The sequence below is a fragment of the Corvus cornix genome, chromosome 8 (genome assembly GCF_000738735.6).
Source record: "Corvus cornix cornix isolate S_Up_H32 chromosome 8, ASM73873v5, whole genome shotgun sequence".
NCBI lineage: Eukaryota > Metazoa > Chordata > Aves > Passeriformes > Corvidae > Corvus > Corvus cornix.
The window spans coordinates 19,596,845-19,668,933 of NC_046338.1; the positions used below are offsets into that span (position 1 = coordinate 19,596,845).

Below are 72,089 nucleotides of genomic sequence, written 5' to 3' on the forward strand. Positions count from 1 at the left end.
AGGCTAATTACACAGTATGAAATTCTTATAAAGAAATATGGTAGTAATCATTGTTTTCACATAAAGTGATCATGACTATTCTTCTAGTTTATGATGATACAGTAGAAAGATGTTTAATTTCTCAATCTAATGACTAATGTTTTTATAAATGCTGTATTGGTTGATAAAACTTCTATTTTGTTGAAGTTACTCTGTACAGGGGAAAGGCTGGGTTTTTTTTATGGCTTTTGATAAAAATCAGAACATAATCCATTTTCATAAAACATCCCTGTATGACATAAAATACCTTTTTAATGAGTAGTCATATACATTTTCATGTCACAGAGGAGGTTTCATTGTCAATACAGGAAAGTTGGTTACAGGAGGGAAGTGATTTGTCTGTTTAGCTGAACTGAGTCTCTCCAAATTCAGTGTAACTGACTGTATGGGGTAATAGCTACCATTTCATCTAGACAGGAGAGGGAAGCAAGAAAGTAATTTTTCTCTGGTCATGTCATAATGTGTTTTTGGTTTTTTTGTCCTTTATCAGTTCTTGAAACCTTATTAGCATTTTTTTTTTGTTTTGCAACTGGTTTGAAAAACAAGGCAATTTGTTCAGCTTCACATGGGCTTATATTATATAGCATACTTGTAAACATTTATAGACACGTATTTATAATAAGGAAAACATTAATGAGCCTTATGGTGGTCTCAGCCGGTCCATTAGGAGAACCAGAAAATAAAATATCTGGCTTTTCAGTTTTAAAGGATATAAAGAATAGGAGCTCAGATAGTGTAAGAAACACAGCTTTCACAGAATTTTTCAGATACCTGTCCTTTTGCATTATGTTAGAGCCCAGGTGATAAAAAAGTCTGATTACTAGTGCTTAATGTTACTTTCTTTCCATTTATGCCAAGAGATAAATAGCACCTCATTCCTTTTTTCTCAGTAAAATATGCACACCTCTCCCTGCCCCCCAGTTTCTAATGAGATACTACAGCAACCCACACAGCTTTCAGAAATACTTGTTTCTTGAAGGCATCAGTTTGGGTGCAGCAATTCTGCTGCCAGAAAATCCCAAACCTCTTTGCAAGAGGTTGGCCTCAATGTTGTTTCCTAACAAGAATTATGGTGGCTACCAGGGGCCACACTGATCATCTGGGCTTTGCACCTTCCCTGTTGTATTTTCTGTGATTACTGTCATCCCAGAGAAGAGTTTTGTCAACAGACAGATGTTCTCCTGTTACAAGTAAGAAGACAGACAGATAAAGGAGAGCAGCATGGCTTGTACCATTGCTCCTCAGTGCCCCAGAGCAGCTCAAACGTGGGACTCTCGGCTGCACTCCCACGCTCGCTTGTAATCCCCAGAGCAGGGATAGGCATAAACAGGGGCAGTCAAATGGTGGGAGGGAGGAAAGTAGGCAAAAAAGAGATTGAGAGAGAGTGAAGCCTGCAGCAGGCTGGACAGGGCAGACAATTGTAAAGCTGGAACTGGTGTGAAGCTTCAAAGTTGAAAATGTGCCAGTAAGCACCACTGGAGAAGGAGGGGATCTAGGAAGCAAAGCTGAGAATAGAAATCATGCATCTGAGAAGCTACTGGTCTTTCTCAGAAATAACAACCTTTTATCAGATTTTTACCACTTTCAATTGACTCATAGCCAGAACTGCAATTCAGCTTCAATATATTTTATAAAAAATAGTACTTAGTTTACTTTCACGTAAGTGAAGAGATACAATTGCACAATGGTGGTTACAATGGTAGAAATACATACTGTTGATAAAATGTTTGCAAGAGATTTAAAAACATACTGTACAGCACCACATCTGAAATTGGATGATGGCAAAATGAATCATACTCCTTGTCTAAGTAAATTAAATTCCTAAATCTTTCTTTTGGAATAAATAAAAAAATACAATGTGCAATATGTGTCTGACACTACCGAAATGTTTCCTGAAGTTAAGCAATATATTAAAAAAAAAAAATGAGGTAAAAAAAGACATTCATGCATTTAAGCCACCATTAGTCTCTGACTCTAAAATAAGGCAGATCATAATCTTTTAAAACTGTCTTTAGCCATTTAAATCCTCTTTAGTGCTTTTCAAGACAAGGTCTTGACAGACCTTGCAGAATCATGAGTTAAGATGCTTTTTATTTCTGACAGGTCATTTTTGACAGGTTCAAGCCATATTAAAATGCATTACATAGTAGAAAATGTTGCTTTTGTTTAATGAAGAAAGAAATGTAGATTAAAAGGAACTGAGAGAGATGGATGCTTTTAGAGTTAATCACAAATGAGACTGCTTTGAGGGAGGGAGGTAAGGGAAAGAATTATGTGTCATCCTCAGTTTTAATGACGTGGAAAAGGGTGACGTTAAACAGGACTTGATGTCCATTATTCCAGGCATAGAGAGCTCTATCTCTTGCATTGTAGTCAAGCATGGATATATGAAAATACTGATTATGGAAAGGAATGTCTGTGTACTCATAAGTGGAGGTTTTTGTGGAATAGGAATAGTAGACCTTGGCTCCTGTTAAGTGCGAGTTAGTAACATACAAGGTGCCACAGATCATGAAGGATTCTCCAGCACTTCTCTTTGGGTAGCCTGTGCTCCAGCTCTTCAGCACCTCCAGTGTATCCTGGTTTAGCTGGCTGATGACAATGTTGCCTGCATTCTGGTTGGTGGCATACACAGCCCACAGCCCAATTTCATCTGCCATCAGGTCGATATCAGAGAAGCCACCCCAGGTGTAAGGGTAGACATTGTGAAAGCCAGCGTACTCCAGGCTACGCTGTGCCAGCACCCGCCCCGTGTCAAAGCTGTACTTGATGATGATGTTGCTCTGATACTTGTTGAAATAGAGGGAGCCATTGTAGACAACGTGGTTGGTTCCTGCCCATTTGAATGGAAGGTTGTATGTCCTTGATTCAGCCCCACTGACGAAGTCGGCGATTGATTTGTATTCGCGGACAATTTTATTGTTAGTGTAGCTATCCATGTACCAGACCTGGAAAGAAAACAAAGACTGGGAGTAAACATCTTGAACACAGTGTGTGGTATGTGATCATGATATGGCATGATGGAGACATTGCAGAAAAAGAAGGAAAACAAGTTTTAGATGTGCAGCAGGCTGTCAAAGTACAATATTGCCCACATTCCTGTTACAAAAGCAGGAGGAACTCTTTAATTTGTGAATCAAAACTTACCTTGACAGGTGAACTCTCAATACAACTGTTACTAACTACAGTGTCTGCATTTTCAGAGAAATTTAATTCTGGATTATTCAGTGTTTGGGCCTCTGCTATATGGTGTTTGCTTAAAGATATTTCTAGAAACTAATATTCCAAGAGAGAGATGGGAAATGTCACGTGAGATAAACTTGAATTTATACTTAGGAATAAATGTGGTTAAACTTTTTTCAGCTGAATCTCTATTCAAAGAAACATAGTCTTTTCTTAGTAAAGGAAACAAAAACAATAGCAAAGAAACTAGTAGAGTTTCAAAGCCATTTTTTCCCCTTAAAGGAGAATTATTACTTCTTTTTAATGTTCTGTATGGAACTTCCATTCCTCCATTTTTCTTCTTCATGCATTTTTCCTTTTCTCCTTTTAGTTTCTAAGAGTTTGCTGCTCTCCTAAAGGTAATTGAGATTTCTGGACTAAGTAGCAAACCTGCATGGACACAGTGGGCAGAGGAGAGCTGCACATAAATCTTTATTTGTTGTCATTTTTATGTTGTCTTTTCCGTTGCCTTTGGTTTTTTTCTGTATTCAAAAAATTAATGTTGTGGGTCTCATACAAATGACACCTAGTGTTTTGACTTCCAAAGGCCTTTGATGGAGAGAGCACCTTCTCAAAACTGTCGCCAATTTGAGATACTATTGCAGATCAAACAACAAAACAATACCATAACTTGGACATGATGGAGCAAATGGTCTGACTAGAGCCTATATGGGACCTAATTCTGCCAATTTTAACTGTGCTGCATTATGGGTCCTGCTCTTGGGTAAAAGTGTTGATGTTTGTTTTAGATTACTCTGGTTCTTAAAAGACCCAAGCACACTTAAATATGTTACAAAATAAAAAAAACTGTGTTGTCAGTTCAGATGTTTGTCAAGCCTGAAAAATTTGAAGGAAACAGCACAAAAGCGCTTAGTTAACTTTTGTCTTTGGATGTTTTTCCAAAAATACTGTTGCTTTTTCTCTGAAGATGTTTGAGTGTGAAAATGACTGAAGTAGAAGAAACATGCTTGTGAGTATCTTTTAAAGGGAAAGTATCTTTTAAAGGATTAAAAGAAGCCAAGTAAGACTCCAGGACACGAAGATAATGCCTTAACATACTCGGTTATTTTTCTCTGATGCCAATGGATCTGTCATCCAGGCTCCAAATCGGGTTCCAGATATCTTCACTGTAATGGGGCCTGTGATTTTCATCAATTTGCCACATGCTGAAATTAAAAAAAACAAATGCATTAATGCAAATAATTGCACAACTCTCCTTGACATCAGAGCACAAGAACAAATGCTCCAAACTTCATAGTAGCTCCAGGGGATTCAGGCTTATGTTGAAGATTGATTGTCACCTTCACTGAAGGAACCTCTTCTTATTGAAGAATAATATAAATATGTAAAAGTATACCCATAAAATTTTATTGATATATATTTTTGTATTTACATCTTTTGAAGCACAGTTATGGTTTTTGGGCATAAACTAAAATACAACCTAGTAAAATATTTTCTGAGTTGAAGAACATTTAATAATAAATGAAATGAAGACATAATCTCCCCCCCAATTCTGCCTTCAGGAAGTTCAGCACAAGGCTAGGATTGATGGATGTTTCAGTTTTCCATTCACCAGGGTAACAAGGCGGTTAAGGGCAGACACAAAAAAAAGAGCATGTACACACAGCGTGTCTGTACTCAAAGCTTGTGCCTGACTGCCCCATGCTCACACACACATGGCTCTTTCTGTACTGGAGGCTGGCTAAAGAAAGTGAGTATGAGAATTATTTAGTAAACTTGGCTGTATTGGTTGGCTTCTAATCCATTAGGCTGTCTGGGAGGAAATAATGAAAGTCGATGCCATCTTGGATGCTGACCTTCCAAACAATTCAAAAATCTATATTTTAGGGGACATTAATAAGATATCTGTTAGTAACAAGCTCCTGGTGGAACCAAGATTTAATACCACACAGTGATGTGCATGTAATCAGGTCAAATAGCATGTTTTTAAAGAAAATAATGTAAAAAGAAGTGAAACATTTAATTAACTTTTTTAAAATTTAAAAATAACCACTTTTCTGAGCTACATGGTTGTGCTATAGTGATAACCATGTCTATCTAGGAAATGTGGAAAACAAACTATCTGGTGTTGAGAGTGAATTTATTCACTTCAAAAGAGAGGGTCACATGAAGCCTGAATTCTATACTCTGTAACTGGAAAGGAATGTATTATGCCAGCCTATTTCAGTCACTTAGGATTGGGTTAATGCTGTGGTGAAAACTCAGAAGCTGCTTGGGTAGTTTTCGTTCACAGGCAGGGAAATTGTATGGATTGAAAATGAAAATAACTGAATGCACGCTGAGGTCTCAATGAGCAGGGTAGGCTGTGTCTATTTTCTGGGTCAATTAAGAGACGTTATTATTTACATATCTCAATCTATGTATGGTACAATATTTTGAAGATATTTTTGGAATTTTCCATTTTAAAGAATCTTATAGGTTTTTATACTTGGTTATCATTGTACATAATTTTTTATTCTGGATTTGTTTTTTTGTAGATGGGCTGCTATCGTGTGCTGAATTCTCTTTTTCTACAGCATGAACTGCTATTAGCTTGAAAGGTAGAGGTCTATAACCTATCAAGATGAAGGCTTTTATTTTTACATGATATATTAGTAAATAGTCTCAGAAATGGGCATGAGATAACCCTTCTGAAGGTCTGAGTTTAAATTTGGAATACTTAATTTGGAATAAGTTACCAGAAAACTAATAAGCAGAAAGAAATCAGAATAAAATCCCTCCTGAACTTGTAGTTTCTAAGATAATTAAAACACAGTGAATGCATGAGTTATAAGGTATACTAATACTAATTGGTGCCTATAGAACACAGTATTGCAATTAGTGGGAAAGCACAAAAAGAATTTGGAATCTGAAGCACTGTTTCTTCTATGAAGAAAAAAAGTCGAAGAAGCTAAATGTGGACTCAAAATGAGTTGTGAGATTTTGCTTCTGAATGGATAAAACCTATGGAAGAGCCCCTGGCAGGGATTTGAGTGATCCCAGAGCCACCTTTTGTGTCGGGGGGCCCAGGCAGGGCAGGTGTGTGAGCACTCCAGGTGGGCTCAGCAGTGCCAGGGCATGGTGGGAGCAGCACCAGCACACAGCAAGCTCGAGGCCCTGGAGCTGCAGCAGGAGAGGGGTAAGAGCAGGTGGTGTTCAGAGTCCCTGTGGGGGTGTGCACTCAGCTCTGCAGCTCTTTGGGTGCTGCTCCATGTGTGAGGGGCTTTTTGAGGCTAGAGAACAATGTTCAGAGATTTGTATGCTTAAGTGTCAGTACTGTGGTTCCTCTGTTATACTACTTGTATTTATCCTGAATGTATAGCTCACTGATTGCAGTTAGTTACATGTTGTTAATAATTAATTAACCTCTTCAGCCTTCATTTAGTTTAAACTATATGAACTGAGTTGTGTACCCCTGTCATGGGAGTCAGATGCTTTCAGAGAATGATCTTTCAAAACGTATTGAGATGCTGTTCAATGTGAAAAGAGATGACATTGTACTTCAGCCGCTAAATGATCAGCAGATTGAGTCAGGGTATACTTCTGATCAAATTTTTATTCCCAGGCAGCATGTAGTGATCAAGAAAGACTCTTAGGAGAGCTGCTGTATAGCTGAGGGGTAGCTGACTGAAAAAGTGACAAAGCTTCTCTTTTTGGAATACCAAAACAGAGCACTTTGTAAGAGGCATGAGGAATTTTTTCCCTCCTGCCCTGTAGTAGGCGCCATTTTTCTTTTCCTTCCTCATTAAACAGAAACCCATAGATCTGCTTATTTTATGATGTAACTTGATGGAACTGGTATTTAAAACTAAGGAATACTACAAGTATTTTTTCCACATACGATAATTCATTCCCATTGTAGTGATAATTCATATCCCATCAGCAGGCTTCTTCTGTAAATCCCAGCAGTACCTGAGGTCTGCTGACCTACTCGCTGACAGCATGGACACTAAAAAGGAAGCAGCAGAGCTGTCAGAGCCCACCTCTGTCTTGTCATCCCAGCCTCCCCATAGCTGAGAGATCCTCATGACTGGGTCTCTGTTTAATGAGGAAGAAAAAGAACTCAAACAAACCAGAAAGTCCTCTCAGTTCAGAAAGTATTGCTCGAAAGAACAAGGGCAAGGCCCCAGAGCAAGCCTTGGCTGAACGGTCAAGTTGAATCAGCTGATGATGTTTTAAACTGCTTAAGGCTGCACAAGTAACTTTTGCAGAAGTCACGTTTAACAGCTCACTGACACAAGGTGAGTCTCCTCTTGCTTTTAAGCGCTTCCAAATTTGTGTTCAGTCCAAGAAATTTTCCTGGTAACAGCTTCTTCTTGTCTACAAAGAGCATTCATCTAATCCCTGCCTGTATTCTCAGCTGTGGAATGAACCTTTTAATTGTTTGGGTGGCAGTATTAAAGTTGATCTTGCATGCTGAGGTTTTTTTGCTAGGGAATGGTGATACTAACATACTGCAGGCAGGATCTTAAAATTCTTCTGGCATGAAAAGTCAGGGATTTTGAAATTAATGAAAATTCCAATTAGTTTCTAGTTGAGACATTTCTGTAGCTCATTTTGTATGTAGATAAATAGAACAGAGACAAATGTCATGTGAAAGGGGAATCACTTCTGGACTGTGAATTTTCCATAGCAGTGAGGGGGCTGACAGTTAAAACTAGCCCATCCAAATTTTTTTTCGAAGTAGCGAAAATCTTCTTCCCTGCCCACACTTTTTTTTTTCTTTTCTTCTTTCTTTCCACTGGCAGAAGAGAACATATGAAAAGTCTTTGTTTATAGCAATATAGCAATTTGATTCCCTGATAGAAGGACCAGATGCTAGTAAAAAGTTAGGTCAAATATATCTCCATACTAAGAAATGTCAGGAAGTTCAGGTAAGAACTAAGAAAAATGTGATATTTCTAGGCTTTTTTTCTCTTCCCAAAGAGGTTCAGATAGGGTTACACAGAAAAGCAGTGGGATTTTTAGAAGCCCTCAGTCTCTTTCCCTTGGCTTTGGAAGAAGTAGCTGCCTACATTAGAAAATCCCAACCATTATTGATTGTAATAGTTGGAAAATCTCAATCATGGAGTCTTTTTACATCCTAAACTGAGCTGTACAAGAAGCATCATACCATGCACAATCCAGGTGTTTCTGGCTTGGTTCATCTCCTTTAACAATTCTGTACAGTGGACTCCTGTAAGTCTATTCATGATTTCTAGTATTTATTTATGTTAAGGAAAAAGTTGAGCGTGAAGTGACTATTAAAACAGAGAACAGATGTACTTTTGTACAGCCTGTGGGCTGTGAAAAGTATATGGGGCAGAATGCATCTGGAGAGCTCCAAAGTGAGCAAATACCAGGAGGAGGCTGTGATAGCCCAACTGCACAGGAGCTGTTTTGGAGATAGCTAGAAATGGGTAGATAGTCCCAGTCTCTGTGATAGGAATGAATATTGGAAGCTGCTATATAGAGCAAGTGAGTGTATAATTTGTAGAAGGACTGGTGAAGGAAATAAAATCCCAACATTCTCTTGAAGTGTTCATAAGCATCATTATTGCAGGTTTTTTTGTGGGTAATAAATAGGGGAAAATGAAGTGAGGTTTTTTTGGCACTTGCACAAATGACTTCCAAGTGTTCTACTGCTTGCACTTTTCTGCTTATGGTCAAATTTGTCATAACATACCAGCATGAGGGAATGAAGAACTAGTTCTAAATAAATATATATCTGTTTTCCTGCATAATATCAATCCAGGAAGCACTTTAGTATAGTTATTAGAGTCTGCTGAGAGGAAGCCCCTGGATTTTTCTGCATGGATGCCATGACTTGGTGTGTAATCTTTGGAAAAGTCATTTATACTTCTGGGCTGGTTGTTTCATCATCTACAAAATGGGGATAAGAATCTATTTTTTTATTGCCCAGGTTTATACTAAATGATATTTGTAAAGTTCCTCAAATCCCAAAGGGAAGGATGCTTTGGAAGTACAAGTACCACTGCAATCAGTAGTCTCATGCCTGCACTAATAGCTCCTCTGCCACTGATGTAACAGCACTTCTTTGGATACATAGAATACTCTACTTTTGAACTGCTAACAAAAAAATGTCACTGTAAAATATTGTTTAGAGCCTACATTATAATCAAATGTAGCTAGACATGAATCCAATATATATCTACTCTAATTATATGTCAGGGTATTGGCTTCTATGAATGCTACCCATGTAAGTTTTTTTCCAATTTCATAAACAGGCCATGACAAGAATAGGAGGGTTCCAAGCACCGTGTGCAACCTGCAATTTCTTATAAGTACACATGACTTACAGGATTGTCAGCAAAGGACCCATACATGCATAAGTACATGTGAATTTGGGGTGTGTGTAATCACATGCACTCTATTCCTACGTGTTTACCTGCATGCACCCTTTAAAAGTTATGTCAACTAATTTCTCAGCAGTTTCATCTTCAATTTTCTCTTATTCCAAAGAGAAGTAAAATTCAGTCATCACAACTGTTGTGGTAATCATTAAACCTCAGTGAAATTAACTGCTTAGTGTATGTTAATGAGTGTTGAAAGTGTTGCCAGTGCAGATGGAAGAACCCTTTTAAGTGGCCAGGACAATATAAATAATGCATTATACTGCTGAAAAACACCTGTGAGGGAGAAGAGTGGAGAACAGCTATTGCACACGCTGATTAGAAAATTGTATTGTGAAATGTAGCAAAATCTGCAAAGCTTCAAGCCAGATCCTGTGGCACACTGGGGCCATTGGCTTCTGGCTCTCAGGCTGGCATGGACAGGCACAGCTGGGTCATCTCCAGCGTGGCCAATGTGGCTGCAAAGAAGGCGTTGGCATGAAAGCTGCTTTCCCCTTATGCTTTCTGATCTGAGCACACAGTCCCAGCTTTCAGCAGTTACAGGAAGCCGAACTGAGGCTGTTTGTACTTTAAAAGGTGCACAGGGATAGGCCAGAAAAACAGCCAGTCCGTTAGTAGGGGACCATAAAAGTAATTTAAGCATCTAAGTCCAGGGAATAACGCCAATAAGGATGAATGAATCTGTGTTACATCTTGAGAAGGTCCACTCCCTTTTGATAGTGGATATGCTTAATAATTTATTTTATACAAAACTTTCCTCCCTACTGCCTAATATATGTAATTTCAATGTTTTTTTCATTAGGTACATCAAGAAATTAGAATTTACTGCAGGAATTCAGGATAGATAGGATATCAATACACCTAATTCTGGCGTATAAAATATATCTCACACTGTCATTGCTTCACTAATCAGTACAAACTGTAAAAAAAAAAAAACCCAAAACCTGTAAAAGCATTGAAAAACAATACTTGTTAAACTGATGATTTTTGATATCTAATAACTTACTGGAACACTCGCTATCAGAAAATACTGTTTATTCATAGGAATTTTCTTATTTGCTGCAGTATTGCAACACAGCCATTTTCTCCTGACTGCCTTCTGTCAATGCGGTAATGCGCTATTATGTGTGTGTACTGAGGGGAAAATAGGATCATAAGAAATTTCTGTTTGAAGAAGTCTTTCATGTATTTTAGCACATCCTCACTGTGCTATTTCCAGTATAAAATAAAGAAATGGAAATAAATAATTTAAGAGGTTAACTTAACCTAGATTTTTCTCATTCTATTGCATCACAAAAATAAGGAGGCTCTGCTTATCCAGTTAAAAAGATATTTAATGTCCTGGGCAGCATTTGATAACTGAGACGCCAATCACAGGCCTAAACCTTGGAATTTCAAGTTTATTCATGTTCAATGCTAAACTGCAAAGTGTTCATTTTTCATAAAGGGGCTGGATTGTTTGCTGTAGTAATCCAGGTTGCAATAGTGATCCATTCAGGAATCTCCGAATGCATGGATAGACTGGGGAAAGGAGAGACTGCACTGTGTTTGTAAAGCAGGTTACCTATCAATGGAGGTTGTGCCTGACACTTGATATTGATCCTTCAGGCCCTTAGTTTTGGTAGCTGATACTGAGCTAGTGCTGATTTTCAGAGATGCTCAACGTTTGACTTTTTCCAACTAGTGCCAGCATGGGAGCAGCTGAGATGGAGGCAGCCTGACGTAAACCTGGTGCAGCAATAGCAATGCATCGTTGCTGTGCATCCTGCAGAAATCACACTTTGCTCCCTTAAATTAGATGTGAGGCTTAGATTGCAATGCAAATTGGAGAATGGGATATCTCTCCTAACACTAATACAGGCTAAAGACATTGTAGTCAGTGGCCTCTCAGGTGTTATAGCAAGATGACAGGGTTATGATGTGGACATCTCAAAACTGATTAAAGTCTACTTTTTACTATTTTTCTTTTCACACTGACAGCCCAAAGATGACTCTAGTAGCAGTGTGTGTCTGAGCTTTTTTTGAAAGAATATTTGTAACTCCCCAACTGGTTTAAACCTCAGATTTTGAATTTTCCATCTGTTATATTTTTTCATCTTAATTCCTTCTGTATACAGTAGGGCAGAACATTATGTCATGTACTTAGGATGATATGACTGACCTTAGGTTGAGTTACTCTTGTTTTTTATTAGGGTAACACAGATCAGAATATGATGCAGTCTTTCATCAAAGAAACAAACAAACTTTAATCTTTCTAAAGAGAGACAACTAAAAATGCATAGCAAAGGGACAAAATTTGCCATGAACTTGTTAACTTACTGAGCTTTTTCATGCAGTCACGAAGCCTGGTTTCTAAATTGATTACACGCTGGTGTAGTTCCTCATAGTCATAAGCACCAATTTCTTCCTGAATCCCAGTCAGCACAGTAGACAGATTCCTAATTTCCTCCTTGAACTGTGTGATCAACTTGGCATCAGTTTTGTATTGTTCCAGAACTGGGATCAGCGGCAGGAGCTCATCCATCTTTTCTTTCAACTCCTGTTGGAGGCAATCATATGTGCATTAGAGCAGCTTAAAGGAGTTCAATCCCCTAATTTCCTTTAATATTTATGCCTGATTATTAAAAAAACTTGAAAATGATTATTTATGTTACAGATCTATTATTAGGCTACTGTGAAAAGTCTTAGGCACCTCAGACTCTCAGACTTAATGGTAGTAAGCAGTAGACTAAATGCATGACAGAATAGTTTTTCTATTGAAAATAAAGAGTCACCTTCAGATGATCTGAACCAAACCCACTGACTTTCCATCTAGAGGATATAAACCACCCCTAAGTGTGTCTTTCATCAGAAGATGAATGCACAGTAGTGTTCAAGATCATACCTGGTTTACAGAGCTGTCATACATAGTTGGTGGGCTGTTAATTTCTATTTCATTCCCTAGAAGTACTAAATTCTTTTTTTTCCTCAATGTCTGTTGAACGGTGTTTATTCCTGTTCCAACCACAATGATATTTAACTTTTTTTTTCTGAAGTAAAAAGTCCATGGTTCTTAATTGTGATTTGTGCTTGTCAACTGGGTACATCACTAAATGCTTTTGAACTTGCTCAGTTGACATCTCTTCTGGAATATCACAAATGTATTTTTTTGCCATGTGCAGTTGTTGTTGCATTGCCAATCCTATTCTTAAACACTGACTGAAGAAAATAAAGCTCCACCTTGAAATCTCAGATTGCCCTTTTCTCAGATTTTTCCTGAGACTCATACTTTGAGAATTTGTCTTAATTTTTAGCATATATTGGTTACCCATCTTTCATTTCTTAATTATTCTTTTAAATGCACTAATAATAGGGGCTTTATTAAATTTAAGCCAATTTGAAGTTGTTTTTTGTTATTGTTTTGTAGAAAACCTCAAAGAATCCTTGCAGTCAAAAGACTTTGCTTTACTGAAACGTAGCCAATATGTCAGTATATATGGATTTGAGAGTATTAGTTCTCTTGATTCTGTTCTCAGGGGGTCTTCCAATTCCATTATGGTAGCAGAGTTACCAAAATGGACACAAAGAAGTGAAGTCCTTTTGTTTACAGTTAAAGCTATTTTTATTTGGCTGTTTTTATTAAAATCTTAACTTAAACCTACTTTATGCCTGTTAAAATGAATAGTAATTTTTTCCTTGATGACAAGGGAAGTAGGCTTTGTGACAGAGAGAGAATAGCTCCAGAAACCATAGTTTTTGTTACTTCATTTTGAAATGGTGAACTTAGGCTTCAGTTCCGTGGGGTGGTGAATGGCCAAAAACCACAGATAAGCTGTAATGGGAAAAAACGCAAAGCTTGTAAAAACTCAGGAAGATAAAAAGTGTTTGAATTAGTGGAGGTAATGTATTGCTGGTAGGATTTATGCCAGATGATGTATCATTTGAGCAAACTTGCTGTAACTTTTTATGGCAATCAGGTACTTCCTGCTTGGCATAAAGCATGGACTAACTGTATGCTCAAGTGTGATCTGGACCAACTCCTTGGTTCTGATCAGCATGAAAACACAGATTTAGAATATCTCGCTTCAGTAAATCATATAAAGTTGATTTTGGTATTTTCATGATTTAAAAAAAAAAATTTTTTTCTTCAGCTGACACTCCAGAGTTTGTTGCTATGATGAGTGGTACGAAAACTAATTTGTATTGCAACACAGATAGGTGGTAGATGTGTTCTGGCACTTTAAGCCAGTTGATATGAAGGGTAATGTTATATCCAACATGAATTTTTCTGTCTCAGGAAAGATAAAGCACTGGAATTTTGGTAGACTATATTTCAGAAGAGCATATTGTATTATGTTGACCTTTTAAATTATTTTATAGTTTGATTGGCTGGAACTCTGTTTTATACTCCTGGCAAACTGTCGGACTGAAAGTAAATGACTGGCCAATAGAAATATTGGATATTTAAAAGGTTAGAGTACTGGAGTATTGTGCTATCTCTGACATTGTGTGTCAGACATTCACATTTTGATATTTTGCTTCCAAGGAAAACTAAAATGAGAATACCAAATATATAATGGCATTATGCAAATGTGTTGTTATTGTAGCAATATGGGATAAAAGGAAAAAAAGGTGGAGATGTTTCTTATTAACCAAAAAACCTGGAAGTATGTGCTCAAACAGCTGTAAACTAGGAACAATGACTTAATTTATAAAGCTTGGTAGTCAGATCATTAGTGTACTTACTTCCTGATATTATTAAGACCCACTGGATATTCAGTGTCACTGATAAAAAAACCCTAGACCTCTTGGCAATGTAATTATTTAGGTATCTAACTCTAGCACCAATTAGAAAATTTTCATTTTATGGGAATTTTCAGAAACACTTCAAAAAATATATACTTGCTTAACATAATGTAATCCTCAGAATGTATTTTCTAGAATCTGTTTTGTGTTCTCAAAGCCTTGAAAGATCAATTTATCAGATTTGATATTTAAAGAACTTAAATATGCTCCTGAAGTATTTTTTTCCTGAAGGATACTTCAGGTAGCTTTTTCAGAATACACAATGATATCTTGTAATATCTGCAACCCTTCTTCTTCACAAAAGGATTGGCTTGTGGTTTTTGTTGTCATTAAAATTCGGTGGAAGTCTTTTTTTAATCACGCAAATGTGACTGGGAGTGATTGCCCTCCTCCCCATCTCAAATTCAAAACAGCAGACCTTCAGACATGAAATTAGATCTTAATTGTACTGGATAAAAATTAAAATAAACTGATTTATTTCAGCCTTTCTTCCCTTCAACTGCAGTAAATGTCAAGCAACACTACAAGCACAGAACTCTACCTGTTTGCTATTAATTCCACTGGATCTCCCTCTTTATCATTGGAGCTTGAATGAATATAAATTTCTCAGTATGACATGCACACTGATACAGAAAAAACAGGAATCTGTTTATAAGTGACATTTCTCTAATGACTTAATAATTAATAGTTCCTCCCTATTACAATTAAATTGAACAGAGCAAGAGATTATCATCATAAAGGAATATTTATTATGCTTTTCTTTTTAATGGTGCTTAATAGTACAAGCACTTCAAGCTGAGACCTTAGCAGTCCATGCATTGCTACTTCGTACATTGTTTCCAGCAGGCTTGAGAGTCATTGTTAAAACTGAACCTACTTGAAAATGTTTTGTCATTAATGTCTTCCGATCATCTTCGATTTGCCGAAACTTGGCCTTCAGCCCTTTCATCTGCGTTTCCATTTTTAAAACGTACTGGAAATCCCTCTGAGTCCGTAGGTTTAGAACTTCAATCGACTGGGACATATTCTGAACCTGTTAAAGAAGAACAGTCTCTAAAAGCACTTTTTGTTGCTTTACCTTTATTCCTGGTTAAATGTCAGGCCTTGAAATGCACTTCTGTGAATTAGTTGTGAGTCATTTCTACCACAGTACGATTCTACATTCCGTAACTGCGTGACAGTACAAATCCTGGGGAACAGGGCAAGACCTTCAAGCCATAAATTATTTGCACTACTTAGAGGTAAAGAGAGAGAGATCCTTTAAGCATCATTAACAATGGGCTCAGGAAAGGCTGTCAGGCAATGGCGTCAACTTTGAGACCTGTAGTAGATATGACTGTGGTTCAGAAGGTGCTAATACAATGTATATTTCCTTCCAGGCACTTTGGGAGGCACAGGACTGAAATTTGGAGATTTTGGTCAGCATGAAGAGCGTGACTTCCATTGTTAGTAGGCATTTATATAATCATTCAATATAAGGCATTCATAAGACTACCCAGAGATAAGCTGGGGTGTGTCAATCACCACAGAGGTGTTTGCTCGTAATTCTGTAAGTAAATGTAAAATGAAAAATTTTATCCAGTGGTCTCAGCGTTAGAAAACCACAATTTTATTTTTTTTTTTAATAGATGAAAAGTAGTGAATGTTTAGGTAACTTTTGTTACCCAAAAGAGCAAGTGATTTTGTAGCTATAGTGAGGACTTTTATTACAGTGAGGCAACAGTAACTGTCATCCAGAGTAAATTATACATACTTCTAAAAGTTTCTGTTATGAAAGCAATGCTTTTGCCAGCCATAAAAATGACACATTTTCCAAGTGCAGTTATTCTATTTCAGTAAGTGTTTTGTTTTCCCAAAATGTGAGAAAACTAGATTGCTGTAAATGTATTACGCACCTTATTGAAGTTTTGGCTCAAACAAAAAAAAAATTGTACCTTCCTAGGAAAAAACAAACCCAGCAGTACTCCTGTGGTTTGCAAGAATATGCAATGTTTGAATGGGTATTCATGTTTGGAACTAACTCATTATGATCTACTGAATGTGTGGATTCCGAAAGTACTCTTAAAAATAGTATACATTAGTTATTGCACAGTTGCCATTAGTAGTTCTGAGAAAGGATTTTTAATGAAAAAAGCAGACTTTTTTTTTTTTTCCCTTATCTAATTGTTGAAAGCAGGCAAATAAAGTCCTTCGGGTGCTGGAAGAACTTTGAGCGTTTCCATTTGGCAGAAAACACATTCATATAGAGGTTCTAATTAAAGGACTGCATGGACTCAGGGAAGTAGTAATACAACATTACATATCCGTGATTGCCACAGTTCTAATCGTAAGAAAATGGCTTTTAGAGGCTAATGATTTGGGTTCATTTCTGTGGCAGCTTAAAAACTATGCTGTGATCTTAACAAACCTCTCCAGCCCCCACCTCAAAAGAAAGTAATTTTTTCTTTTTTTTTTGCAGTAATATTTTAGTATTTGGGAAATATGCTGGAGCAAAGACTGAAGTCTTCCTTTCTTTAGTGAACAGACAGCATGAGGGGAGGCAGCTCCTTTTGTCTCTGCTGGTCCATCAATGTCCTCTCCCTGCATCTCATGTTATGGGTTCTATCACGACTTGACACTAAGTCCCTTCTGAAGTTCATGGAAGCACAGGGAGCAAAAATCTATGGGGATCTGGTTCTATATTAGCACTGGAATGATTTTTCTATAGCTAGAATAATACTAACAATTGTGTGCTAAAAATGTATTTTAAGGTCTACATTTTATGTTGATATTTGCTACTGTTCAAACACTCAGGCCTAAGGTTCTGTACCCCTGGCTCTGATACAGTAACTATAACCTTGGTTACTTATACAGGGAATGCAGAATGTTTGTGTTATAGTTGCAGCATTTTTTCTGTTGATGCAAAACAAGACTTCACTGGTTTCACTATATGTGCAACAGTGGATAATACTGGAATTAAGAATTGGACTGTTGGGGAAAATTTGCACCACTGAAAATGAATAAATAAACTTGAGGAAAGAAACAATGAAAAAATTAGAACTGTTTATCCTCTGTACAGTTTGCTTTCAAGATGCTGTTGTGTCTCTCTCATTACTTTTTGATAAAAGAAATGACCTTCAGCAGTCTCGTATGATTGAAGCAGAAGTTGTAGTTTAAATCACAAAGCATTTGAGGTGGGATTTGTAACGGGTTTTACACAGAAAAATCTGTCTTGTGTGTAAGGAAGAATTTGGGAGGAGCGAATAAGAGAGAAGATGCAACTTGGGTTGGGAAAGGTGTGATATAAGGAAAACAGACAAATAATCATCAGAGATGAGAACACAGGTAGGGGATATACCCTGAACAACAATTTTTATCAGGTACCTCATCAGTAGTTCATTACGTATTAACTTAGAGGGAAAGCAGTTGATATCCATAGTAAGTTTAATGATCAAGAGGAGGAATTTTTTGGGAAGACTTACCTTCTCTAGTAGTTGTCTCAGTTGCCTGCTTTTGGCATCTCTTGAGCATAGGTTTTGTTCAGGTGCAACAACAGTGCAAATGCAGCGGCCATCGGGATCCTGGGCTGAACTATAAACTTGCCACCCTTCCTTGGGGCTAATCTGAGTCTGTAACAACAAAATCATAACAATGAAAGGAACTGATTTTTTATTGTTTGAAAAAAACACTACAGCAGAATATTTTTATTTTTGCAGTACATGTTTGCAATGAGGTTCCTACTAGTCAGCAATTATTAATCTGAACTAATTAGTTTGGTAGTTTCCCAGTTTTGCCACATCTCACACCTTTGCAATGGTTCTCTAGAAGAGTTTAGCACACGGTTTCCAGGGTGGAGCAGTATTCTGCTTGTGATTCAGCACAAACCAGGTGATTTAATTCTTTGCAAAGGGACATTACAGTTTTTCATCAGCAGAGAACAAACATGTCCTTTCAGCCTGAATGACTTTTACTTTAGACTAATGGAAACAACAAAGACAGGAAAGAGCAAATACATGAGCCCAGGGAGAGCACAGTGTGTGACTCACGGGTAGGAACTGGCTCAGCAGCAGTTTGGACGTGGGGGAGGAAAAGGTTTGCTCTTGAAGCTGCAGCTCACAGGAACTGTTCTCCAGGGGCTTCCACTACACTTAGCCAAGGGAACAGGGGCTTGCTCAGGGCAGGATGGAAAAGTGTCTGGTTAGGCCAGGGGAATGGGGCTCATGGCAAGCAAGGCACAGGGTGATAAAGACACTGCATGTCTTTCACTGGGACAGCAGAAATCTGGAAATTCCTAACCTGTTCTTTTGTACAGCAACCACGACCAAGAAAGAAAGGCAAAAAAAAAAAACCAACACATTTGCTTGCAGAGCAGGGTAACACTGAACTGCATTTAATGTTTGTGTGGGACTTGGTATCTCTTTAATGGGATGTACAGAAACAGCGTAGGAATGAGAGAAAACAACATAGTGAGAAGACTGAAAGGACTCAGGTGATGGAACTTAATAGATACAAGCAGCAGTTTTTAAACTTTCTTTTAAAATTGTAATTTAAAGTTAATATTGTACTTTACTCTTTGCTAATATTGTACTGAGTGATGAATTTCATAGTACAGATGCTAACGGATATCATTGAAGTAATTTTGGTCTGGACACAGTTGGAATCAGTTGCTACTTATATTATAAAATTGTATTCAGTGCCAGCAGAGAAAGTGATTCTTTAAACTGGGCAGATTTGATATTGATGCTTTCCTGGCAGCTTAGTGCAGAATGAGTTGCAGAGTTCCTCATTTCTTCAGAGCTGCCAGTATCTCTGTGGATTGAGGTAAGAAAAACAGCACAGTCTTTTCACAACAGTGACTCCCCTGAAGAAGTCATGGAAGATGGCAGTGACCTTCTACTGCAGAGTTAATAGGAAAATCAAAATCATGTTGTAACCATGTTTTGCAAGGAAAAACAAAGTGCTATAATGTAGATGACTTGAAGGGCTGAGAGAGCTTGGCCTGTTGAGCTTTGAGAAGAGATGACTGAGAGGGGACCTCATCAGTGGCTGTCAGTGTCTGCAGGGAGGTGTCAGAGGATGGACCAGCCCCTGCTGGGTGGTGCTGAGCAATAGGACAAGAGGCAATGGGCAGAAATTCATGCACAGGGAGCTCCACCTCAATATGAGGATGAACTTCTTTACTGTGTGAGTGACTGCACTGGAACAGATTGACCAGAGAGGGTGTGGAGTATCCCTCACTGGGGAGATATTCCAGAAACATCTGGACACAATCCTGTGCCATGTGCTCTAGGATCACTTTGAGCAGGGAGGTTGGACCAGAGGACCCACTGTGGTCCTTTCCAACCTTGCCCATTTTCTCTCTCTCGACTGTAGAAAGATGATCTTGCCTTAGGTTTTGCTAGGAAGACATATCCAGAGTTCAGTGCTAAATTACACTGGTTCTATGGCATTATCTGCACCTTAATTTTTAGAGCAAAAGGAATTTAGCTTGAGACATGGAGAACAATAAAAACTAAACAAAATTACATCTGCAGAGACAATTTAAATTAGTTTTGAGAAGCTACTAAAATTGCAAGCTTGAACAAGTGCAGCCTTTCAAGGCTGTAACCCTTGAAAAGTGTAAGCTCCATTTACCCCATTAGTTTCTATGTTTGTCAGTAGAACTTATGGCCAAACAGTGTGGTCATGCAACAGCAAGGAAACAAATGTTTTTGTGGAAGTTCAGGAACATGTTCAGGAACCTAGAGCTTCTGATTATAATTCCTTTAGGAATTAATATAAGTTTATGAAAAATTATTATATTTGAGCCTTATGGCTGCTACATTTAGACTGGGTTCAACTAAGTTTTCTGCACTGGACAATGTATGAGACTCCAGGATCATGCAGTCTATAGTAAAGCTGTATAATCCTGGCTGTTATCAAAGGTACTTATTTATGCCAGAGAAATTGTAAGTGTCTGTCTAGGCTTTATCTAAGGAAATAAAAAACACTTTAGTGATTAAATTAGCAGGTACTCTCTTATGGTGTCTAAAATACATCTGATTAAAAAAGGTAACTTCTATTTGGGAAAATATTTCTCACAGTGAGAGACTGGTTAACCAAGAGCATGGTTATTGACTGCCCATGAATTAATAAGCACCCACATAGTACCAAAATTTTTAGGCTTCCTTCATTAATTAGGATGGGTAATGTAAGTGATGGCAGAGAAAAACATGCATGTGTGCAAAGGTGCACCTTGCTTCATTTTTCTGTTATTGTTTTAGTTTGACATTTAATCCCTACCTCAAGTAGAAACTGCTGTGCAGAGAAAGAGCTAGAAGGCATCAAAACCTTACAGAAGCTACTGCATCAACTCTTCAAATGCAGGCTTACTGCTGACAGGTAATAAAGTAAACAAGCAAGAAAAGAAATAACAAGTGGAAAACAACAATAATAAGTTATGCTAGTTCTTGAAAATCTTGGGAAAACAGAGGAGTCCCCATAAAGCCCAATATTAACCACTGCCATGGCAGGCTGCTGTATTACAGACTTATTTCACTTGTAAAAGATTTATTTTTTCACTTGCACTTTTATATATTCTGATAAAACTGTTACAGCTACCTCTGTTGTTACTATAGTGACAGGTCAAATGACAGTACCTTACTTAGGAGTTTGCTTCAACATAAACAGTATTTTCTGGTTTGTCTTGCAATTTCAACACTGGTACTGAAACAGAGCTCAAAAGAGGAGGCCCTTTACCTGACCCCACATCCTTGTACAATTCTTCCAGCTGCAGGCAGGAAATTGGGAGGTTTTGTTCTTTTTTCACCTCGTACAATATACACAATTTATGAGCTGTGTATGTGCTAGGAGAGAAATTCTGGAGAAGTGCTCATGCTGCAGAGTTCACTGGAGAAGCTGCCAGTCGGGAACTCTGATGGCAGCTAAAAATCACTCAGTGATGACCTCGGTATTACTGAGCACTTGCAGCATAAACTCTTTCATAAAGTCCAACATCTAAAGTTTTGAGAAAGGTACCAGATTTGTGGTGCTTGGTTTTGTGCAGAAAGAACCCTACACGATTGCAATTCATGTTTTTTTTTATTTGGCAGATGTTGCCAAACTCAGATAATCAAGTTTTTATTATCATTTTCCCAGCTCTACTGGCACTCCTGTTACCCTTATCAAAACAAAAAAATATGCATATAGCTCAACTCAAGTAGTGAAAAGAACGTTCTTGAAATAATACTTAGAAGGCATTTCTATCAGCAGTGCCCTGTTGTAGCCAAGGGGAGCATGACAGTTTTGTATTACTTGGAATGTGAACATATCAGTGTAAACACATATGCGTGTGTGTATATAAATCTCTCTATATATTATAATAACTAGTGTGCATCTTGTAGTTACTCAGTTGCAACTTTAAACTTGGATGTAAATACAATAGGGAACTTCTATGTATAATATATAGCCACAAGAACTAGAAACATATACTGTAACTCAGTGAGATGAAGTTACATTTAAGGAAAATAAAATAGAGCTTTTCTTGGTATTCTCATCTTGCTGCTCTAAAAGACAACAGAATTTTTCTTACAACATAGTTAATTTTAAAGTAGTAATATTTACAGACTAAATATGGTGATTTTCTGCAGTAGTATTTTTCCTGCATGCATATATTCAATTATTACATGTTGGTTAGTAAATAAATAATTTTTAGTTACAAAAATTCTGAGTTCTGAGAATTGTGAACTACTATACAAATAGTTAAATTAATATTTTACATAACCTCCTATTATGTAAACATCTGATTGCAGTTACACAAAAAGATACATAGACAAGAGTGTTTTACTAAGCATTTAGGAAAACGATGTTCTAATTTAATTTATGAATACCAGGACAGTGTTCCCTCTCATCCAAATAAACTGTTACTTGACTTTTTAGGCTTTTCATGAGTTCATATTCACAGCTTTCCTGCAGGTTTTCACTAACTGAGGCTGCTGTATATGAGCGTCAATGATACAAAGTGATATTTGTGTCATTTGTATTATTCCCATTATCAGCCTTTCTAAAATTCTGGTACCCAACCTCCTAGCAGCAATTTTATTTTGTTTCTAACAGCTATTTATTTGTTTAACTGTACTCCAATAAAGAAAAATAGGAAGGAATCAGACCCTTTGCATGTTGTAGTGAATAGTTACTATGTAACATTATCCAGTTTTCAAAAAGAAACCTACTGCCAGATATAATTTTTCTATGCAATGCATTTTTCTGGAGCAGTCTAGACAAACGAAAAGCCACTGCTGTACTCTTTTTAGCATTCCATATTCAAGATGAAGGTATTTGTTCTTAAATATTTAAGGACACTATTTTGAAATCTTCCCTTTCATAGTAAGACCACAACCTGCTCACCAGTGTGGTTTTATGATGCCCAAAAAGAAGCATGCATTAAGACATGATAGGAAGATTAGTAGCTTAAAAAGAGATTTATAAAGAGGCAAGAAACTAAAGCTTTTGCTGGCACTTAAACACTAGTTCAGCATTAAATGGCTTGCAACATGTAACAGCTACTTACTAGAGTATCTGAAGTGGTTATTCTGGTGGTATTTAGTCCTACCAGAGAAGGGAGAGTTTGGGACATCCAGTTAGAGATCATTGCCATGGTACTAAGAACAGCACCAAGCTTCAGCAGCGGAGGACTCATTGCTGTGGAGCTAATGAGTTTTCATAGTGAGTGATTATCATCCCAGTGTAGGCTGGCAGTGAGAGGCGTGACTGCAGCACACAACATCCACAGCATGAAAGGAGATCAAGGTACCCAGATTTAATCATCCATTAAAAACATCCATATCCTCATTTGCCCTCTGTCTTTCTGCTCTTACTAGCAAATACTTATGACTGTCTTATGCTGACCACTAAATAAACAATCCTTTCTATGCTAATAGTCATTGCAGTTTCCAGTGGGAGATGGTGTGGGTGAATTATCTCTTTATAGGTGCTAGACAGTCAATTAGCCCTTAATTAGTTCCGTCCTAGCAGAGCAGCGTGCTCCTGTCTAAAATGCAAAAGCCTGAGCACAAATAACGCCCCACTCCTCATCAGTGCTTTGGCAGAAATATGCTCAGGTCTTTTTGTAAATGTGGTACTGCACCTGTCCATGGGAAGGGGCAGAACTGTCAGCCTGCTCATCAAAGCATCTTTCTGGACCTGCCTTGATTTGCTGCTCTCATAAATTACAAACATCGGTGACTTTATTATTTGCACAGGTTGTTATTAACATCTTTATTGTTCATGAAAGAACACTGAGGCAGTGAAGAGTCATATTTCTCAGTGTTCTTGTTAGTTTACAAGTTTTTGTACCAAGAGTTATTGCATTACTTCCAGGGTTGGCAGACTCACTATGTCTTCATTGGTGCCTGGATGGGAACAGAAGATAAATTTGGGATCGCACATTTTGAGACTTCTTTTGGCTCTGCTGTTAAATCTACTGTTCTCTAGTGCTGTAGCATGAGCTCCAGGTTCTGTAGCAATTTATCTTATTCATATATTTAGTGAGTGTAGGGGGGAAAGAAAAGCAGAAAAAACAGTCTAGAAATCATTGTGCCATAGGGGCAGTTCTACTTTTTAAGAATTATTTGTAAAAGAAGTGCTGAGTGAGGACTTCTAATGGCAATTATTTAAGAGAAACATGCATAAAGTTTTCTGGGAGACAGGCTACTGCATTTTCCCGAGGGCAGTTATGAACTTAGTTTCTGAATTTGCTTTAGAAAAGAAAATTATTTTTTCTTAAGGACTTTTGGCAGTTATATGAGGGAACCCTGTGTGCAATGAAACCGAAGGGATGCATTTTTATAGGTGTGTGTCATCATGAATGTATTTATTAAAGCTACTGTAACCCTGCAAACAGTTTTTCAGATCCTCAGAGCTTGTACACCAATTCAGGCTAGACATTTCTCTTCCAGTATTCACTCAGAATTATTTACATAAATTTCTGCAGTTTAAGGAAAATACACGTAAACCTTTTTTTTTTTTTTTTTAAAAGAAATTGAAGAAACCATTGAGAGCTATTATAGAAACTTAAGGAGTCTCCCAGCAATAGAAAATCTGTGTATCCAAGTATTAAATGTCTTGTGGTAGTTACACAGTAAGGTGAGCTCTGAAATGTTTCAAATACTCAAAAACTTAATTCACTGAAGAGATATTTGAATACAGTGAAAGAATATGAGTTTGCTTCTGCACAGAAAAATAAGCTTTTTGCTAGCCTCTCTGTATATATAAACATTGCAGTAGAAGACCTAAATATGAAAATAATTAAATACTAAACATTTTTTAGTTTTATTTACCTGTAGCATACTGAATGCACACGCTGGTTTGCCTGCTTTTTGACTTATTTCACACACTTTGTCCAGAAGTCCTGGAACAAACTAACACACAAGGGCTGTTTTCTCCAGAGAACTAGAATTGCTTTTAAACTATTAACTGATAGTTGCTGATGTCTGAACAAGAAAACACGATTTTTTTTGCTGATTTACAAGAAAAGTATCCCAGTGAAAAAAAGCTGCACTGCATCAGTCTCCCTGATCCATTTAGCTCCTTTGTCCATAATGGTCAGCTGTAGGTGCTTAAAAGCAAAGTGCAAGGAGAGAACAGACGTACAGTGATACTTGCCTTGTTGTAACCTTCCAGCAAACTGTGACACTTACTGGGCCAGAAGTTGCAATTTTGTGTTTATGATGCTGCCTTCTGAATTTTTCAAGTAATTTTTAAAGTCATCTGTACTTTCAGGAGGCACAACGTTCACCTGCATGGAGTTCCACAATTTAATGATGTCTTTTGTGAAGAATGTAGTTGCTAGAAGTGGTGTATAGATCGCAAATTTGAGAAATGCTATGCAATCACAGAAGTTTTACTTGGAGTATTTTCTGTATTTCAGAAGATAAAGTTCATATAAGCTTGGATTGCCTGATGGTGGTCATTATGCACATTTCTCTTTAGAGTCTCTGTGGCCTCTTCTTGATATTGTGATTTTAAGACTGAGAGATGAGTCAGGCCTTTACCTCAGCCTGATGAAGGGCTTAGCAGGTAAAGGCATTTGAGGCTTTCCAGGAGTTAAGTGTTTCTGTGGAGAGGGGCTTAAAGTCGTCCTCTGAACAGATGTACACACTGAATTGTCCAGACTGACATCAAGAATGAGGCTTTTTGCTGAACTGTCACATTTCATTGGCAATTTGTAAATTTCCCAAGGACCTCCACTGATTACTTCCAATATAGATAAGGTAACACTTGATAATGTTGGATAATTTTCCAGTTTTATTAGGTTATTCTGAAGTATCTCAGCACACTCTCTAGACTTAATACAAAAAAAATTCTATGCATCAGTTTTATCACCTTTTTTTATTCCTGTCCTCTTTCAGAAGTTTAATAAGCACACTAATTCCCTCAGTTCCAAGACATTTCCTGAATGTAATGATAGTTTTTTTTTTACCACATTGAATTGCAGCTTTTAACATTTTCGGTTTTCTTCTCTTCAACATTTGCTGTTTCACAAAAGAATGTAATTGGTTTCCTCCTGAATTTTAACATTTGACAAGATACATTCAAAAGGCAAAGAAAGACTTTTCTGATACCCAGATTAATAATTACTGCTGATTATCCTTCATCCAGGGTATTTTCAATTCCTGGAAAGAACGCTGTTTGTTGGGTTATTATGATTATTCCTAACAGATGACATGCTGCTTGGTTCTTGTGACAGAATATTCATTAATGCAGTTTAGCACTTTATTTTCTTCCAACTGGTTTAACTGCAGAAGAGAAAGCTTGCTGCCATGTAATTCCCAGTATTGCTGCTAGATACATCTTTAAAGAACTCAGCAGGAGATGATGCTCTAGTCCTCTTGGCTAGTTATATAATTTAACATTACCAGAATGCTGGCACCCCCATGGTGCTGAAGTCAGATCTGCTGTAGCTGCACTGGGGCTTTAAAGCCCCTTTGTGCTGCAGTGCAGGGACGAGGGCAGGTTGTACAAGTGTCTGGGAGCCTCCTCAGGCTGCCCTGGCCCAGGGCCTGCAGGAGTGAGGCTCACCCTGGAAAGCTGGAAACCCGTTCTGCTAGGGCTGCAAGTATGTGGCAGCTGCATCCTGGGCTGCTGCAAAGGCAATGCCAGCCCCAGATGTGCTTAGACAGGGACAGCACTTGCTCTGTGTAATTGTCCATATTCTGTGTGTCTGGTATTTCCCATTCTCTGCACCCATTTGTCAAGTATTGCTTCAGAGCACTATTGCTAGAGAAGGTGTACATGGGAACAGTCTTAAAAATATCTTTCCTGAACAGTGGAATACTCAATGAAACTATATTTTGTTTGTGTTTTTACCAGAACTGTGTAAGTGTCCAACCGCCCTTTTTGTTAAGGAAATAGAATGTTAAAATAATTTTAGCTGTACTTTACTATAAATAATTGGGTAAATTAAAAAATGGCAAGCAAAAAGTAGAAAATTTTTGTACCACATCTGAGGTAACATACACAAAGATCATACCTGAAGCCACAGAATAACTGAAGAGTTATTCTCATCTTACTAGGAAATAGAAACAAAACCTTATGATCTGTGTTTCATTTCAGCTCTGTATTTTCTGGTTTTTTTAAAAGCTGCAATTCTAGTTTATGATATGTATAGTTTATGCTATGAATTAGTTTTCTGAACAAAAGCTAGAATGCAACAGCAATTCTAAAATCTGAACAATAACCTTTATTACCCTAAATTTCTGTTGGTATGATAACTTCCTCTTTTAATTAACTTCTAAAGTCAGCAAAAACGGAAGCATCTATACAGAATAACTTCAGATGCCATATTTTGATCTTACATAAAAATCTGTCAATCTGTAGCAATTTCAATGTTGTTAATGTTATTGTATGCTAGTTCTGTAGTATTCAATTAATATATTACAAATTACTAGGGTTATTAAAAGTATTATTTAAGGCCTTTATTTAATAAGAAGTCTGAAGGCTCTTCCTGTCTCTGATATTTACTTTCACTTTGAGATCCCGTTCCATTTTGATAGGGATTGAGTCTATTGAAAATGAGAATACATCCCAACATTATCTTATTACAACTGAGGTAGTAGGATCTCTGTACAATAAAAAGTAATTAACATCAATTCGGAAAAGCAACAAAGCAAATGTCCTGAGTCAGCAACATGTGAAAATATAGCCAGGCACCCACCCCAAAAACTGTCTAATTACCTTCTGGCCAGAGGAAAATACGGATTTGCAAGAACGGAAACAGTGAAGTTCAGCAGCAGTCACTTAACCCTGATGTCACTTACTTAATATATGTAAAAAAGCAATGCTACCTTAAATAATTCTTGCAATTCAAAATTGCATTCATGGGTAAATGCTATAATGTAAATACCTGAAACCTTGCATTTTATGTAGAAGTGATTGCATACTCGTGGCTCAGCTGGCTTAACTAGATTCCTTTGAAGCAGAGCAAAATCAGGAATCTTACATCTCAGTAGGTTTCTACTTTGACAGGTTAGGTTTAGAAAGTAAACTCAAGAAGAAAAGTCAAGGCTTCCCTCATGGCAGTGTTCTATAGTGTATGTAGTTCTTTATCTTCATGTGACATATTCTTGTACTCAGTAGTACACTGGTTTAAAAAATGGCAGTACATTAGTCATTAGTCGTGTTCCTGCACATGATTATTTATTCACATTACGTTAATGCATGTACAAAGCAAAGTTCTCAGAACTGGAATGGCAATTAAAATTCATAGAGCTGCAGATGGACTGAGAAAGCACAGATTTGTGCTATCAGTTCAACTGCAGTTCTCTGAATTTAGAGAACTGTGCCTTCTTCATCTTACTGTTTTTGTTCTACAAAACCCTGTGGCTTTGCAGTGCTACTTGTGAGCAGCGATATCCAGGTTCTTTGTAAGGGCAGTTTGAGAGGTATGTGCCCTTTCTAGAACATATCTTCTCACAGCTCATCAGTGCATATACAGTGACATTCTGCAGTCAAGCGACACTTAGAGAAGTATTTAGCAAGGGATTTTTAGTCTGGTGTCTATTACATGCTTCTGTACCAATGCTCTGGAGGTGATCTTTCTGAAGTGGTCTTAGCTATCTGCTGGTTCATTTTTCAGGCTTCAGGGAGCTTTTTTTGAGTGAAGACATTAGAGAACATTTTCATGTTTTTTTCACACTTATTGTCTTGTGTTCTGCTGTTAGCAAATCCCAAGTGTACAGAATAACAAAGTAGTGTCTCCACAGAAGAATTATGAGAATTGACTGAAACAGGAAGCAGGATGGGCAGCCTGGTTTAGGAAAATCTGCAGTTAATTGAAACAACTGGGAAAAACAAATGGATGGGGAAGGACTAAGTGAAATGAAAAGCTTCTTCTCTTGATTTCCTGCTATTTTAATTTTCAATAACATTTATATCAGGTACTCATAAAACCTCATAAGCTTTTCCCTCAAATGTGTGATATGATGGATCTAATGGGAGAAAGAGCGTATTTTCTAAAATATATGGAGACATCTATTTAGTAGATAATGACTAAAGATTGTGCAGGCAGTCCTTTTTCCTTTAATAGAGGCTGGAAATCTGGACGTTTTTCAAAGATTCTGTGATCCCTTGTCTTGCTCTGAGCATCTACAGAATGGCAGGGTGCAATGTTGGACAGTTCTGGGTCTGGAATTTGTTGCAGTTTTTCTTTCCTTTGAAAACTGTACCGATTGGATATGAGAATTTATACAGAAGTTCTCCTGGAGTAATTCTCATGCTTAATGTACAATTTTCCATCCTCAAAATACATATTATTCTGTTGAGGATGGGTGTGAGGTAGGTGAGCTGGCTTTCATTGAGGGTAAATTTTAAGATATTAAAGGAGCTGAAACTGAAGTTAGATCATATATAATCCTGGAGAGAGCCTAAGCCATGAAAATCAGTAAACTCTGTAGTAATTGAATAAGTGGTTCCAGCTGGCTCTGATTGCGACTAGATGTTAGAAAACAGAGACTTAAGCTACTTAGAGCCAAAGTGCCTTTAGACTGTGAGAATGGGCAGTATAACTGGCCCTTCCTCTGGTTAATGCAAGCTTACAGCTTTGCAGTCAGCACTTACAGACCCTTGAACGGGAGCTTGCCTGTGGACTGTCATTTTTAATCGATACAGGTAAATTTGTTCAGTGCCTTTTAAAAATCTCCTTGAATCTTTGCAAGTGAGAAGAACACAGAAATGAAGAAAGTGGAAAGGGTTTGCAAAGTAAAATACCCTCTCAAAAGGAAATTTTGTCTTTGGGAAAAGGGTATGTCTCGTAGGGTATGTCTGCACTTATAAATACAAGAGGCTGGGGAGGTATGGGGTTGAATGCTGGCCCATAGCAAACCATAGTGTTTGTTAGTACCACACACCCTAATTACCTTTTCCTTTTATGCCTGGGCATGCTTCAGTTAGATGGTTTGGACACGGATGCAGCATTTCAAGAGGGAAAGAGTAGTTTTGCTGTGTGGAAAGCAGCTGTCCCTCAGAGCCCAGAAATCAGCTCATCTCCTTTTTATTTAGTAGCATGGCTGTGTCTGCATTTGGCCAAGTGCTGTCTTTGGAACTGAGAGCAAAGGAACCATCTACTGTTTGATTTCTGCTGCATTCTGACAAGCAAGTCTTTGTTCTTTGTAAATGTACAGCTTTGCACTACAGAAACACTTGGCTGTATTCTCCTGTATTTCCCAATGCAGATAATTGTCAAGACTGAGTAATGAAAAAGCAAGGTGGCAAGGGTTATCCTATCCTGCTGACTTGCCCTTCATCCCACCATGTTGCCATACATTCTTTTGGCAAGTCTCTTAAACTATCACATCATGCTGATACCCTTTTCTAACATATCCCTGTCGTATCCTCTGTAGGGATGAAATAGGGAAAAATTCTTCAGAAGTCTAAACTTGAGCTTATTCCCAGTGGTCTGGCACCCCAGAGGCTACAGCACATGTAGGTACTAAGCAGAAGTTTATAGGTTTAATGAGCATGGCACCGATAAAGGCATTTAAAGGCTGTAGCATCTTCCTGTTTGCATTTTCTAACAACGGTGGCATTAAAATTTCCCTCCTGAGATACAAAGATCTTTTTCTGTAGGCAGAAAGACTGAGAAAGAAAATTACATTTCTGTTCAGAAAGCACCATGTTTCCTGCAAAATCTTCAAATAAAAATATTTTTTGAATGTGTCTCATTGCAAGCAAATCCGTTTTTAATGTATACTGCTTCTCGACACCATCCTGGAAGGCCTAGTTTACTTTTAAACAGGGATGAAAGCTTACAAGTAGTTTAAGTGAATATTGAGAAAATTCTATGGGCTATCTTGTCTGCAAGACAGAGGTGTTAATCTGAATGCCGTGGCCAAATTCCAGTGTTCTGTCTAGCAAAATGCTTCTTGCTCTTTCAGTTGGATACTTAATCTGTTCTAAATGCTGTGTAGTGCTTTGAATACGATGAGCCAGGTGCTGTGTTTCAGCTCAGTAAAACATGCTGCATTTCAGCAGTGGGTAAAACAATGTATGGATATGCTACAAAGCATAATCCCAGATCAAAGATGCTGTAAAATACCCTTATGTTTAAATAAGGGTATAGAAAGCAAACACTTGCTATTTTCTAAGGCTGTAACAATCCTGGAAGTTTCTGAATTGAATAATGCTGAGAAGAACTGAAGGTATTTATCTGGGAAAGAATCAAAATTGTATTACTTGAAGAAAAATAACAGAGAGTATCCCATAAGCCTTACCGAAGTTATGACATACTGTTTTCTAGCTGCCTTTTTAATGCCCTATTTACACTTTCCAGAACAGAAATAAAAGTTTTAAATCATATTTCACTTTAAGGGATTTTAATTGCTCATTTTAATTTATCTTCCCCTTTATCCTATTTTTTCTTTTTTTACTGAAATAATTTAACACTCTTATGAGGAAGGAAAAGAAAGCTGCAGGAAGGAAGAGATGGGGAAAAAATGGCTCTGAAAAAACGGAGACATACTTAGTGGTGAGCTATTAGGGATTTCTGCCTCTTTGCTCCTACCTTGCAACTTGAGTATACCAAAAGAAAGATGCCTAAAAGACAATTCAAAGCACCTTTTTTCATAAATTTAGTATTTATGCATGGGCACAGTGGCAGTCATGGTAGTGTGCCCATCCTCAGCCTGGTCATTCCATCACCTCAAGCACACTGCCTGCTGTGTGAAGGTTGAGATCCTTCCTTGAGAATTAAAATCCTGAACTGGTTAATATTCTTAGTATTGAATGTTGCCTCTTGTTAGGGACAAATAAGGTTACTGTAGTTCATACAGCTCATGATATTCCAGGATCCCAGGCTCAGTAGATGTGCTGGCTAACCAGAGATCTTTACACTGATTTGAAAGAATCGATTTGAATTCTGACTTCCCTTCCTCCATTTCTACCAGGGGTTTGACTCAGGTGTGATTGCCACACCACTCTGTAGACTTTCAGTATGAGCACAATGCTCAGAAAAATCCATATGGGCAGAAGCTAGCAACTATTAGGAGAGGCCACATTCTTTTGATTACAAGAGAGTGGTGTCCATTGAAAGATCTCATAAAACTAGCACAGAAAATTGTGGGCCAATGTAAACACTGACATAAACATAGGTATTTTTTCAAACTTGTGGAAAAGGAAAACTGGAGACATAGTCTAAACAACTATGTTCACAATGTAAGTATGTAGCTTGCATGGTGATATTTAAAAGTTAATAATTTCAACACTTGTGATTCTTCACCCTGTCACGTGCTACCCTTTATCTCTTCTCTTGTGTCTCTAAAACAGGCACTGAATCCTATTCTCTGAGTTAGGAAGTTGTGTTCTTGGACTAATAGTGGGTGGTTTTTCAGCTACTACAGACCATGATTGCAGCAGCTGAGGAGATGGTGGGAAATGGCTGGGCTTTGTGTTGCTTTGCAGTTGTACAGAGCAGTGTCTGATACTACAGGCTGTGACAGTGGAAGACAACAAAGCTGTTACAGCACAGTAAGCAGTTCTGACATCAAACTGATCAATGACTTATCCCACACAAAAATTTCACATTTCATCTTCCAAATGAAGGTGAAAATGTATACTAAAAAAACATAATGACACATCATGTCACATTATAGTCATTCTTTTACAGTTGCATTTTATGACCAAAGGAAACAAGGTCATTCCTAGTTTAGGACATGACTGGAATTTTGCAGTTTTGTGGGATTTAGTGAGCTGACAACAGTGGAGTATAAATGATGAAGACTCAGCCGATATCCCATCAGAAGCCTTCTGTTTACTGACACTCTCCATAACCTGTATTTTTAAAAAGTCTCTTCAGCACTTTACGGCTATTCTTTTATCATCTCCCACACTTAATCCCCATGTGCAGTCATAATCCTCTGTTTACAGTATCAAAATTAAAACACCACTATTATCTCATAGGAGAAACATATGAAATGTGTGAGGAGTGAGCATCAATGAATAGCTAAGAAGCAAGATTTGATTTAGAGAGAAAAAGGTTTCTGTCCACAAGCAGTTCAATGCAGGCATTCTTTCTAGCTTTAATGAGGGGGAATTCAACAACTAGGAATCACAAAGTCAGTGAGTCTTTAAAGGACTGCTTAGCAATATGAGTGTGAGAATAAAATTCATGGGCAATGCTGGTGAAGTTTTACATAAACTTTTAGATCTAATTAGTAAAAAAGGGCCAAGATTTTGATTAATGAAGGCATTTACATAACCTTCAAGATTTGATATTAATTTTACAGGGAGATTTAACTAAATTATTAGCAAATGACAGAGAAATTTAATAAAATATTTCTACTAAATCTTGTAATTAGTTCCTGCAGCTTGGCCAACAGTGCTACAGAAAGTAGAACTGTTTGCAAAAGGGCAAAAAATAACTTTGGGCACACAACTTGTTCTGGAGCTCCTGAGAGCGTTTTCAATCCAAAAAGACGATTTTAAAAACATGCACAAACTCGTATCAAGGATCGTAAAACAAGAAAAGGAAATTTCAATCAAAGCTACTGTACAGTTCAGACTACACAGTTCTTATCTGAATTTTATAGCCCTCCGTCCTGACCAAGAAAAAATTCTGTTCTGAGTTTTTGTCTTCCATTAGTGTATTCCTAGCCAAGATTCACAGCTCCTGCTTCTAAAAAAGCACCAAGAGATTAAACAATAACAGTAAAAGCTACTAACATGAAACTTGAAAAAAAATTGTTAGCCGATTTGTCAAAGTGCTGGTGGTGTTAAGGCAATTAAATAGCAATAAAAAAGCACTAAGGCCCATAATTGTTAGCTTTGAAAATCCATTTTAGATTTATAACTAGAATAAAATGATTTAAAATCTATATAAAAAGAGATGATTTGACAGAAATAGGAAGATGCTGAAGATAATATTGTGGAACTCAAAAGTGGGAAAGTGAAGAAACTGCATTTCAAACATACTTCTTTTTTATTGACTTTTTGCTTTTGATGGACTAACAAATTATTGCTTATTTGTTTTCTTATGAATACAACAGAGTCAATCTGTCACAAATAAGGAGAAAAGTGATTCCAGATGGAATCTACCTCAGCCATTGCTTAGGGAAAATATTTGTCTTCTTTGGGGCCAGATGGCATGCCATAGGGCTATTTGCAAGAATTAGTTTTTAGTGGTTTTTTTTTTTTTTTTTAGCGTAGCATATAATGAAGAAAAAAGGAGGTGGAAATACATTCTCTAGTATGAAAATATGGCTGCTGCAGGGAAGCACCTCCTGCCTGTGTTCTTACTTCTCCTAAGCTCTCTTGAGGTCAAGGGGGAAGGAAGGCAGGTACATTAGTGTAGGATTTTAGCAGGGGCCTGTCAGGAATAACAGGAAAACTTGCCTAATGAAGGGCAGTAACAGTTTCAAAGACACTGGCTTTTTTGGTAGAAATAAAGCCCAAGAAACCAAGTGTTAGCTTGTTGCAGCTTCTCATCTACTTTAGACTGTTTAGGAAACAGACTTCTGCAGCTCTTGTATCTGATGCAAGGGATGACAACTTGAGCCGGAAGGCTGTTAATAGTACTTTCCTAAATTATGCCTGTTGGGAGCTCTTCTTGTTTTATTACCACACACATGTTTTACAGGTAATACAAGTCATTTCCTGAAGGGCACTTCAACAAAACCCGACTTGAATTTATACCACATTTTCCTGGAAGGATTTAAGGGGAGTTTTAAAATAAAGAGCTAAGTTTTAGCTGTGGAGTAACTTAATTAAATGACAGTCACTTTGCAGACAGTTTTTGCTCATTATAGTCAAATAATCAAAATCAGTTTAAAGGCCAAGCATGAATTGCATGATTTACACAAGAGATATATCACAATCCTCTTGGTTTGGATAGATTATCTTTGCTGACATTGTTAAGCTCTGCTCTGGACGGTGAGATTTTTAATATGTTGTTTAGCAAACTAAGGATACAGATAAGTTCATGAGTTAAAGGAAAACTCAGTGGATAAAGTTCATGACATGCGCATTTTTCATCCATAGTATGAATTAAAAATATTCTGATGCATTTAAAATATTAAATTTATCATTGGAGATTTTATTATATGACTGATATAAAAAGAAATGTTCTCAAAAACTTCCTTTTAGAGGTGAAAGAGACAAGTCCTTAGGTTGTAAATGACTTTTTCATCCTCAGAAACTTGTCAATCAAGTCATTTCACATAAATTCAATGGCTTATTGGTAACAAGAATGGATATTTTTGGCTAAGCAACAAATTCTTATTTCAAAGTGTTTAGAATAAATATCAGCTTATGCACTTTATTTCTTTTGAAAATTTGATAGACCTGAAATACGTTTATTTTGTTGCTTGGTGAGTTACTTATCCCCACAGCTTATGGGAGTGCTCCAGTGCCTGGAAAGCAGGCTACAAAACCACACCTAAATGGGGACATTCAAGCAATCTTGCTTTATCCTGAATTCTGCCCTCATGTTTTGCTTCTGGAAGTCTTTCATTCTTGTACATTTTTAAGTTCCATGTCTGAGCTGTTTTTAGCTCTTGTGTATTTTTCATTATTCATAACTCCTGGTTATGGTTTCTTAAGCCATTTAAATTGCTGATTTTTTTCCCTTAGCAAACCATTTTCTCTATCTGTTGGTTCAATAAATGATATAACTTCCTAAAAATTTTACCTGGCTCATATATGTATATGAACCTAGAACGCTCCCTTAACGTGTATGAGTTTTCTGTGCTACAGTTTGCTTTCTGGGGTTAGAACAATTGAGTTCAGATGAGATTCACAGATGTGGATCTTTTCAGAAGAACTCTGTAATCTGGCTCCAGATTTTCCATCCTTCCTTGCAGGGTCAAAGACTCTCCTAGAAGTTATAGCTTAAGGGTACCTGTATTAAGTAACTGAGACATGAGACTGTAGACTTAGCTTTGCTAAATCTTTCTAGTATGATAAAGCCTTCCTTATGTAGTATAGACTTTCCTCATTGTTCCTTGAGGGCATAATGAATTACCTATAAATAAATTTTGGACTGTGCACTATATGTAGACCAGATAGCAAAGCACAAATTAATCTCTCAATCAGTGTTCCTTGAAGACTTTCATTTCTGCTATGAATTCCTAGACGTACAGGAAATGTCACATCTATAAATCCCTTGAGCTGATCAGCAGTCTTAGAGACAGAATATATTGGATTTGTAAATATTTTTTTCAAAACGTAACAAGATCAGGTAACACACCACAGCAAGAAGGCAGAGTGGAGGAGATGAAAAATCCTGGTTTACAGGGCAGATGAGACGCTTCAGCTCTTACCTCAGTAGCACTGTGCTCTAGAGATAAAGCTGGAAAGCCAAGGTTGAATGTATAATGCAAATGCTATCTAGATACAAATGTCATTTATTGTTTTTACTCTTTCTCTTTGCACTTTGAGTCTTGGAGGAATTACTGTTTAATTCAGAAGATATTGTTCCTGCACTGCTGCAAGTTTATGTTGTCCTGAACTTGGCAAGGATACTAGAATCTAATTAAACCAATAAAGGAATGAAGGTTGGGAATCAGTAGGAGCAAGAGAGTCACAGAAAAAAAGGTAAAATCTCTTGCTTTGACTCAAAAGTGAGGTATTAGAAGTCAGATACATTAAGCAGGGAGCAAATGAAATCTCTAGTGCAGCTTGCTTGGCAGTCAGAAGAATGTTATTATAATAGCTTTTTAGTGGAGTGGAAACATCCAATTTCCCCAAAGACCAATCTGGCTTAGCAGTGCAGACTTTCTGACTTCATATTCTAATGCTTACTTCACAAGATGCCCCATTTCTCCTTATGTAATGAATTGAAAACAACATTGTTTCAGAGCACGAAGTGCAAGTGCTGCTCCATTAGACAAAAGAATTCTCAAGGAACTTTCCAAAAAATAAAAAAGAGAAAACTGGCCCTACAATCTTCATGTGAAAATTTTCAAATTTTAAATACTAGATGCCTGTAGAGAAGATAATCAAATATTATTTATCTCTAAGACAATCAGAGGAAAATAGTGGAGCTGATATGACAATATAGACCCTTTAAAAATGCAATAGAAACTGAAAGGGCTGACAGTCAGGAATATCAGTATCTTGGAAAAGGAAAGCACCCCTAAACATGAATGTGCTTTAGCAGATGTTGAAGGACAGATTATAATTCCAAATTACTTAAAGCTGTTACTCATGCCAAAGGCATATGAACTGCAGTGCAGCTGTAACACAGTACGCTGTTTTATGTGTTCTGAATGTAACCATTAGGATAAAAGCCTTCCAGCACTCTATACGCCAGTAACATTGCTGCACAAAGTCAGTCTTCAGTAATTACAAAGAATCTAAGGCAATTCACAGTCCGTATTCATACTGTAAATTTAAGCCTTCTGGGTTGGCAAACAGTTGTCTGCAATCTATTGTAGAAGAGGAAAAAAAAGAAAAAAATTACTTCACATGCTAATGTAAGATAAAAGAAGACAGCAGGGAAGAGGAATACAAATAAAAATAACTCAACAAGGTAATATTCTTTATTCCTCATTCTATAATGATCCTTTCAAAAGACTTTTCCTCAGTCTAGTATGGTGCTCCTACTGGGTAATACACTAACAGTCTGCCAAAGAAAATTACTGCAGCTGAAAACTGAGCTGTTTCACAGGGAGAGCAGGACAGAAGTGTAAGAGTGAAGGCTGACATAAATCAAGAACCAGGAGCTTTCTGGTTTGTGTTAGGACGCATTGGGACCTTCTAGCTGTCCTGCACTGGCTGAGAAAAGATGTCTGAGCATGAAGAGCTCTCTGGATTACATGACTCTCTTGTGCACTGTCTTTCTTCCCGGACTTCTGAGACATTTGTTGGCATCATAGGCTGCACTCAGCTCTGGGTTATGCTGTGATAAGCAGGGACTCCTGGCAACTCCAAGGCTGCAGCAGCAAGAGATTTATAACCATGTCAGTCCTTCTCGGGTGTTTTTACTGGATACACGTCAGAGGTTCCTGAAAGGCAAACCTGTAATCTCTAGGAAAATGCAGCACAAATGCCAGGTGCTAGTACTGACATACAAATTTAAGAGAAAAGGACTGGTGTGTTACTGTTTCTCCTGAGTTCCTTATCAGTAGTAAAGGAGTGCGCATATATCACTGAAAATCTTACGTACAGTGGTGCTTTTGGATGGTTTTTATTCCATGCATGGAAGAATTACACTACCCTAGACTGATTTAGTTTTACTGAAGCACAAAGGAATGTAAGTATGAATAAAAAATTTTATGACCCAGCAAAATATCTTTTGTTCTAATCAACAACTGGAGAGAATTTTCTGTATGAATTGATTATTTAATCCCTGAAATTATGAGAGAAAACCTCGTATTTCACTTTATGGAACCTTACTGATTGTTATTTCAGCACTTATTTTTGCTTACTCATGATACAGATTCATGGATATGCTATACCTAAAGGATTATGCGTAAGACTCTGAACACGAGTTCTGCCTCTGCTCTTGAAGTAGTATGTAAATTATTGATTACTCACTGAAAAGGGCACTTAGATTTGAGGAATCTGTACTGCAACTTTTTAGAGTTTTATAAAATATAATATGAATTCATAAAAATGTCGTATTTTCCATCAATCAGTACATTGCTACTTGCAATGACCAAGTATCACTGACTTCACAGATATCGGTGTTTTAGTGGGTTTCTGAAATAGGAGCACTGAGCTAAACCTTTCCAGGCAAGTGTGTCCTGTCCTATACTAAAGAGAAGAGCACTTCCAGAAGACAGCAACACCCCCACTTTCTGAACCCAGACCTTGACCAGTGCTGAAGGAGGGAGGCTCAGGCTGTTGTAATACAAGCACCATCCTGTCAGCTGAAACAGAAGGGCTCTAAGAAACCTTCCAAGGAATCCAGGGGAAAGTCCTTCTTTGGACCATGTTTTTAAAAGACACAATATAAGCTACCATCTTTTATAACTGAGACAACACTAACAAAGGAGTTAATGAACTGGAAGTGATATAAAGCCTAAAGGGGAACATAAGGTATGCCAGTTATCTTTAGAATAACATTCTTGAACTACAGGCCACATATAATTTGTTGATCAAGCACTAACTTGATCAACTGTTTTCTTTCTTTTCCATAGCACAGTATTTAGATCTGCTTAATCACACCTGCACATTCCAACAGCCAGCTCAATGCATAGTTACAAATTAGGAGGACTGAGAACTCTGTAATGCTCAGATGATAAATTCACTGATTTTGAAGACTTTAGAGCAAAAGGGAAGAGCTGCATGGCCTGAATTCTTAGTTTGAGATAAATGTATTCACTTCACTTTTCGGAAAATGCTCTTATGACACCATCTGTCAGCATAAAGCACTCAAATTTCAGTTGTATTTCTAGGATGATGCAGGGCTAAGAGTTTATGATGCAAGTATGTTAAATTGTTCTGTTTTGGAGGAATGCATTAAACACATTTTCAAGCTTCTGTTTCTAGTTTATCTTCTATGATTTTGTGAGTGTTCTGATGAAGGTAGGTAGCACAAGATTTGTTTCTGGGTGGAGGGAGTGAACTGGGAAGGAGAAAAAATTCTGAAGTACTTGAGAGACTTTTTTGCTTTTCATTTGAGATTAAAGTGGGGGGATAGGATCCCTCAAAATACTGTTTAAATGAAGGATGTTTTTAGAGGGCAGCAGAAGGACAGAAAACAAGCTCTTCTGAGCTGACAAGAAAGCAAGGTTACTGTCAGAAACTATTGATTAGGCTCTGGTCCAATAAAACCAGTCAGACACAACAATGGTGGGACTTTAGCATAGATAAGGTAGCTGTGCCTCCTTAAATCAGTAGTTTGTTTCATAAGTTTGGAATCTTTTTTAAGACGCTGTTTCATTTATAGCTTTCCTTTGTGTTTGTATGTGAGCTCAGACTATGAAGTGAGGAGAAGGCATAATGAAGGTTAGTTAATGGAGCTCTCGGGTTCATGCAACTCATATGAATTAGAAATAATTTACTAAGAGGAGGCTCACCAAAATCAAATCTAAAAATACTTCATGCAGAGTTCATAATAGATTAAATATCACTTCCAGACAGCTGCAATGTAATTTTGCCAAAATGAGATAAAATAAATGCCAAATAAGTGTCAAAGTGAACAAAGGAAGGGTCCCTCCTGTGTCCCTTTACAAATACTTTTTCTTCTACATTATTCCTTTTGTAAACGGGGAAGGAGTAAGAATGGAAAGAGCAAGAAACATTAAAACCAAACTGAGCTCTGGATCAGTCCTTCCCTCCTCTCATTGGTACAGGAGGATATATTCCTGAAATTGCATAATCTGAAGTTAAACACAACAAACAGCATTCTCTCTTTTATTTTGGTAAACACTTGGAAGCATTATGAACTCAGCATCATATTGTGAGATCAGCTGTGTGACTGCTGAGGAAGAATGAGTCCTCTTCTTTTGTTCTTCCCACAGGGAGCTACACAGAATTTCAGAATAGGGAGGAATACAAAAACAATTCTCTTCCCAAGATAATCAGCCATTGCAAATGAGGCAGTGTGACAAGAATAGTAAATACTTTCTTTTATTAATAGCAATAATTAACATCTTTGGATTAAAGGGGGAAACAATTCTTTCTTTGTGCTGTTCATATAATAGTAAACCAATCTAATGATCACTGCAAATTGTATCCCCAGGGCATAATTTGGAGGTAGATGACCTATATAGGTTCCAAAGGCTTTCTTTACAATTTTATAAAGAGGGAAAGAATGGTCTCACTTCATCTGGGAATGAGTTGTACTCTGCATGCTAGAAAAGCTTGAAGGTTTTGGAACACAATTTTTATTAAGGACAAGGGATCAATTTGTGTCACTTGGCAAATAATTCTACTGCACTTTCATCTTTGGAGGTTCAGTCAGTAAGGAGTAGACTGATTGTACAGTGATGGTTTCCTGATAGGCATGCTGTGGAAACTCCATGGAGGGGAAGCTGTCCCAGCAGTGCAGTTAATCAGCCATCTCCTAAGTGCCATGGGAGCTTTTCAGAGGGACTCCACAACACTGCTTCACATGGGTTGATTGTAGGTTATCCAAGCTTGGGTTCTTTGGTCAACCGAAGAATTCTTTCTGAATTCACAGAAAGACATTAAGTATTTAAGTTTGGAACAAGTCTGACTGAATTATTTTCCATTTCATTGTGTTTCAAATTTCTCCTTAATTTCTCTTTGATAATAAAAATGATTTTAATTTAGAGAGGGAATTTAATCTAAGGATGTCATAATATTTTAATGTGTTCAGTCCAGCCTAGCAATAAAGAGGAGTTCTAAAATCCTGTTACTTTCTATGTGATAAGAAGAATGTGTGTTCTTGTCACAGATATGAACCTACAGTTAAATTGCTACAGCCCTGGAGTGACAGCAAGGGTGGCAGACCTGGAAGTCACATCTACTGACTGTAATTGAATAGCTGGTGCTGAAATCTAGCCCGTGAGCTGCAGATTTGGTATAATTAAAAGATAATTTGTGTATGAGGAAATAGCACATTTATATGCTTTTTCACAATGTATGGAGAATATAAATACATGTGTGAGACAACATCACATAAATGCACTTTGTTTCTAGATTGTGTACAATAAACTCCAAACACTGGGTAACAACATATTCTCTCACCATTACACAGGGTAAAGGTAATCATATACTAATAATGTGAAGCAACCGTTATGCAGAGCTAAATCCCTAAATTCTTACTCAGACAGGATAAGGATTAAGAATTTTGCTCCATATTGCCTCTTTACCAAACATAATTACTTGGTTACAAGTGTTCATAGTAAAAGAAATTCTCTGTCACTATGCACAGAAAGAATAGAACCATTCCCTTTTTCACACTCTGCTATTGCACTGTTCTCAAATTAATCCCTGAAAATTGAGCTTTAAAAACCCCCAGAAGTGTGAATTCAAACCACCATATCTGTGTTTTATAGGTATCCAGTCCTGGTGTTAGCAAAAAATGAAACAGTGTCTGCATGATAACGAATAGAAAAACGATGAGCAAAATACTTACTGAATATAAATAACGTTTAGTTCCATAAGCATTTCTGTGCATGAAATGCAGTTCTGAGTGTACCTTAAGGTGGTTGCTAGTGATGACTCTTAAGCATTAAATGTCACTGTATTATGCAACTGCATCTGTCTTCTCAAAAATTACAGAGGCACACTGTGTCTTGTGATATCTAGGACTAACCCTGAAGTGACTGTCCTCAGTACAGTACCTAGTTTACACCACTAAGGATGTAAAGGATGTCACAATTTCATTCTCTGGACATTGCCTTTGCTCACTGGTTCACCAGACAAATAGAAGGAAGCCACTCAGGATGATTTTCTTTTTTTTTCAAACATAATAAACAAATAACTATTGTTTAGGGGGGAATAGAAATCTTTATATGTGCCCAATCAACTCAGAGTAATCTGTAATAACGAACATGTTTGCTGGAGTATGTTGGTTTATTTGAATATTAAGGTTTTACCAGAATGAAATATCTATGGAGTTTTATTTAGCTAATGATGAACAAGGAGTAAATAGCAGCATGAGTTTCTTTGTTAAAAAGCTTTCAAGGAGAGGAAAAAAGGCAATTGAGAATTCCACTACACGGAAAATAGTCTTCTTACTGGCACTAGAATGGGTCCTCACTCACCCTGACTTCTCTGAGAACCTTTGGTGACAGAAATGATGCAAAAAATTTCTTGTTATTTCAGTTTAGGATTCCTTTAGTGAGGAGGAGGGAAGAAAGAAAATGGGGGCAAGGATATTAAATAATGGTGGCCAGATTTTGGCTTATCTCTCTAACTTTTTAGTGCTGTGCAGATGTCAGGCCCAGGCATAGCCAGTAATTACTGGCTTGGGGATGGCAGGATCACTCTAGACGCAGCAACACCACAAAATTACAACTAGAAATTTAGTTAGGGTCAGATCCTCAACTGCTGTAACTTTTCTGACTTCTGACAGTGCTCAGGGGCTGCAGCATTTCTCAGAGACCAGAGATATGGCCATAAGTCAGTCCTCAGTCTTTGCCACTGCTTCGCTGCTGCAGTGCAGATAGTGTTTGCAGCTCCATGGGTCCTTGTGCAGAAACACTGGCCTAGGGCTCCTGAGGCATTTTAGTTGTACCTCAGACTCCAACATATTCTCTTTCTAGCTACAGAATAAGGAAATCTATTGTCTTGAGATTGTCCTATACAAATCCCATGTGAATCCCATAATAGCAGTCATGTTGTTTGCTCTGCTTACTCTTTCTCATATGGAGGATATCTGTTATTTCTTCTGCAGTAGTGTATGATGTCCTCAAAAGACAAAAACTCTGGATGGAAACAGAACAGGATGGCTTAGCAGTTCCCAGAAACACAATAAAAGACAGTACAGTTCAAAGCAAATTCACACTCTGAATCCATTCATAATTGCATATTCACAGCAGGCCTCCAGAACAGCAGCAGTGAAATGTGTTAGGCTTTATCTCACTCTTCTGAGAAGTGCTGAGGGCCCCACTGAATAGTTAAAAATAGACTGCACTGTATACTCAATAATAAGGCTAAGCAGATAATTTGATCTAAACAATTTAACAAAATTAGCTTTCTCTTTTACTAGAATCAGTTTACAAAGAGTGCTATTTTCAGCAACATTTCTATAAATAATTTCTACTGCACAGCTATTTTATGAATATTTCACAAATCTGAATGCTAAAATTTGAGCAACTTTGGATTGATAAGCCATAAATATACTGGTATTTCTTAAGTGAGCACACAAAATTTGTTATCTTATATAAATGCAAGTATAAATTATAAATGTGTATTCAAAATTATAGTATTCACCTAACATTCTGCTTCGTCACTGATTTTGCTTGATAGGAAAGTAGTACAAACAATTTTGGACCTACGTTTGTTTAAAAATTGGAACAACTATTTGTGGAAGATTTTACTTCTGTTTTCTTTCCCATCTACTGAGGGCAGTGTGTTAAGAAATATGAATATTGAAAAATTTGCTTTTTCATCCTCACTTTCTTCATATGCATCTTGCACTGATGTGCTTGTTCACAATAATCTTCTGTCCACGTGACCTTTGATGGGCACAGGCCTGCTGACCAAAGGTATGGTAACATTCTAATTCACAACTGATGGATGAGCAGAGGAAGATATAGTCATAGGGCTTTCTTTAGGCACTCAGCAGTGTATTTTTTAATGAAATATATCCCAGTCTCAATCTACTTGGGTACTGTTAGTCTTATTTTTATTAATAGGTCAGTGCCTTTATGAAAGACAAAATAGTCTTTAGATGTTAGCAAGTTTTTTCAGGTATTTCCATTTTCAGTGTTTTCAGGCTGTTCCCAGTACAATTATTTATTCTAATCTCCCATTGTATCATTTGGATTTCTTATCTTCCCTTTCTAAGCCTGTTCTTTGCATTTTTCAGAGTACCTAGTACATTTTTCACAATATGTACATTTTTCACAATATGTCCACTATTTAGCTTATTGCTTTCGTTCTTCTTTTTATCACAAACTCTGTTTCACAGCCTGTTCATTTGAGACAGATTTTGCATTTTATCCTGTAGGGCTTGTATCTTGTGCATTTATATAATTTATGTATTGTTTCACACGACACAATTCAAACAATTTTGGTGCCATGTGACAACAGAAGTTGTTGTCTCAAGGCAAACAGTGCAGGTGGTCTTGCATACAGCTTTGAGTTGGATTTCGAGCTCACTTTTAAGAGTCAGCAGTGGCATAGCCTGCATTTATAGTCAGGCATTTAAGGGTTTGTTCTGAAGTTCCTATTACCTCCAGTGCTATCTTTGGTCTTTCAGCCAGTTACTGTTCAAGCTGATCTCCACATGGCACTCACTTATACTGTGGAATCACCCTTGTGATTTTGTCAGGCAAGAATCCCTTCAGCATCAGTGCCTGTGGGTCTGAGTATGCTGGTCCTAATGAAAATGGAAGTGCAAAGCCCTACTGACCGGAAAAGGGGAGGACATGCTCTGTTTGGTGTGAACATGTCTCTAACAGGATGTTGCCAATCTTAAAATGTTCTGAATTCAAAGAATTCAGTGGAAAATGCAGAGACTCTGAAGTAATATGACTGATCACCAAATGTGAATGGTCTGACGGGATATTATTTTTCAAAAAGATTAAAATAACCAAGTAGATTATTTAAAATATTTCTTCACCTAATGTCTAAGTTGATGGTGGTAGGTGTGATGATCATTAGCTCCTCATGTTACAGTCAACACTTTGTTCCAACAGACTTGTGTTATAAAAGGCCTTCCCAAAACAGTAAATGTATAAAAAATGGCTCCTTTAGGCTGTGGTAGGTTCTTTGACCTCCCTTCCTCCACGCCCTGCCCTGCCCAATGCCTGACGTGAAGCATTTTAATTAAACTGATACTAATGGGAATAACTGATCCAGAACTTGGATATATGCGCTTGGAAGGATAGCTGAAAGTCTTCCCAGTCCAATGAACAAGTTACAAGATCAGTCTGTTACAGACTCTTAAGTAAAATCAAACATACATGAGGCATGAACCACAATCATGTGAGTTGATCTAAGTCTGGGATATTTTTCTTAGGTAAACAGAGAATTTGGCTTGACATGCTCTTATTTGTAGCTCAGAGGAATTAATTTCAATTATTAGTAAAGAAAATAGAAATAACAAAATTTAGCATATGAAATAATACAGAAGGAAACTTAGCAAAACTCTTAATCTCTCAAAACCAAAAAATATCAAAAAGATTGCAGGTAAAAGAAGGCATCCTCTAAAGAAAACCGAATGCCAAACACAAATCCCTGGCTGTTAGGGGAATCTCTAAGGGACGTAGCCAGCCAGAAAGCATTCCAAGATTGCAAACAAGAAGTGTGTGGGTACAGGATAACAATCAGCATTTTGGAGAGAGAAGAAAGCAGAAGCCTAAGGACTTTGGTATTAAATTAGCTAATGATAGCAGATTTTTTGCAGAGGAAGCAGATGTGCTAGAAAAGAAAAATATCCCATTTATTAGTTTCATAAAATCTGCATCATTGGTTTGGGAAAACACAGATGATATGATACAGTAAATTATTATAACTGTAAGAAATTTATGACAATGGATAAAAAAAGAGTGATAATTCAACACAAAAATATTTGCCTAAAAGAAAAGTTTCTGAAGGTAGGGGCCCAGAGGGACTAGAAAGTGAAAAGGTAATATTGGTCATTCTTAAGTAAAAGAGGCTATTAAAACCAGAAAATCACAAAATACAAATAGCATATATCCAAGAATGCTAATGAGGATAGGAATGTCAGTGTTGGATGATATCTAATTGCATGTGGTTTGGGAAAATTTTGGAGGAAAGATGCAATCTTGTGTCTATTTACCAGAAGAACTGGGCAGTTAGGGCTTATCAGGCATATTTTTCAGTAACTACCATCACTCTTACCATCTTTTAAAAAGTGATTTGGGGAATCATATGAGAAAACAGGAACTGGTCATGTCCTTTGCACAGACAATGGACCCACTGGCCTAACCAGTCTTGACCTTACTTAATTTCTGTGCTATTTCTAAATGGGAGAGAGCTATTAGCACGAGCAAATTATTTTATTCCTGAAAGACACTGGTGAATATAATATGAATGCCAATAGGATCTGGGTAAATTTTTCTTCTGTACAAGCAACAGTGGTGACCTTAGCCATTCATGTAGCTTTTTTACTCGACAAATCTAGAACTGGGCAAATTTGAATACTTCAACTACTGCCAGTATTGCATCAAAATCCCTTTTCCTTCATTTTCTCAAAAAATTAAAATTTGAGGCTCTATGTATTGCCTGGTGGCTTCTTGTACAGCAGCCTTATCAGAGACATCAGGGGAGCCATGTCATTCTGTCTTCTTTTGGTTTCGAAATCTCCAAAGGAAGAATGTTTCTTCACCACTCGCTCAGGCTGGAAGAAACTCAAATTGAGCCAACACATTCCTTCTCCTTGTGAATCACAGCCACCAGCATAATTTCATTGTCTAGTCTGACAAGTAGAGGAACAGATCTGCTTGTACATCTCTCCACACACAGACGATGTTGAAGGAGTTGGAAGAACAGATGAGTGGCATTTGTGGTCATCCTCATGTGCTGCCCTCTGAAGCTCAGAGTGGGAAAAGGAAGAGGGGGAAAGCTAGCACTGACTGAAGTATAAATAAGGGTATTTTGGGGATGAGAAACTACTTCCCTGCCTGCTCTAAAATTCCATAATCTAATCCCTGGTGGTGCTCACAAAATCAAGTTATTGCTTCATGAAATACTTTTAATGATGACTGAGTGTTTTAGCCAATAGAGTTTTTCTTCTGCTTGAGACGAGAAAGACCACCTTAGAGAGGGAGAACTTTGTCTCTAAAAAAGATAAATACCATGGTCTAAATAAATGGGGCATTCTGAGAACATTGATTCAGTAAATATTTCCATTCAAAATTTTCTTCAAATGCATGCTCTTTTTCATTGACAAATAAGAGGGGAACTATATCTATATCTATCTACACACACACATATGTCTGTAGGCTAAAGTTCTATTTTGGTGTTTTAAAGGAAGGACAGAACATTGCTGGTGTTGTGAGATGTCACATGTAAATGCAAGGTCAGTACCCAGAACTCTGGATACACTTATTTTACTCTATCACCGCAGTGAAGATATTCACGTTCATTGACTTGAGCAGCAGATGTGTGTGGCTTTATGAGAAAGCAAGTCCAGAGGGCAAAGATCAGCAAAAGACAACTACAGCACAGAAATCTGAGCTTCTTGAATTGTGCTGGACAGATTGCTGATCACAGCAAGATGTATGGAAAGAAAACAAGGTAGAAATATATATCTGCATCATCTACTGATATGGAAGTATTTATTTTAGCAGTGTCTGCAGAACGAGTATAGCAGGTCATTAAAAATTATTTTAACCTTCCTATTGAAAAGGATTAGAATGCAAACCAGGTATTTAACCTTGTATGAGACACAGCTGACAGATTTCTTGATGTCATAAGTGAACCTGTTACATCAAAGAACGTAGAATTATGTGGTGCATATGTAACTTCAGGAGTTTTACATGAAAATTCAGTAAAAAGGTAAAGACATAGCCACTCCTACTATTTACATACCCTCCTACCTTAGAGGAACTTCTTTTATTCTTTGCATCTGGTTTCAGTGTATTTTTCAGGGCCAGGAGACTTCTGTAAGACTGGAAACTAATTTTTGTGTGACATAGTATGGAATAGCTTCCAGTTTACTCATTTGCCTTTCAGCTACATTTTTGCATATCTAGTTTAATTGCAGATGTTATTACACATACATACTGTTGAGCTTGTTGAATAGTAAAGTCCATATCATTTTAATATCAACATATTAACCACAAAGAAAAGCAAGAGCGCTTGTGAAGTTTTTGTTGGAGACTGAGGAGGTATCTGGAAGTCAGTGAATTCCTGCCTGTTACATGGCAGGCAGAGGTGGCAGTAGGATTAGCCTCTAGGTTAAAGAGTCAGAAGGGAACTTGAGGCTTTAAAAATTCAGAAATGCAGGAGACCATCCTCTCTGCTTGAGGCTGCAGCTGATTCTCACGGGAGATTGCTAACACATATGGTTTTGGTGTTTTGATAATTGTGCATGTATTCAGAGACAGGACGGAAAACAGGTCAGCAGCAATTTTTGCATTTAGGCTACTCTGCCTGACATATATATCTGTATTCTTTATGCAGGTGCCTAGAAACACCTGTGATGATAGCAAAAAATATTGATCTGAGATCTCATTATAAATTCAAACCTATCACACGGCTTTCAGAACTGAGAACAGAGTGCTTGTATCTACAGCTGGATCTACCTTTTTTGTACCATCATCTATTCTATGTACTGTTGGTTACTCAGTACAATATTTTGTTACAACTACACTGACTTCTGCATATTTTCTTGGGAAAAACATCCCAACACCATATATTGAAAATGCACAGTCTTATTTAAGAAAGTAAAACAGTTCAAATAAGATGTAGGAGGTTATACAAAAAGAATAGGAAAAAAATAATTGTAGTAGGGAGGCCGAGACTGAACATCCCCATTTAATATGAGTAAGGAAGTGTGTGATAGGTTTGTGTTTATAATGAGATCTCAGATCAATAATATTTGCTGTCACCACAAGTATTACTGTATTCTAAATGCTGAAGTTCATATTTTTGTAAATCTAATTTTAAATCTGAAGTCCAAACTCAAATAGTTTTATAATTTCATACCTGGAAAAATACTTACGTGCTTAGTTGTCTCCTTGAGACGGATACACTGAAACACAATTTGAAGTATATTCCTATAGCTGTGGTTCTAAGAAAGGAAGCCCATGCAGATCTCTATAAACTCTTTTTTAATAATATGCCACAATAATTTAAGAATAATATTCACCATATTATGACTGGCTCTTAATAAGAGAGTTCCCTCACTTGTCACTCAGAATGGAGTTAGTTTTTTCCAATTGTTCTGGCTGCCCCCTTATGGGTTACTTTATAGCTTGAGGAGGATGCAAACACTGTTTCCCAAAACCACAGCAGTGAAGAGGGCTGCTTGTTTCCAGAATTTGCTTAAGCTGCTGTTATGCTGACTGATACATGCTTTTCAGTGAAATAAGTAAACAGAATCATTAAATCATAGTTACAAGGATTTGTTTGGTTAGAAGGCAGCGCAGCAGACAGATGACTGCTCTTCAGGGGAATGCAGGATGAAAACCACTGCATTTGTGTTATCTGGGGCTGCTTTAGGTTAGTTACTTAAGTGATTTAAAAGTCTGAAACAGAGGTCAGAATATTAAAGTTTCTTTAATTCCTCCTGAGGAAAAAAATGTTTTAAATAAAGAGGGCTGCATATTTTATGAGTAATTACATAAAATGTTTTCCTTTCTTGTGAAAAGACATAGCTACAGAAGCAGCTGGGTAAGAATTCACACAACTCCATATCCATAGGCCTGGTATTCAATCTACTTTGGGCTATAACTCAAATTCCAATTTGAGATTGTTTACTGACTTATGAAAAACATAGCTGGTTGTTTCTTTAGCTTTTCTGATCTGTAAACCTCTGTCATGAACCTTTCAGTAAGCAATTCTTGTGTACACTCCTGTATCCATTGAGACAGTTACTTCTCAATGTCAACTGCTTTTATCACCAATATTTTGTGCTCTGTTTCCTTCCCTAAGCAGGCACACATTTTGTGGTGTATTCAGTTAATTGGTATGAAACAGTCCTGCTGTCAGAAAAAGTAGTTATTAGGAAACCATCTCTAGAAGCTGGCCAGTAAAGATGAAGACTAGACATCATCTAGTTTTAGACAACACGTGCCTAAGCAGACAAAGAATACTAACTTTTTTTATCTGATACATCAGTTATTTCCTTATTTACAAAAAAATATGTTAGTCCTATTCCAAAAGGGATGGAATGGAGATAAACTAATCCATTCAGTGTGCCTTGTTATTTTGCATTTTGCTGTCTTGATGGCTCTTTAAGACAGAAATACAAATTCTTCGATTTCAAATAAAACCAAGTCTAGACTTTAAAGCCCCTTAATGTCAGGAATTAAAACAAAGACAATAAAAATAGTAATGTTTTTGAAATAGTTTCAAGTGTTCTAGTAGATTATGCTGCTGATAGAAGGTCAGTTTTCTTTGAGTCACTAAGGAAAAAATCAGAAGCTGCAGTCCATGCTTAAAAGTGTCACTGAATCTTGGAAGTAATGCTGTGACATAGACTAAGGTCATGTCCAAGATAGATTTGAAAGCACTTTTAAGAGTAATATGTATTGCTATTGCATTTCTGGTTTTTTACTGACTTAGAGGACTAAGAATTCTGCTGGCCAGGTTCTCAGGTGGAATGATTAACGTGGATAGAACCATGTGCTTGGGTCACATATCTTGGTTTAAAAACACGTGAACAAGAGATGTGGTCTGGAATTCTGAGGTAAATCCAAGAATTTCTGAAACTCTGAAAGTAAGGTAACTGTTACACTATTTCCGAATTCTCACTCATGAAAAGAATTCTATACTCAATCCTAGGCACACAGAGTCCTTGCTTTCTCTAGGTTTGGTCTCAGGCAAGAAATCTCCTGCCTTGTGGAGTGAAGCAGTAGGATAGATTGGTGTTCTTGTGAAAGATGGTCCTTGAGAGGACTTTTCCCAGACTACTGCTGCATAGATTTACAGAATGCCTCTGAATTTTCCCTGGCTTTTCAGTCAAGATTCACTAAGAATGCCTAAGTGATGCCCTGAAGCATTTTTGTCATACTGCAGTTTTGAAAAAGGGGATTTCAGTGCCCCCTCTCTAGACTCCCTGTTCATTTCTTAATAGGTCCCTTATGAATTTCACATATTTGACCTTGAAATTTTAACACAACTGTTAAATCTGCAGCCAACCAGAAACACAATTTTTTAGAGTTGATGTTGTTTTAATAGCTTTAATACTGCATTTCCTGTTCCTGATAGTTGCCTTCTGTGCTTCAGCTTTTTCTTCTTTGCAGACTTTGTGAATTGATTCTCTTTCACTGGCTTATGACTTGGCCAAACGTAGAAGAAAGGTGGAAGCTTGGTTACCTGAAGGCAATATGCCTCTACTGGAAAAATAATTTTTTCCTGTGAGGATAAGTCTGTGTATATGTATACATACAAAACTATTTTTGAGATTTTGTATAACATATATAATTGGTTTTGAGTGCATTCAAATGAGTAGAAGTCATAACACTCATGAGCAACAAAGGAATCGGATTTTAGCCAGAGAAAAAAAAGACCTCTTCCCATAGCATCACGAGTTTTAAAAAGCCCTTAAAGACCACGTGATATCTGATAGATACAGGGGAGTTAGCACTCATCCAGTTGTCACTCACGTGTGTGTTTTTGCATATTCTCTTCCAATATCTTAATATATGTGACTTACAATGATGTAATGAATACCTTTCAGTGATTTTATATAATGTAATGATGGAGGGATGTCTTTGTGTGTACATAAATAGGAAATACATCTTTTTTCCCAGGACTGGAAGGCTAGAAAGGCACTGTATTGATTACTGCAGGAAGAGCAAGCAGTGTTAACTACAATCTTGGGTCTTTACATATTGACTGAAGTTACTAGAGTGAGAGTAAAATAACTGGAATGACACCTGGGAGAGAGCCCAGGGCATATTGACAGTAACAGGATGTTCCTCAATGGCTCTTGAGTCATGATCCTCAGAAACGGGAGAGTAGACACCAAGTGAGAGTTGACCACATTCAGCAATTAATGATTTAGAACATTCTTAAACCTTGGGGGTTAAATAATTAGGAATGGTTTTCATATTGACTAAGTACTAATACCGTAGGAAACAGAGTAAATTAATTTCCAAGCAGGTAATGAGATATAATTTTGCAGTGTACTGTAGTCCTATGAGTCTTTTTCAGTACAATAGTGTATTGTGGTAAGCCTTTGCTGTACATAGGATTCTTATAAATTCCTGCAATATGGATCAATTAAGTTGTATTGCTAAGCAGCACTAAAGTAGTGCACCCTGCCTACTGACAAGTTCTTGAAATCTGGGAAAAATAAAGATTTTAGTGGCTATTTGTATAGTCTGATTGCGTGAAAATCATAGATTTTTAAAATCTAGAAACACAGCCATTCCAAAGATGCAAAGTTTAAGCATTCCAAAACAGATGACTGATTTCAAATCAGCTTTTATTTTTTAGTGTTAATATTCCCAACCATCCTCTTATCCTGTACAATGAATATAAATCACAGTTCCTTTCTGTAACTGTCCTTAATAATACTGCACTTAGTTTTTGTCTGGGATTGCACTTGGCGTATTTTTTCTCAAAATTCAAATAATGGAAAACAAACGGCATATACATATCCTATATGAAGGATATAAAGCCATTATAAAATTTAAAGGCCTAAAGGTCATTAACTGCATTGAAACATGAACATATTTATCAGATCTATTTAGATTTCAAAAACTAAACTTACAAAATGCCATCTATACTTGGAAAAATGCTGAGCTTGATTTCTATGTGGAACAGCTTTATCACACTATAAAATGCTTACTTGGTCATACCACTGTGATTATCAAGTGATGGTCAGCAAAGCAACCCTTACAAAAGAAGTCCACTTTACATACTGTGAAGGTCATTACAGAAAAATCCAGGTGGAGAAAAGCAGTACAGAGATGCCATCTAGCAGTAACTCTTAGAAATTTCCTAATATTGGATACTTCCTTCTTTCAAGATACTGCACTTATGACCAGGAGAAAGGAAAATTTTATATCCAAGTCCTATCACTGTATCTGGCTTCCTGATGAATGTCTAGGCACCCTGTTGGAAATAAATCTTTAATGAAATATATTATCATGGATAATGAAAAAAAAATCCTATGTAAATACAGATAAAAAATAGAATAAAGTAAAAAAATATAGCATTTAATAAGTATCTTAAATTGATATTCAGTAATTAGCACTGTGTTATAATTTATCATTAGTGAGCTGCCTTCCATTTATTAAAGAAGAATTTTTTCAGTTGATCAATAATTTATACTGAGCTTAAAATGAAAGAATTCAAAAGCACGGGCAGTAAACTGCTGCGGTTGAAATAAAATCCTAATGTTTCAGAGTTTGGGGAATAAACCATATATAAATTTTTGTTACATATTTTACCATAAGATGGCGATACTTAAACACTTTACTATCAGTAAATAACTGAGTAAATTCAGCACAATATCTGTGTCATAATAAGAGTGCCTGTGGACAGCAGTCTTGAGTTAATGATAGCCTAGTATTATTTTTTTTTACTGCCCAAGGCATTATTTTAAAATAGTTGATCAATAAAATAAATTATTACCTGAAAATTATGTAGGCCATGACTAGAAATTGTATTGTGTATACTGGAAATATCTCTCGTGATTCATTTCCCTAAGCTAGTAAGTTTGTGAGTGGCAAGGGCACGTAAAAGTTGTCTTTCTAGGCATGAGCATACTGCACAATTCTTTCTGGAAAAGAAAGAATTTCCCATCCCGTTGTTTCCTACAATTAGTTTCATGTCATAGATTTGCTTCCCAACCTGTAGGGCAGAAAATTAATATTCTATTTCAATTTAGCATAAAGCAAGATAAATAATTAAGCACTAATTCCATTTCTGAAGTGAGTCTGCAGTCAGAACTTGTACTTTTTTGCTAGAAAAATGTTGTAAACATTTTTTACATATGTAATTTTCCACAGAAATATGAGATGTATTGTTCACAGTCAACAAAATTTAATTACTATTTTCCATGTTACACCTTTTTATATTTAATGTGGTGTAGGATCCATTTGATCTCACTTTTTTTAATTTATGAAAATCCAGTTAGATCCAATAAAAAACAGATTTTGACTAAGGGCTCTAATTTTAATCTAATCTTAAAGACTTCTGTGATTTTTTATTCCTGACCCTTGACAAAGTCAAAAGAGCCTGGAAAGAACATCTGAATATCTCTGGAAATGTCACAAGGAGTGATGAATAAAAGGCCATTTTCATGCCCTCTGCACAGCCTGCCACAGCAAAAAGGGCTAGAAGCAAAGTTTCCAAAGTTCATTTGTGCCATTTCTTTCCAGTGCCTCATCCTGGTTTTCAGTGCTGGATGGTGACAGAGACATAAGATGGAACATTTTTTCCCAGTGTTATTTTGGGGCCTGAACTAAAAAGAATTTTTCTGCCAGCTCTTTTGCTTCATTAGTGGTTTTACTCTTCTGTGGACAGAGAATGATACAAATTTGCTTTTCCTGCTTTTATGCAGCCTCTTTGACAGATCTTGCTAAGGGTAACAGAAGACAGAAAGAAAATGAGTGTGTGGAAACCTGTAGTTATAATGAGACCATGTGCTGCTATTCACACAGATGTGAAACTCCTGTGTGTGCATTGCCTGATATGTCCCCTTACCGGCACAGCAATACCTGATACTTTCAAATAGCTCTTATTTAATAGAACTGATATAACTAATTTCTTAGATAATGTTATTAATCCACTATCCCCTTTGCTTTTTTGTTACTGTATCTTACTGACTGAAAAGCAGTCAGAATACTGCAGCTGTAAATCAGATTTCCACTGAATTGCTTTTTAGGTTCTGTTTTTGTTTTTAATGAGGAGCATCCATTCCATATTGTTGGACATTCAGTACATATTTTTATATGATTAATACCTTTATTTTAAATGAAAAACCTGCCAGAAGAGCTGAACATTGCCTCACATGGTTGTCTGGTACCTAACTGGTATCATTAAAATGACATTCACCAACATGCAATACCAATTGTGGCAACATGGCACGGACTGCTACTGGTAATGGACTGCAATACTATAGCAATGTTTTCTCTTGTCACGTTTCTATAATGCTCACAGTTTCAAGACTGTATGCCACAAAAAACGACAAATGAGACAAGCTCTACATCTATAAAATACAGCTCTAGAGACATCTGCAGACCTGTTCAGTCATTATTGTAAGTGGTAGAGTGCAATTCCGATTTTCCAAATTACTTAATCTGAAATCTCCTTCACAAGCCAGGCTGTATGGCTAAAACCTATTGTTTACTTTTATCATTATTTCAATATCAGCTGCGATCTCTTGGTGACTTGACCACGTTTGTAAATAACAAAACTCTGCAGCAGCCCGGAGTGTGGCTACAGTACTAAATTCAGTGTCTTCACGTGACGCCTCCAGTTTCACTCTAAACAATTTTATTCCAGTCGGAGGCTGCCGATCCCTGCTTCCAGCGCCTCGCTGCTTCCCCAGAACTGGTGCAGTCACCCAGCGCTATAAGTGCCTCCTTGCCTGGAGCGGGATGGATCGCCGCTGGTTTGCGCTGGACAGCCACCGGCCTTGGACAGCTACCGGGCTGGGGCCGCGGCAGCCCGCACGGCAGCCCCGTCCCTCTGCGGCGGACACAGCTCCTGCGAGCGAGCGGTGCTGCCGGGGCCCCGGGCAGCTGCGGGGTGCGGCGGTGCCCTGCCCTGCGCGCCGGGGCCCAGGGCCGCGCTGCATGGCGCCCGCACCCCGCTGACGGCGGGCACCGCGCCCCCCGCCCCGGCCGCCACGCCGGGAACCGGGGCCAGCCGCTCCCGACACGAGCTCTCCCGCCTGGCCGCTCGGACAGCCAAGGACACGCGCCCGCTTCTCCCCGGAGCTATCCGGCGCTTCGCCCGCTACCGCATACGCCGTGTGCGGGCCGGGTCCGCCGCTGCGAACTTGCCGCCCGGTCGGCTCCTACCTTGGAGGGATCGAGGCCGGCCAGCAAGGACAGCAGCAGGAGGTTGAGGATGCTGGCGGGCGCCCGCATCCTGATCCCGGGGCTGCCTCTCCGCGCCGCTCCTCTCGGTCATTCACTCCGCTCCCGCCGCAGCGACCGCGCCGGCAGCCGCGCTCTCTGCCCGCCCGCCGGAGCCCGAGTGGAGGCGGCAGCGGCAGCCGCCCGGGGGACGCTCATTCCGCAGGCAGCCTCGGCGCGGGGAGGGGGGGCGAGGACGGCGCTGCTCGAGCTGGCGGAGCGGCTCCGCGGCCCCGTCCCACCCCGCCCCTCCCCCCGGCCAGCCCACCGCAAAAGTTTGGGCCCGGGAGACGGCGGAGCCAGCGCGGCTGGACGGGCGCGGGAGCGGGCGGCGGATGTGACATCAGCGCCGCCGGGAGGGAGCGCGGGCAGGGGGCGCGGGCTCCGGGCAGCAGCCGCGGGCTGAGGGGGAGGCGCGGCCGGGCCGCTGCGGGGCGCGGTGCCCCCATGAGGGGCGGCTCCACCGACGCCGCACCCGGCCGTGGGTTAGCGCCCGGCCCCGCACCCAACTGCGGGTTACCGCTCCCGGCAGGGCCGGCGGAGGCCCGCTCCTCTGTGGAGTGCGGCTGTAGGCGGGGAGGAGCCGCTCTCCCGAAAAAACCCCTGGCACCATGGCAAGGGTGGGTTGATGTAGGGAGCTGCGAGGACGGGGTTTTCCTCAGTGGAATCCCTTTCGCACCTCCATCTAGAAAGTTAAGTCAGGGCTTGACTGAGCCCTGGTGAGGGTAAAGCCACCTGTGCTCTCCAGCTGGCCCATGGGCAGCAAGGGACTATCGTGTCTCCTTGGTTTGACCTGTGAGCTGAGGTGGGAAAGCCTGTGCACATGCAGGCGGGTGAAGGTCGTTTGCTGAGAGGAACCCTTGAAAACCTTCTCAAGGGCAACCAGGAGTTTCTTTTTGCCTACATCAGCCAGCGTCTTTGCAGTCAGACGACGCTGCTTTGCCAGCCTGGGCTCTGGCTTGGCTCCTGTCCGCCTGTGCAGGTCGGTTTCGCAGGTCGGTTTCACAGGACAGGCAGCAATGGGATTTGGCTTCCTCAGGGACGCGCGTTCAGCAGCTGAACATGGCTCAAGTGAATATAACAGCACTATCCTGTTAACATGGACGAAGCGTCTTAATGGCTCAATTACTTTCCCTTAGAAGACTCAAACTCAAAATGTATGGGTAGGGTAGTCTTATTTATGTCACAGTCAAGGTTATTATAAATGTGTTTTTCAGTCTTGTGTGGTAAAAATAGCTTTATAGTTGGCTATTTTTTGGTCTTAACTAGATTCTCTGAGGGCTATACTGTGTGCTTTTTCAATATCTAGCACAGAAAGGCCAACACTGTTGTGCCTTTTTTTTTAGGTGCTGTATAATCTTAACTAAGAGGAAAATGGACTAAAAAGTTCCTTAAAAAAGCAAAACTTCAGTGTAAAAATACCAAACTCCAGACAAAACAAAACCCCATGCTTGGGAGGATGCTAGGATTAGTGTGAACAGACATGATTTTCTAACTGTCTCCAAGTCTACAAGATTGGTGTCTTTGCCTTCAAGAGCTAAGACTACTGCTGAAAGACAAATGGAGCAGAAACTGTTGTGCTTTCAGGCTATCTGAAAAGATTGTGTATCCTTGGCATAGTGTTCCCAGATCAAAAATGCTGACTTTTCTTGTGTTTTCCAGTGTTTTATTACATTTCTGATTTCTTCTGGGATTACAATAACTAGATTTTCTTTTGTGAGTGAATTAAAATTTATGTTTTATGTTAAGATGTCTTAGACATCCCCTTTTCATCAGCAGTATCTTTTACAGAGATACAATCTTTCATTTCCTTGGAAGGTAGATCTACAAATTATGTTTCCTTATGTCATGGAAAGGAAATTATGAATTAGATTTCATTGACATGCTAGGGTCAACAATGGAAAGAGAATCCCTTCTGATACAGACACTATTGAATTACCTTCTGCAAGGAAAATATAAAGGATACAGAAAGGAGATTAGGTTTTTTTTTTCTCTGTAGAAAGTAGGTAAAAGCCTTATTTTCTATTAAGTAGCACTAAAATATATATATATATATATATAAAAGGGGATAGTCACATATATTCCTATGAATTCAATATAGAGTAAGGTACTCACACCAAAGCACTGGAAACCTTAGGCTCTCCAAAGGACAAAGTGAATGGTGCTTTCAGCAGAAACAATTTCATATGAAAAAAGAACATAGATTCAAAGCCACAAAGGCAAGATTGAAGGTATTTAAATCATTTCTAGAGCACCTCAGTGACCAGTTCTCTAATTTTCCCTAGCTTTGTTGTCCCCACGCTTTTCTCTCCTTCTTTTTTTTCAGTCTATCATAGATAAACCTGGCAAAGTGTATGAACTATTAAATTAATCATAGAATGCAAACTTTTTAAGGAGCTTCAGTGATGCAGTATGTTTTTCCACTTCCTGATGATGCTTGGAATATCTGTCTTTGAAATCAGTAAAATATTGAAGAGTAAAGTTAAAAATAAAACCAGTGGTTCCCCAGGCCCCCGAAAACATAAGCCTTCAGAACTCCTGAACTCCTCAGATACTTTTGTGTGTTACAATCTAATAATTTTTTTGATATATGAAAAGGTACCAAAACATATTTCAAAAGGATAGCATAAAATGACCCATTTTTTTTCTGTCTGATTTTAACAATCCATTTGGAAGAAAATTAAAATGGGTAATAGACTTATTCCTCCACCCTCCAGCAAGCCGACAAGTAATATTTTTTTGCCAGGAAAGACTGTATGAAAACTGGTGAGAATCATTAGCAATTAGTACCTGAAATAATTGTGTTTGTTAAACTGTATCTGAAAAATTAAACAAATTGGAGCCCTCATGAGAAATTTTTATTTCTGCCTCATGCCCTGAAGTGGCAAGGGAATACCTGATTGTGAAGATCTCTCTCTAGCAAAGCTTTTAATCATCCTTAAAAACCTGTGAAATTCTATGTGAATGACATTTCTTCTTGAGGTCTTAGTATAGAGACTGGCTGCTGCAGTCAGTGTGAAATACATGATTGTGAGAGAAATGAAAGAGATACCAAAAGCTTTCCTGCAGGCATCAAGGGACAGAGTATGGGCAGAATGGAGGCACACTGTGAATACAGCTTGTCTAGATGGGGAAGGATGTTCTCAGTGTGTGCTTAAAGTTATAACAACTTTTCTTCACACCATATTGCAAGATGCATTGCTGGCAGTTGGAATAAGACAGACACTTGTTCACTTGGGTGCACGGAAAGTGAAGATCAATTGGGTGTAGGTGCCAAATTATACATAAATAAATTCAGAGTTCTGCAATCTGAGTTTCAGAACTTGAAAGTAGTGATGGGGGTTATGAAAAAGGACACCATACATGTGCATCTGTGGAAAGACAATCTTTATTTGTAGCAGGTAACATCTGAAAACTTTTGAATTGCAGTGCTAACAAATATTTTTTCCAAACAAGAAAATTCTTCATGAAACTGGTTGTACACTTAGTATTTCATGGGTGTTGTATTTTCTACTAAGTTAGGAAGGTGGTCCAGATTTCAAATTTTAGGCATTCTCCTGATTATGAGAATGAAAAGTTTAGGGAGTTGGAAAGAAGGGTTGAATACTGACCCTTGTTGATGTTAACTGGTCTGAAATGTCCTTGAAGAGGACAAATTTGTTCTTCACTACAGGAAAGATTTTTATGCCTCACAGAAGCAAAAGAGAAAAAGGTACAACCAAAATTAAGCTATCAATGGTATAGAAGTGAAACTTTTTGACACATTATATTTGTTTATATTTGTAAAGAACACGACAGAAACAGGACACTTGAAGTGTTTATAAATCAGATGATTAGAAATATTAGGAAAATATTAATTTAATTTAGCCAGGGAAGAGTACATAGATGTTAAATAAAATACAAAAATATGCACATGTGGGACAAAATTCAGGTCTACTTTCAATGATTGAATTTGCTAATATTTGGATAGTTTTTACTATCAGACTGAAATACGGTTTATAATCATCTGTTGTATTAGCAGAGTAAATTTTGGAATCTGTCAATACTATGATCTTGCTTCCTAATCCACCCATCTGTATTAGTTAAATATCAAAGTGAGGCTTCAGAAGCATGTTTTGTCAGTGTAACAGTCCTAGTGATGATTACTTTTCTAAATAGAGATTTTTTTTAAGTCCTACTAATACCTGAAAAATGTATTTTGATTTTTCTTGAATGTTATCAAAATTAAAAGGTGACTAAATAATTATTGAAAGTAAGTTTAGGAGTTGATGTTTTTCCTACTCCCTGCTTTCTTGAAGTGAATCTTTCAAAAGAATTTTTGTTACTCAGAGTTGTTTTAGGAACTTTTCTGTGAACATTACCTTTCTTTGTATATCTCTGTAAGGGTGCACTGAAAATAGTTAAAATTCAAGTTTCTGCAGAAGTGCAGTGCTATTATTTCCCGATGTGCCGGTGCCAGTGTGAGGTGTGCTGTGATGCAAGGAGCTGTGAGTCAGCATAAGTGTTACTGCCTCCCTTGACAAATACCAAGTTGCACCGGACAGATGGACAGAAATATTTAGGTACTGGATACTGTGGACAGGTTTAATAGAGAACCAGTGAGTCAGGCACCTCTTTAACTCGTTCTTTAAAGCTAATCCATATCTAGAATTTACTTTTGTTGGAGTTTAAGTTTGACCTTAATTTTCATTGGTGAAGAAACGGCCTTAGTAAAGTGTTCTCCCGTATTTACAGTTCATATGAAATATAAGAAAGACTTAATTCTGTGGAAGTTTAAATTGTATATAAGGCTAAGATCAATATTTGTAAACATTTCTGTGATTTAGTTTGCTTTGTTTTTCTTTCATATACCATGCTTATTTATTTACTTTTTTTAATTCAGGACTTCATTTATGCATCAAAAACAAATCTATAAAATAAATCCTCCTTTTAGGAGTTAACATAATCTTTAGAGTAAAATGTAGCTATAGTATTTTCAGATTTATAGTTCAGTTATATTTAAATCACTATGAATAGAAATAAGAAAATGTAATTAAAGATTTCATCAGTGTGAAATGTAGGAAGAATGTTCTTTGTAAAAGTGACAGCATCTATAAAGAATGCTTCTCTACCAAAAATGCTTTTGCTAGAAGATTATGGAACTCTGCTCACAAGCTTTCTGGCATTTTCCCCTTCCAGTATGGACAAGTACTTTACAACACATCCCATCAGAGTAGCCTTTAATTGTATTGGTTATGCACGACTTTTATAATTTTAAGTATCATAAAACTTAAGAATTAAGATTCTCTTCTACAAGATCACAAAAAAAGTATGATCCCATAGAATAAGTGAAACCTGGAGAATTAAGATTAAAATGTGTTTTATTTCAGAATTAGAGTACAGATAGAAAAATCTAGTAGTTGTTTGATAGAAATTTGGTTTGTCTGAATCAATATGAGTAGGAATAGTATGATTTTTAAATGCTAAAATACTCAGTTGGCAATATTTAAAATTGACTATTGTCTCTTAAAATACATAATTTTCAGCCTATCAAGTAACAATTAAAGTTGGGCTAAGTAGCTGATTAAGTCTCCAGCTAAGTCTTGCAAATCTGTAGAATGTTTAATATTAGATACTCCTTCTCATTTATGTATTTTTAATGTACTTTGTAAATTCAACTGAAGAAGTAACAAAGAGCAGTATTCTGTATGATGACACAGGTATGAATTTATTTTGGTAGTAATTCTCTAAATATTTATATACAGGCAGAACTAGTTTGTTTCTTATAGCATATATATGAATACTTATTGACCCAAGTGTCGTAGTAAAGAGGCTGCTTGCAATATCCTGGTGTAGCAACATGAAATTCGTGGGAATTGAAAGGCCAGAGTATACTCAACTACTGATCATTGTTGAGTTCCCAGGACTCAGCATCTTGCAGAACTGGGTCTCAAAATAATAAAATAATAAGAAGTAATCACTACTAAAAGTTCAGTTGCAATACCAGTCTTTGTCATAATCACTTAAGGGTGCCAGTATTAAAAGAAAGATTAGGTCATGATTATAAATGATGGTGCAAATATTCTGATGGATTTTGTGTTCTGTTTTATTTTAAGGCTTTGACTTAACCATCAAACATGGTATTTTTCCCCAAATGAAGGATCAGTGTATGTAGTATCTCTGTCTTGGTGCAGAAATTTCTGCTGGAATAGAGAAGGAAAAGTTTGCATAAGAACTTGTCACAAAGATAAATGAGCTTAAGAGGTGGGTGTTTTCTGTAATACAGTAGTTCATTGCTTTGATTTTTAATAATTTTCAGTTTTTAAAAGAACCTACAAGTGTGGTGCTATTTGTGGTACTCTTACAATATTCCTGGTTTTGTCCCATGTAGCCAAGGGCTTGTTATAGCTAATGGCATAAATTCAGGCACTGCTGGGGTATTTTTTTGTAAGTTGACACATATTTGGTATTTTAATTCCAGGTATGTTAGAATATAATTAATCTGAAAAAAAAAAAATAAAGTAGTTTTTCAAGGTGATGCTTACTGGAATTCCCCAGGTGCTTCTGTAGGATTTTGAATACTGGTGTGGGTGCATAGCTGTGGAAGGAGCCTGTCAGTGTGCTCTCTCAGTTTAAGTAGGTAGGCAGCTTTTTAGGAGGTAAATGTTAGGAAGAGAAATACTTTAAAAAAGCAGCTCCATCCAGGTCTCAAAGCAGTGCAGTGAGCTAATGAAGGGTTGCACTGGCTGAGCTGAACAGCTCAGCTACTTCTGCATTCCACAATGTTCTGTGTCATTTGTTTTCAATTTTCTCCTTACAGTATGAAATTTAGGAGTCTATAACTTGCGTATGGGATATATTATCTCTTTTTTATCTTATTCCATTTGCCCAGTGTTACCCCAGATGCTTGAGAGTTGGCTCTAATATTGTTTTTATTTTCCTCCTATCCTGTTGCACAGCAGCCACAGAGGGACAGATGCAATGATTCCATTAATTCCAATTCCATTCACAGCTTTTGCTATGATACTTGGTCAAAATAAACATGGGATCTCTTCTTTAGAGAGGAAAGTTTATAAAGATTTTCTTCAATTTTCTGTACACTATCAGCCCATTTGTAAATTTTAGAGGGAATAATTGGATTAAATAATCCATAAAAAATAATTGTAATAAAGCTGTGCTTTGGAGCAAAATGTCACGTTTTTCCTCTCAAACTGTGGCTTACATTACAGTAATTCTGTTGATCTTTTGTAAATCTATCCCTCATTTATAACTAGTGTGTCTAATCATACCTACATATTTAATATTTTGGTGAATCATACCTACAATATTTAATATTTTGGAAGGATAAAAAACTATAAATACCTCCCATTTTAAGACCTAAGGAAACTCTTTTGCACTGTTAAGTCAAGCAGTGGAACAGGTTGCCCAGCAAGGCAGTACCATCTGTGTCTTTGGAGGTTTTCTAGACCAGATTGAATAAAACTTTGAGTAACCAAGTCTGACTTCACATCTGACCCTGCTTTGAGCAGCAGTTTGAACTGGAGACCTCCTGAGGTCTCCTCCAGCCTGAATCCTCCTTGTAAGAATATGAATGGTGGTGATCTACACAACTGGCTTGTCTCTTTTGCTGTGAGCAGGACTTGGAGCCAGCCACCTATCTTATTCCTCAACATACCTGAGAAAATAGAGGTGCTGCGTTTCCTATCAGTATGTATTTGTTGATCAATATGATGTATATGATATAGTTTTATATGTAGATATATATTTACATATTGCTATGTAGACCAGTTTGTTAATTACAGGAACAGTACTGTATGAATTGAAAATATGTGTGGTTTTGGGATTCCTCTGCTTTTTTTCAGAATCTAGCTGTAATCTTTGTATGAATGGTATCAAACTCTCTCATAATTAATCTTTATAAAAGGTCTCTTCTCTCTGCTGGCCCCTGACCATTGTTTTGCAGGAACTTCAGCCTACACATTAATACCATTTTTTTTTTTGTCTTAAGCCAGAGGAGAGCATTTTAAATCAGAGTAATAATGAGGGTGGACAATGAGGTACATAAATTGTGAAATTCCTTTCTCACATTTGCACTGCATGAGTGTTCATATAAATCTAATGATCTTTTTGAATATAACCTAGCTTTAGCTGTTAAGCAGTGGACTCAACCCCAAAGTTTTGCTGAGATAGTCTCCTTCTTAATTTTAAACCTATGGGTGAAAAAAACCAGGAGACACTGCCAATTCTTTTACAGAACATGAACAGTCATTATTTGACTTGTGAATGAGGAGTTTGATAACATATTTCTTGGAAAGCAGCACAGCTTTTCTTTCAGAGAGTGGTACAAATCCCTTGCTGTCATATTCAGCAGATGGCAGCATGCATGTTAATTGGCTGCGTATCTGCTCAAATCTTTTAGCTGCCAGGCCATATTGATGAGCAAAGTAATTAATTTGTCAGTGTTTTTAAGGTCAATCACAGTGGAAGCTTTCAGTGTGCTAATATAAAATATCATATTTACCCTGAGGGTGCACTGTCACAGCAGGTAGAAATTAATTGTGGAATTAGATAATTTTCTTCCTAGAATACAACTGTGTTGAAAGGAGGTATAAAACCAGTAGAGTACAATGCAGGACCCCAGTGTTTCAAACATTAAAACACAAATACTAGATTTCCACAAACGCATATCTGAGTGGTACCAGGAGCAGGGCCTGGGATAAGGCCATGAAAGGTCATGCAAAAATGAAAAAAAAAAAAAAAAAAAGGCAAAAAGGCACAACCAAGCAAATGTTTGTCTGATTATTTAATGGCAATACTCATGTCATTTGAATTTGGCCAGTTTTGTTTATAATAGCAGATCATATGTGGTGTAAATGACATATTGTCAAACTCTGAATATAAATACTGAAGGCATATGATAACTATGTAAAAAAAATTGCCCTATTAGATAGAAAAAACCCCTTGGTTTTTCCATTCTACATGGTGTTTTTCACTGTAACCTTCTTGTCAGACTTGCAGAAATAGGAATAATGGGATACTTAAGGCAAAAATCTTAAATGCTGTCTGAATTTTTCAGCTATGCTGAATTTTGTCCAGGGCTCTTAAGGTGAACTCTTCTGTGTGAAAAATGCTGTCGACTTTGACTGTTGCTGAATATTGGATATATTCATTATTTAACTGTTCAGGAAGCACTTCTTCTGTTTGTATGTTTGTAGAAACTGAATTTTAAGGCCTGCTGATGGTATTTGTGTAGATATAAAGAGAAATTAGTATCTCACTATCTTACATTTATTTAAGAAAGGTATTTATTTAGTGAAGTATTGGAATCATCTAACAAAAAGGGATCATTTTCTTGTGACCCAAAAAAATCAATCACACAGACCACTATTAATTTATGAGACCACTATTTAATTTATTATCGCCAAGTACTGCATACCTCAAAAGAAATCTTACAACTAAAATTTGTTCAGAAAACTGTGTAAATTTCCCAATGAGTAGATACTTTTATCTAGTTACAGATAATTGGCAATAAAGGAAAATGCTATTTTGCTCACTGATTTAATGAAAAAATTATTCACTACGATTTAAGTTCTCTCTGAAGCAGTGTAAGCTCCTGATCCTGAAGAGATTTATATGCATAGTTATAATCATAGATAAAGTTGGTAGGAACATCAGCCAGTGAAGTTAATAGGAATGTTGCCTGTCTGTATTTCCATCAGTGTGAAGTGGTTGCATTTATTACATTTCAGATGAAATATGTTTGTAGATATTTGTAAAAACAGGATCTTCCTTTAATTAGGTTCGTTGGGTTTTTTTTTCCTCCCCAACTCTTCGAAATAAGTTCTAAACTAACCATTTTTGGTTACAGATTTTTTTGTGTGAAGTATGGATGCAAAATTCTGAAGCTTTTTTGATGTCTTACTAAAATTTTATATGGAGATATAGGGATTTGCATAACCTTCAGCTAGGTTTCCAGTAGAACCATAAAGAAATTACATTGTGTTTCCATCCTGTGTTTCATATTGTGGAGGCTCCCCTTCTACACCCACCCTTGGAAAATTTAATTCCTATAATATAGGACATACTGTGTTTATTGCCCAACTAATTGATTTCTGCAGTAAATATGGAGTGTGAGTCAGGTGGACTTCTGTAAAAGTCAAGAACAGACTATTATAATGTATTTGACAGGATTTAGGGAATACAATGCATAAATCAGTGTTCCTGTCTTTGTCCAAGTTATTAGTTTCTTAACTGATTAAAGAAGACTGGAGAGAAAGGAAAGCTTTATTCACATAATAGCATCCATTTTTCTTTTGTTTGCATGTAAAGGCAAATATTTGCTTTGTTGTGTTTGAGCTTGCTACAAAATAAATGCCCACGTAAAACCACAGCTCAGAATATTAATGTAACACTGAAAGAATGAGATGGAAAAAAATAATTACCTGTAGACTAGGAAGTCTTTAAAGTTTTTTGACAGACAGGCTATGAACATTAGTTTTGATTAATTCGTTCAGCCAAGAAAAGCAACAGTTTAGACTGCTGTAAGCTTTCAGTTTGATTCCTTTTTAGCTGTCACTCAGCTGTGCTGAGATGCCTACAATCAAATTAGAGGGTTTTGACAGTGTCTAGGGCACTACTGAATAGTTTACATGTAAATCCATTGCAGTGGAAGTTCTGTTGGCCTTGTAGAAGTGGTCAAAACTGTCCAAATTATTATAGTCAGTTTTTGTGTGTAGACTTTCATACTTAAATGCAGTTAAGCATAGTATGAAAAGAAGGAAAATTTCTGAGTGGGTAAAACTGCAAGGTGAAGAGAATGATAACAGCTTGTAAATTTTTAATGACATCTAAATTCTCTATGTGAATTAGTTATTTGGAAAGTTACTGAAGCCCTTACTGTCTTAATAAAATATTTTCTGTGGGCATCTGTCAGTTTAATAACTGGATGCTAGAAATCACAAAGAAGGCACACAGTGGCCCCAGACAAACTTCTGACAGAGGTTGCAACCTCATCATCAAATCCCTGCATCATTTAGTTGAGAAGATCCTGTTTCCTTTTGCTAACATGTAAGATTTCTTTGCTAAGGTATGAGGCTTAAGTTCAAAAGAAAATTAAGTACTTGAAAGTAATTGTCCAGAAGAGGAAAGAAAATGGGATGCTTTTTAGAGCACTGTTTGAACAGTAACAGACTGGCAAGGGATGAACTATATTAGAAAGTGTTTGGGTTGACTAGCTGAAAGTTTTTCTGATCCTGTTTCCTACAGGAAAAAAAAGCAAACACTTTGTTTGCTCTGTCCTTCATCTTCTCCTTATTTTTTTTTGAAATGAAATATTGGCTAATTTAATCCAAATTTGAGAGAGGGGTAGATGTGTCAAAGAAATTATTTTAATATTAGAATTTGGGGGAAAATTATTAGTGGTGGTACAGAGGAGAGACTTATATGAGCACTGCTTGCAGAGAGAAGATCTTCTATTTTACTGTTCTGTTTGCTAGCAAGGTGGTCAACATATCTTTACTTCTGAACCAGTCATGAGCCAAAACAATCTCTTATGCATTTCATATTGAGAAGTCCTTGAACAAGGCAAGCATATTTCGAATGAGAAGCGTTCTTAATCTTTTATTATGAATCTTCAGTTGGAGTTGATGACACTGGTTTGATAGTTTCTTGTTAAATAATCCAGTTTCTATGCACAAGTCTTTAGAAAATGAATATCTGGAATGTATCAGTTTTCAAATTGATCAGTACCTGTGTGTATACTATGTGGGTCTGTGGCAAAATATAGTAGAATATATTACTAAATTATATTATCTTATAGACCCATAACCATCACTTGTATTCAAACATTTTTGAGTTATGTGTTAGATAGAGGAGTAACATTACCTTGGAAACAGCAGGCTCCCTGGGCTGACATGAGGCCATTGTTACTGACATTTCCTAACTCGTTAGACTCTATAGGATGTGGTTAGCTATGTTCTAAAATGCAATTTTCCAATTATTTGTCTTCACCTAAATGAAATTAAAGACATTCTGCATATTTTGATTGTTCAAAAACACTGAACTAGAGGATCTTGATTTTATTATTTGTCCTTTTAAACTGAGAAAATGTGTTGCCTAACTAGATTTAGAAAATTAATTCTTTGAATTATATTGATGTCAATCTAAGAATTAAAAACTGATTTTTTCAATCAAAGCTCTATAGAAATCTTGCTGAAAGATTTTTCCAAAGTATTAAATGATATCTTTTAGAAATATGCTAAGGATTTTAATGCAACTTGGGTCTCCCATTCTGTGAGACTGACTGAAACAAGAAGATCAAAGCAGGATCAAAGGCATTCATAAAAGACAAAACTAGATATGAACAGTAGGTGCTTTCTCAAGAAGCTTTGCATAAGACAACAAAGATTTGTAAAGATAGCACAGCTTTCCAGGTTAGTAAAGGAAGATATTAGAAGTACTTACATAAAATTCTGCTATTTGTATCTCAGAGCTTCAACTGTAGTCTTCAGGTTGGTTGTCAGGTTGGTTGGTTGAAAAGTTGCATAGGAAACTGCTTATATTAACTTATTTTTATATGTATAAAACTTACATGCACACAGGGAAGACTAACTGAAATAGTATTCCTGGTTTTTGTAAACAGTTTTCAATATTTGTGAGGAAAAATGGCGTTGTTTGGTAACTAAGAGAACATGAAGTAGAAGGAAATCTTTTCTATTAATCTTGATATTTTCTGGCCTCATCAGTTACAGATTTTTAAAAAATGTTTGGAGTCATATCTTAGATGATGTTTATACAGTGCAGATGTTTATTATGCACATAGGAGTAGAAGGGAAATGAAGGTAACAGAAGGGGCAGGACTGTGAACAGAGGTATAAAAAGAGGGAAACGACTGAAACAAAAAATACTGACTGACAAAGTCAAATAAAAATAAACAAAAACATCTAATAAACATCTAAAAAAAAAAATCTAATTTTTTCTTAATTTCCGATTACCTACTTGGGCTAAAAAGCCCCAACCTTAAGCACATCAAAAGACACATGCTTTACTGAATTTGTATTATTTTGAGTTATGTTATAAAGTTTGAGTTTCAACTAACTAAAACTGAAAATGCAAAAAGATTCCCATGTAATTGTATTTGTAATGTTTCTAGTCGACTCTTAATCAGCAAGGACCCGAGATACAACCCTGTGGCATTGATACACTTCTTTTTATAGATACAGCATTCAATACAGATGGGGAGCTGACTTGGAATTGAGGAACCTTTTGAAATTTACTCATCATTAATTTGCAATATGCCATTCCCAAGAGTCTTGGTTTGCTTGTATGCTGACATTTAAGTCACTGTCAGTCAGTGTAAATGACATACATAACATGCATACAGGGCTAAGAAAGCTGTATCTATTGTTTAACACAGAGCCTTAGAAATGTTTAATGTCACTTAACTTTCAGGCAGAAGAAGGCAACTCCTTAGGATATTGTTGGTTTGTTTGTTTTTTTTTTTCCTTGTATATGGTAGAGTGATCTTAAAATGTAGTTTAATTGCTATGATGATGAAGTATCCCTTACACTGGAAAATATTTGTGTTGATGTTTTTGTTATCCCTGTTACATCTCAACATCTGAGTCATAGTCAGAATTGAAGGAGGAACGTCTTTTCTTCTCTCTTACAAGCTGTTTGAGATGTCTTGAAGAATGCACACCTGCTGCCTTGCTATCACAGAGTAGTATCAGGAAATATGTGTGAAAACCTCAGATGTAGCAAAGAATGAGTACAACTAACTGGAGTTTACCCATATCTGCTTTGACAATGCAAAGTTTATTCAGTTCTTACTTTTTACCTGTGGTGCCAAGCTCAATGATTTTATCTCTCCATTTTCAACTGTGTTTATAAAACCCAGTTTTGTTTTCTGGTTTCTCTACTAGGCTCAGACCAGGAGCTATCAAGCTAATATATATCGAAACATTGAGACTAAGTCTAACTGTTGTTGCCAGTTGAAAACAGTGGAGAACGTAGATCCTGGGTATCATTTTGTTTCTTCTATAAATTTCAGAGGAGTAATTGCTGGAAAAATGTTAATTTCCTATGAGCCTTGTGATAAGCTACCCACACTGTGCCCAGTCACAATTTATATGTGGGTGAGGTTAGACATAATCCAGTTGATGTTGCAGGTGTGCTCTCTGGCGTATTTTGCTGATTTTAAATGTTGGTGTTGGTATGGTACTCCATATTACAGTGGTTTAGATCTTTGCAAATTAAATGAGAGATTAGATGAAAGCTCCTTATTTGTATTTGCTCTACTCTCCAAGTGTGGCATATGGTCTTGTACAGACTAGGAGTTATTTCCGTGCCAGATTAAATACTTGAAATGCCAACAGCACATGAAAACTAAGCAAAAAGAAGCATCACAAGAAAAGTGGAAAGCTAAGCACAAAAGGTATCCATAAGTATAAGCGTTTAGCATTATGGTCTTTGTGTTAACAAATGTGAAAATCCATATAATTTTTCACTCTCTGGTAGAAATGTAATGACCCCAGGGCATTAGCTCATGAATCACTTGCAACTCTGAAGAAGTTCATATTTCTTACCTGTTCAAACTGCTTAGTGTATGAATCACAAAAGGAGTGGGATTGTATGGGATCTGCTAAGGCTCATGAATTCCTGTGGGAAAAAATGGGTCAGGAGAAGTGGTGAATTTAATGTCATTTGGTTGTACTAGACCTAAGTGTACACCCTGTCTATCCTTGCCCTGTGTATTGTTGTTGGAGGAAGCCAGGGGTCCTTTGGAAGATGATTCCTTTTGCTTGGGAACTAGTCTGAGGGGCTCTCACAGTTTCAGACATTTAGTATGTGCCTGTGTGGACTATAAATGACATTGATGTAAGGAGGAGATAAGGAAGGTTTTCTCTGTCTATTTTCACTGAGTTGACAGGATTGGTAGTGTGGGGCATCAAAATAACACTGCTGATAATAAGTGCAGTATATTTCTGTATGTGAGATGGAGTGTGTACAAATCCTGTGCACTCTCTAGCTTTAGCTCTATCTCACACTGAGAGTACAGCTTCCTCCCTTCCTCCTTTGGATTTAGTATGTGTCTGGGTTTTTTGTCAGTTTCAAGTGTGTTAGTCTCTCTGGGGAATGGGAAGCTTTTCCCCTCAACTCCAGGTTAGTGCAGGTTGGCAACTTCCCACCAACCAAAGCATTTCTTTGTGTCTTGTCTATTGAGAAGATAGTTCAGAATGCCACAGTTCATCAGACAACAAACAGATTGCTGGTACAGTTTTATCAGAAGGGAACTGGAACCTTAATAAGCCACTAGAGCACAATGGCATTAAAGAAGGTGCTAAGGAGGGTTAGAACACTGAGGGAGGAATTGGGTAAAAAGCTTCAAGGGAAGGCTGTGCAGCCTCAACAGTGGTAGAGGGACTGATGACAGTTCTCTCATCAAGGGAAACAAGTAATAAATGATAATCTGTGCTCTTTGAGGCAGTGCTGAACTAACATTTTTGCTTAGCTAAAACATCTCTCTTGCATGATGTCTTTCTTTCCTGGTTTCTCGTTACCAACTCCAACTACCTTTTCTATAAAGTAGTGTTCATTGAAGACTGAAATAGCTAATCTGTGAAAATAATCATGAAATTAATTTTGATATTTGAAGTTTGGAGGAATAATTCTGAAGTTCCATCAAACATTTCAGACTCAGAAGTACCACAGCCAAGATATATACCAAGATGTGCCAGGAGTGGCTTCATAATTTGAAAACAACAGTTTTATTTTTATTGTTCCTTACATCTAGGTGTGAATATATATGAAAGCGGAGTTCAGGAATACCTGGGAAGTTATTTCCTCTAAACTCCAAAATGGCAAGCAATTAATTAGGACTCTAAGTGGGTGTAGTAGTGTTTAAGTCAATCCATAGACCTTCATTTCTGAAGACACGTGCTGAAGTACA

At 37.4% G+C, this 72,089-nt stretch overlaps 1 protein-coding gene across 2 annotated transcripts; it reads right to left on the reverse strand.

The window, feature by feature from the left end:
* Positions 1 to 271: 271 nt before the first annotated feature.
* Positions 272 to 56,442, reverse strand: OLFM3 (olfactomedin 3). Of its 2 annotated transcripts, none has more exons than XM_039556014.1 (6): positions 56,105 to 56,442; positions 17,861 to 18,007; positions 15,277 to 15,432; positions 11,934 to 12,153; positions 4,321 to 4,427; positions 272 to 2,987 (listed from the first exon to the last, which is right to left on the reverse strand). In XM_039556014.1, the coding sequence occupies exons 1-6, from the start codon at positions 56,171 to 56,173 to the stop codon at positions 2,310 to 2,312; spliced, it is 1,377 nt and encodes a 458-aa protein (XP_039411948.1). In that variant the 5' UTR covers positions 56,174 to 56,442; the 3' UTR covers positions 272 to 2,309. The 2 variants fall into 2 exon arrangements, with proteins under 2 accessions (XP_039411948.1, XP_010407533.1); XM_010409231.4 differs by lacking the exon at positions 56,105 to 56,442 and adding an exon at positions 22,927 to 23,079.
* Positions 56,443 to 72,089: the final 15,647 nt, after the last annotated feature.

Excerpts from the sequence above, each read along its gene's own strand:
- OLFM3 (XM_010409231.4), bottom strand. The coding sequence starts at position 23,055 with ATGAGTCCTCCGCTGCTGAAGCTTGGTGCTGTTCTTAGTACCATGGCA. Across the intron at positions 12,154-15,276 it reads TAATGACAAAACATTTTCAA|GAGTTGAAAGAAAAGATGGA; the intron begins GTAGGTTCAGTT and ends TGCCTCCAACAG. Across the intron at positions 4,428-11,933 it reads TGACTGCATGAAAAAGCTCA|CATGTGGCAAATTGATGAAA; the intron begins GTAAGTTAACAA and ends TTTTAATTTCAG.